Source organism: Amia ocellicauda, chromosome 2 (assembly GCF_036373705.1).
Source record: "Amia ocellicauda isolate fAmiCal2 chromosome 2, fAmiCal2.hap1, whole genome shotgun sequence".
NCBI lineage: Eukaryota > Metazoa > Chordata > Actinopteri > Amiiformes > Amiidae > Amia > Amia ocellicauda.
The window spans coordinates 58,464,389-58,536,477 of record NC_089851.1 but is presented as its reverse complement, the minus strand read 5'-3'; the positions used below and the strand labels follow the sequence as shown (position 1 = coordinate 58,536,477).

Genomic DNA, 72,089 nt, shown 5'->3' with positions numbered 1-72,089 from the left:
CCAATGGTCAGTAGCATAGTAGCATAACAGCAGATCACGGACCACTGTCAATCAGATGCTTGCCTTGCCGTCCATCCATCCATCTATCTATCTATCTATCTATGACTCTTGATATCTAACTCTCTTGCTTGCTATCGCCCCCCCAATGGTCAGTAGCATAGTAGCATAACAGCAGATCACGGACCACTGTCAATCAGATGCTTGCCTTGCCGTCCATCCATCCATCTATCTATCTATCTATCTATGACTCTCGATATCTAACTCTCTTGCTTGCTATCACTCCCCCAATGGTCAGTAGCATAGTAGCATAACAGCAGATCACGGACCACTGTCAATCAGATGCTTGCCTTGCCGTCCATCCATCCATCCATCTATCTATCTATCTATCAATGACTCTCGATATCTAACTCTCTTGCTTGCTATCGCTCCCCCAATGGTCAGTAGCATAGTAGCATAACAGCAGATCACGGACCACTGTCAATCAGATGCTTGCCTTGCCGTCCATCCATCCATCTATCTATCTATCTATCTATGACTCTTGATATCTAACTCACTTGCTTGCTATCGCTCCCCCAATGGTCAGTAGCATTGTAGCATAACAGCAGATCACGGACCACTGTCACTCAGATGCTTGCCTTGCCGTCCATCCATCCATCCATCTATCTATCTATCTATCAATGACTCTCGATATCTAACTCTCTTGCTTGCTATCGCTCCCCCAATGGTCAGTAGCATAGTAGCATAACAGCAGATCACGGACCACTGTCAATCAGATGCTTGCCTTGCCGTCCATCCATCCATCTATCTATCTATCTATCTATGACTCTTGATATCTAACTCTCTTGCTTGCTATCGCCCCCCCAATGGTCAGTAGCATAGTAGCATAACAGCAGATCACGGACCACTGTCAATCAGATGCTTGCCTTGCCGTCCATCCATCCATCTATCTATCTATCTATCTATCTATGACTCTCGATATCTAACTCTCTTGCTTGCTATCGCTCCCCCAATGGTCAGTAGCATAGTAGCATAACAGCAGATCACGGACCACTGTCAATCAGATGCTTGCCTTGCCGTCCATCCATCCATCTATCTATCTATCTATCTATGACTCTCGATATCTAACTCTCTTGCTTGCTATCACTCCCCCAATGGTCAGTAGCATAGTAGCATAACAGCAGATCACGGACCACTGTCAATCAGATGCTTGCCTTGCCGTCCATCCATCCATCCATCTATCTATCTATCTATCAATGACTCTCGATATCTAACTCTCTTGCTTGCTATCGCTCCCCCAATGGTCAGTAGCATAGTAGCATAACAGCAGATCACGGACCACTGTCAATCAGATGCTTGCCTTGCCGTCCATCCATCCATCTATCTATCTATCTATCTATGACTCTCGATATCTAACTCACTTGCTTGCTATCGCTCCCCCAATGGTCAGTAGCATTGTAGCATAACAGCAGATCACGGACCACTGTCACTCAGATGCTTGCCTTGCCGTCCATCCATCCATCCATCTATCTATCTATCTATCAATGACTCTCGATATCTAACTCTCTTGCTTGCTATCGCTCCCCCAATGGTCAGTAGCATAGTAGCATAACAGCAGATCACGGACCACTGTCAATCAGATGCTTGCCTTGCCGTCCATCCATCCATCTATCTATCTATCTATCTATGACTCTTGATATCTAACTCTCTTGCTTGCTATCGCCCCCCCAATGGTCAGTAGCATAGTAGCATAACAGCAGATCACGGACCACTGTCAATCAGATGCTTGCCTTGCCGTCCATCCATCCATCTATCTATCTATCTATCTATCTATGACTCTCGATATCTAACTCTCTTGCTTGCTATCGCTCCCCCAATGGTCAGTAGCATAGTAGCATAACAGCAGATCACGGACCACTGTCAATCAGATGCTTGCCTTGCCGTCCATCCATCCATCTATCTATCTATCTATCTATGACTCTCGATATCTAACTCTCTTGCTTGCTATCACTCCCCCAATGGTCAGTAGCATAGTAGCATAACAGCAGATCACGGACCACTGTCAATCAGATGCTTGCCTTGCCGTCCATCCATCCATCCATCTATCTATCTATCTATCAATGACTCTCGATATCTAACTCTCTTGCTTGCTATCGCTCCCCCAATGGTCAGTAGCATAGTAGCATAACAGCAGATCACGGACCACTGTCAATCAGATGCTTGCCTTGCCGTCCATCCATCCATCCATCTATCTATCTATCTATCAATGACTCTCGATATCTAACTCTCTTGCTTGCTATCGCTCCCCCAATGGTCAGTAGCATAGTAGCATAACAGCAGATCACGGACCACTGTCAATCAGATGCTTGCCTTGCCGTCCATCCATCCATCTATCTATCTATCTATCTATCTATGACTCTCGATATCTAACTCTCTTGCTTGCTATCGCTCCCCCAATGGTCAGTAGCATAGTAGCATAACAGCAGATCACGGACCACTGTCAATCAGATGCTTGCCTTGCCGTCCATCCATCCATCTATCTATCTATCTATCTATGACTCTCGATATCTAACTCTCTTGCTTGCTATCACTCCCCCAATGGTCAGTAGCATAGTAGCATAACAGCAGATCACGGACCACTGTCAATCAGATGCTTGCCTTGCCGTCCATCCATCCATCCATCTATCTATCTATCTATCAATGACTCTCGATATCTAACTCTCTTGCTTGCTATCGCTCCCCCAATGGTCAGTAGCATAGTAGCATAACAGCAGATCACGGACCACTGTCAATCAGATGCTTGCCTTGCCGTCCATCCATCCATCTATCTATCTATCTATCTATCTATGACTCTCGATATCTAACTCTCTTGCTTGCTATCGCTCCCCCAATGGTCAGTAGCATAGTAGCATAACAGCAGATCACGGACCACTGTCAATCAGATGCTTGCCTTGCCGTCCATCCATCCATCTATCTATCTATCTATCTATGACTCTCGATATCTAACTCTCTTGCTTGCTATCACTCCCCCAATGGTCAGTAGCATAGTAGCATAACAGCAGATCACGGACCACTGTCAATCAGATGCTTGCCTTGCCGTCCATCCATCCATCTATCTATCTATCTATCTATGACTCTTGATATCTAACTCACTTGCTTGCTATCGCTCCCCCAATGGTCAGTAGCATTGTAGCATAACAGCAGATCACGGACCACTGTCACTCAGATGCTTGCCTTGCCGTCCATCCATCCATCCATCTATCTATCTATCTATCAATGACTCTCGATATCTAACTCTCTTGCTTGCTATCGCTCCCCCAATGGTCAGTAGCATAGTAGCATAACAGCAGATCACGGACCACTGTCAATCAGATGCTTGCCTTGCCGTCCATCCATCCATCTATCTATCTATCTATCTATGACTCTTGATATCTAACTCTCTTGCTTGCTATCGCCCCCCCAATGGTCAGTAGCATAGTAGCATAACAGCAGATCACGGACCACTGTCAATCAGATGCTTGCCTTGCCGTCCATCCATCCATCTATCTATCTATCTATCTATCTATGACTCTCGATATCTAACTCTCTTGCTTGCTATCGCTCCCCCAATGGTCAGTAGCATAGTAGCATAACAGCAGATCACGGACCACTGTCAATCAGATGCTTGCCTTGCCGTCCATCCATCCATCTATCTATCTATCTATCTATGACTCTCGATATCTAACTCTCTTGCTTGCTATCACTCCCCCAATGGTCAGTAGCATAGTAGCATAACAGCAGATCACGGACCACTGTCAATCAGATGCTTGCCTTGCCGTCCATCCATCCATCCATCTATCTATCTATCTATCAATGACTCTCGATATCTAACTCTCTTGCTTGCTATCGCTCCCCCAATGGTCAGTAGCATAGTAGCATAACAGCAGATCACGGACCACAGTCAATCAGATGCTTGCCTTGCCGTCCATCCATCCATCTATCTATCTATCTATCTATGACTCTTGATATCTAACTCACTTGCTTGCTATCGCTCCCCCAATGGTCAGTAGCATTGTAGCATAACAGCAGATCACGGACCACTGTCACTCAGATGCTTGCCTTGCCGTCCATCCATCCATCCATCTATCTATCTATCTATCAATGACTCTCGATATCTAACTCTCTTGCTTGCTATCGCTCCCCCAATGGTCAGTAGCATAGTAGCATAACAGCAGATCACGGACCACTGTCAATCAGATGCTTGCCTTGCCGTCCATCCATCCATCTATCTATCTATCTATCTATGACTCTTGATATCTAACTCACTTGCTTGCTATCGCTCCCCCAATGGTCAGTAGCATTGTAGCATAACAGCAGATCACGGACCACTGTCACTCAGATGCTTGCCTTGCCGTCCATCCATCCATCCATCTATCTATCTATCTATCAATGACTCTCGATATCTAACTCTCTTGCTTGCTATCGCTCCCCCAATGGTCAGTAGCATAGTAGCATAACAGCAGATCACGGACCACTGTCAATCAGATGCTTGCCTTGCCGTCCATCCATCCATCTATCTATCTATCTATCTATGACTCTTGATATCTAACTCACTTGCTTGCTATCGCTCCCCCAATGGTCAGTAGCATTGTAGCATAACAGCAGATCACGGACCACTGTCACTCAGATGCTTGCCTTGCCGTCCATCCATCCATCCATCTATCTATCTATCTATCAATGACTCTCGATATCTAACTCTCTTGCTTGCTATCGCTCCCCCAATGGTCAGTAGCATAGTAGCATAACAGCAGATCACGGACCACTGTCAATCAGATGCTTGCCTTGCCGTCCATCCATCCATCTATCTATCTATCTATCTATGACTCTTGATATCTAACTCACTTGCTTGCTATCGCTCCCCCAATGGTCAGTAGCATTGTAGCATAACAGCAGATCACGGACCACTGTCACTCAGATGCTTGCCTTGCCGTCCATCCATCCATCCATCTATCTATCTATCTATCAATGACTCTCGATATCTAACTCTCTTGCTTGCTATCGCTCCCCCAATGGTCAGTAGCATAGTAGCATAACAGCAGATCACGGACCACTGTCAATCAGATGCTTGCCTTGCCGTCCATCCATCCATCTATCTATCTATCTATCTATGACTCTTGATATCTAACTCTCTTGCTTGCTATCGCCCCCCCAATGGTCAGTAGCATAGTAGCATAACAGCAGATCACGGACCACTGTCAATCAGATGCTTGCCTTGCCGTCCATCCATCCATCTATCTATCTATCTATCTATCTATGACTCTCGATATCTAACTCTCTTGCTTGCTATCGCTCCCCCAATGGTCAGTAGCATAGTAGCATAACAGCAGATCACGGACCACTGTCAATCAGATGCTTGCCTTGCCGTCCATCCATCCATCTATCTATCTATCTATCTATGACTCTCGATATCTAACTCTCTTGCTTGCTATCACTCCCCCAATGGTCAGTAGCATAGTAGCATAACAGCAGATCACGGACCACTGTCAATCAGATGCTTGCCTTGCCGTCCATCCATCCATCCATCTATCTATCTATCTATCAATGACTCTCGATATCTAACTCTCTTGCTTGCTATCGCTCCCCCAATGGTCAGTAGCATAGTAGCATAACAGCAGATCACGGACCACAGTCAATCAGATGCTTGCCTTGCCGTCCATCCATCCATCTATCTATCTATCTATCTATGACTCTTGATATCTAACTCACTTGCTTGCTATCGCTCCCCCAATGGTCAGTAGCATTGTAGCATAACAGCAGATCACGGACCACTGTCACTCAGATGCTTGCCTTGCCGTCCATCCATCCATCCATCTATCTATCTATCTATCAATGACTCTCGATATCTAACTCTCTTGCTTGCTATCGCTCCCCCAATGGTCAGTAGCATAGTAGCATAACAGCAGATCACGGACCACTGTCAATCAGATGCTTGCCTTGCCGTCCATCCATCCATCTATCTATCTATCTATCTATGACTCTTGATATCTAACTCACTTGCTTGCTATCGCTCCCCCAATGGTCAGTAGCATTGTAACATAACAGCAGATCACGGACCACTGTCACTCAGATGCTTGCCTTGCCGTCCATCCATCCATCCATCTATCTATCTATCTATCAATGACTCTCGATATCTAACTCTCTTGCTTGCTATCGCTCCCCCAATGGTCAGTAGCATAGTAGCATAACAGCAGATCACGGACCACTGTCAATCAGATGCTTGCCTTGCCGTCCATCCATCCATCTATCTATCTATCTATCTATGACTCTTGATATCTAACTCTCTTGCTTGCTATCGCCCCCCCAATGGTCAGTAGCATAGTAGCATAACAGCAGATCACGGACCACTGTCAATCAGATGCTTGCCTTGCCGTCCATCCATCCATCTATCTATCTATCTATCTATCTATGACTCTCGATATCTAACTCTCTTGCTTGCTATCGCTCCCCCAATGGTCAGTAGCATAGTAGCATAACAGCAGATCACGGACCACTGTCAATCAGATGCTTGCCTTGCCGTCCATCCATCCATCTATCTATCTATCTATCTATGACTCTCGATATCTAACTCTCTTGCTTGCTATCACTCCCCCAATGGTCAGTAGCATAGTAGCATAACAGCAGATCACGGACCACTGTCAATCAGATGCTTGCCTTGCCGTCCATCCATCCATCTATCTATCTATCTATCTATGACTCTTGATATCTAACTCACTTGCTTGCTATCGCTCCCCCAATGGTCAGTAGCATTGTAGCATAACAGCAGATCACGGACCACTGTCAATCAGATGCTTGCCTTGCCGTCCATCCATCCATCTATCTATCTATCTAGCTAGCTATCTATCTATGACTCTCGATATCTAACTCTCTTGCTTGCTATCGCTCCCCCAATGGTCACGTATGTTGCATTCAACGACAAAGAAAATCGTGTGCTGGAAATGATTTTTGGCAACTGTGAAGGAACTGCACGACTGCAGCAACCACAACACCTCTGTCTGTGTCTGTGGCGCAATCGGTCAGCGTGTTTGGCTGTTAACCAAAAGGATTGTGGTTTGATTCCACCCAGGGACGGCCCACTTTTCCCCCCGCCCCTTGTTATTGTTTCTACTTCTGGCGGTCAGCTTGCCAGACTGCGGCTACAGTAACCTTAAGCTGCTTGCTGCGGACGGCTATCTTGCAAAAATGTATTGAGCGTTTAGAAACTTCCTTTCCATTGCCTAGGCCAACATAAACCAAGGCACTGCTGGGCGTCGAACCCAGGGTTTCCTGTTTACAAGGCAGGCACTTTGACCAACTAAGCCACGGTGCCAGGACTCTCCCATTCTCCAGTACCTACACCCAGGCGTAAGAAACAAAACAACTGCTTGAGGCAGACCCTCACCTGATCACCACATGTGGTTACACTTTAAGAAGGGGTGAGTTTAAGGTCATCGGTAACATCACAAAGGTTGGCAGCATTTTACATGAATATGTAAAGTAAAAAACACACACTACATGTAAGTAAGCCATAATACTTGTTTAGTGTATGTAAGCTCGTTCTGTAATCATACATCATCCATACTAGTATTTAATAATTGAATTAACTATACACAACCTACTTGCTCAATTCACTCTTGTTACCGTGTAATTACAGTGCAAGTAAATTGTAATAATTGTAGCGTTGTATATTGGGCCATATTTTACATGTAACTATATATTTCATATTTGTCCAATTAATGTACATTTGTCTTTGTTTTTTTTAGCTGGTACCAAAACATTGGTCTCTGGAACTAAAAGGTCGGAAATTGGAAGAACTATTAATGACAAATGAATGACCGCTGATACAAGTAAATAGTGTTTCCTCAAATCTAAAGTGAGACCTTTTTGAATGAATCTGTAATACATGCCCTATACACTCACCTAAAGGATTATTAGGAACACCTGTTCAATTTCTCATTAATGCAATTATCTAACCAACCAATCACATGGCAGTTGCTTCAATGCATTTAGGGGTGTGGTCCTGGTCAAGACAATCTCCTGAACTCCAAACTGAATGTCTGAATGGGAAAGAAAGGTGATTTAAGCCATTTTGAGCGTGGCATGGTTGTTGGTGCCAGACGGGCCGGTCTGAGTATTTCACAATCTGCTCAGTTACTGGGATTTTCACGCACAACCATTTCTAGGGTTTACAAAGAATGGTGTGAAAAGGGAAAAACATCCAGTATGCGGCAGTCCTGTGGGCGAAAATGCCTTGTTGATGCTAGAGGTCAGAGGAGAATGGGCCGACTGATTCAAGCTGATAGAAGAGCAACTTTGACTGAAATAACCACTCGTTACAACCGAGGTATGCAGCAAAGCATTTGTGAAGCCACAACACGTACAACCTTGAGGCGGATGGGCTACAACAGCAGAAGACCCCACCGGGTACCACTCATCTCCACTACAAATAGGAGAAAGAGGCTACAATTTGCACAAGCTCACCAAAATTGGACAGTTGAAGACTGAAAAAATGTTGCCTGGTCTGATGAGTCTCGATTTCTGTTGAGACATTCAGATGGTAGAGTCAGAATTTGGCGTAAACAGAATGAGAACATGGATCCATCATGCCTTGTTACCACTGTGCAGGCTGGTGGTGGTGGGGGATGTTTTCTTGGCACACTTTATGCCCCTTATTGCCAATTGGGCATCGTTTAAATGCCACGGCCTACCTGAGCATTGTTTCTGACCATGTCCATCCCTTTATGACCACCATGTACCCATCCTCTGATGGCTACTTCCAGCAGGATAATGCACCATGTCACAAAGGTCGAATCATTTCAAATTGGTTTCTTGAACATGACAATGAGTTCACTGTACTAAACTGGCCCCCACAGTTACCAGATCTCAGCCCAATAGAGCATCTTTGGGATGTGGTGGAACGGGAGCTTTGTGCCCTGGATGTGCATCCCACAAATCTCCATCAATTGCAAGATGCTATCCTATCAATATGGGCCAACATTTCTAAAGAATGCTTTCAGCACCTTGTTGAATCAATGCCACGTAGAATTAAGGCAGTTCTGAAGGCAAAAGTGGGTCAAACACCAAGTGAGTACCAAGTGAAATCTATTAAAGTATTGAAGTATCCCAATGTTATAAGTTACACTTCATGTATACATGTGTTTGGAAGTTTATCCAAATATATTCTACCAGTATATTTAGAATGCAACATTTTTGCAGTCTACTATATTCACAGTATACAATACATGCAATATGAGATTGTTGTGTATTTAGCAGTATACTAAATGTATATTATAAGGAGACATATATGTATGCATTTTTATATATTTAGTATAAAATACATGTGTAGATGTTACAGTATATTTGCATATAATTATATATATTAAAAACAAGTTTACATATAATTCTGAATATACTTAAGTTATATTAAGCAATATTTGTATTGTATAATATAGTGTATTTGACCATATTTATGTATCAAGTGACATACTAAAACTGCAATTGATATTTAAAAGTATATTTTCACCATATATTATAAAATGGTATGCACATTTATAAAACATATTAATACATTAAAATACATTTCATATTTCAGAATAATATATATTTTTAAATATTTTATTTTTGTAAGGGTATCTTCCATAAATGCAGTTTTACCAAACAAAGGAAAACCAGGAAAGGTTGGTGGAGGAGATTACGCAGTTTTGGCAGCCCATTCTGAAACCCACTGCAGAATATATTCTGGCAGGAGGTCTGATTAAAATACTGGAAAATCTTCAATCAAAGTCAAGAAATGTGTCAAAAGGCTTCCAGTTTCCTTTCCTGCCATGAGAAGTATGCTGATTTCAGAACCTCTATGAAATAGATTCCTTATTTTTCAAAAAATAAGTAATGGTTATTTTTTTCACTGTTTCCTCAATATATTAATAATAAACTGTTTTATTTTTTTCTGCAAAATAAGTAAAGTTTACTTATTTATTTCTGGAGAAATAAGTAATAGTTACTCATTCCTTATTTCTGTTTCCCTGTTTTTTCACAAAATAAGTAATGGTTATTTCAAAAATCCCTGTTTACAAATGTAAGGACTTATAGGACAACAGCATTACATACAGATAGATAACATACATTAGTTATTATGCTAACAAGTGTCCATTATAAACAATCTATTAACAAATTATTGATTATGTTATTGTTATATGATTATTACAAATTATACATATATTAGACATTTTTATTTAAACATTTTTGCTATACTATGTAGTTTGCATGTTCTCCCCGTGTCCACGTGGGTTTCCTCCCACCGTCCAAAGACATGTGGGTTAGGTTAATTGGCTTCTCTAAATTGCCCTGTATGTGGGTGTGTCTGCGTGTGTGTGTGTGTGTGTGTGTTGCCCAGCGATGGACTGGGGTCCCGTCCTGGGTGTATTCCTGCCTTGTGCCCTTTGCCTGCCGGGATCAGTGCTCGGCGACCTTCGCCAGGATAACTGGTTTCAAAAATGGATGGATAATAGCAGTAATTAACTGGCATGGCAGTTAATGATAATAGATTGATATCGGTGTGCGAATGTCATGTTATTATATCCTTTATTAAATATGTTATTAAATACCTTAAAACATATTATAGCAAAAAAGTTTAAAAATGTCTAATATATTTATAATTTGTAAAATTAATCATATAATAATAACATAACATGTTAATAGATTGTTTATAATGGACACTTAAAATAAAGCATTACCATTATTCTTAATACATGGATACAAGATAATCAACAACATGGGAGGGCTTGAGAATCTGCTATGGCTTTGTTCAAGGAAATTTGGCACTGAATAAATGTTGGCTACGGCAAACATGCGCTGCTGTACAGGCTGACAGAGACACTGTGATGCATTTCTTCAATGAGTGATGCTTACTTAATCTTTATTTCCATTTCCCAGTTTAAGAACACTTATCTCTACAGCATTACTTCAGTAGTTCACGCAGCCCCCTATAGAAGTCAGCGGAAGATGTAGTGATTGAAGTAATGGAGGTATCTTGGCCTGTACACACTTGGCAGAGGGAACGACAGCCTGGCCATGGAACACCTACCCCCAGCTCCATCTTGAGATTAGCGATTGTTCTCTTGATTGTTGACATTGACACAGATACGCCTACCTCCTGGAGGGTATTCTTGATCTGGCCAACTATTGTGAAGGGGTTTTCCTCACCAGGGAAAATATTCTGTCATCCACCACAGTTGTTTTCCGTGGTGTTCCTGGCCTTTTGGTGTTCCTGCGCTCACCAGTACGTTCTTATTAGTGGATTTGGCCCCACCTAATGTTTTTGCTCTCTGATTGGTTTGTTTTGATATCTAAGGCAAAACACCCCAAGAACAAGCAGGATCTAAAGACAGCTGTAGTGCAGGCCTGGCATAGCATCACCAGGGAAGAAACCCAGCATCTGGTGATGTCTATGGGTTCCAGACTTCAGGCAGTCATTGACTGCAAAGGATTTGCAACTGATAGGGAGACATTTTACTCCCTCAATAAACAGGCGGACAAGGAATACTCAGGACCCGATTTAACTGAAATAATACCAAAATAGTTTATTCAGCTACAACTAAGTGCTCTGGAGATGGTCAGTCAGCAAGACACATCTAAGGTTTTTCTAAAGAACATGCTATCATATACAAGATGACTCCCTTTGATTGCTGGGCAACTGGATGACGTCAATGATGTACCCCAAACTTGATCACAGACTTCTCCTTTGTCTTCTGTTTTCTCTATAGCCTTGGATGAAAATGTTTTTCTAAAAATCAGCTACACAGAACTACTGCACCTGTCCTCTGCGGAGCAATACACAAAGCTTAAATTCATACATGGGTTACACAATCTTACTGCAACAATGGTGCAAATATATTTGGCATTCGGACAGGCCACTGTCCCGCATCACAACCAAGTATTGAAACTCACAATTTAATTAATGATTATGTTAGTTTGTCCAAATACTTTTGAGCCCCTAAAATTGGGGGGACCACATAAAAATTGGTTTAATTCCTACACCATTCACCCGATTTGGATGTAACTATCCTCCAATTAAAGATGAAAGTCTACACTTAAAGCACATCTTGATTGTTTCCTTTCCAATCCATTGTGATGGTGTACAGAGCCAAATTGACAATTGGGTCTGTCCAAATATTTATGGACCAGACTGTATACCTGTAAAGAAGGACTGCCATGGCGGGGAACCCAGGTGCGGAGTGAGAAGTGGTCAGAAACAGGCTGTGGTCAATGCCGGCAAACCGTAATGTCCAGGGAAATCCACAAGTCCTGGTCGATAAGACAAGCAGGGGGTCAATGATCAGGCAAACAGGCTGGTAGGGAGAATACGGGAATTGGTGGAGGAACACGTGGAGGTTGTAAACAATCAATAACAAAAGGATACAAGACATAGCAGTGAATTAAAGTCACAGAGGGGTTTATATGTGTAGCAGAGAGGAGCAGAGGACGGCGAAGGAGAGTGCTGGTACAATGGGAGTTCGAGGATGATAGAACAAGTGCACATGGTGCCGAGGAATGTTAAGTGGCTGATTGCTGGGGAATGTGAGGGTTTAGAATTCCGGTGATGCTGACCTCTGCAGGGGAGCTTGTGAATTGCGGGATGTGTGGGATAAAACAGTGACAATACCACTTGTTATTGTGTGTTTGAGTTTACTTGCATGGATTGTCTATTCATGTCAATATTAAAATTCCAAAGCATAACATTTATTCACAACATGCTTTAGTGTTAAATGTTTAATATGGCAGCGCATATAAAGGTGTATACAGCTCTGGAAAAAATTAAGAGACCAGTGCACAATTATCAATTTCTCTGGTTTACTATTTATAGGTATATGTTTTGGTAAAATGAACATTTTTGTTTTATTCTATAAACTGCTGAAAATATTTTTCCCAAATTCCAAATAAAAATATTGTCATTTAGAGCATTTATTTGCAGAAATTTACAACTGGACAAAATTACAAAAAAGATGCAGTGTTGTCAGACCTCAAATAATGCAAAGAAAATAAGTTCATATTAATTTTTAAAAAACATAATACTAATGTTTTAACTTACAAAGAGTTCAGAAATTAATATTTGGTGATTTTCAATCACAGCATTCATGCGTCTTGGCATGCTCTCCACCAGTCTTTCACATCGCTGTTGGGTGACTTTATGCCACTCCTGGCGCACAAATTCAAGCAACTCGGCTTTGATTGATGCGTCCTTCACAAAGACAAATCTGCATCTCTTCCTGCTTGTCTGCTATCTCTGCCTGGATGCACTCACACCACCTCAAGCTCAACCTCTCCAAATCTTTTTTACATTCCGTTAATTCCTTTAGAAATCAGGATAAATTGGGTAAAACCAGAAAAGCATCTAATTAATTCTCATTCAGGAGTCAACATAAAAACAGAAAAGAAACAGAAAACCATCCTGAGGTTCTGTGACACCGAAGAAGGTTTCCTACTGTTCACAGAGAAAGGGGAGCAATTGCTTGCCCCAGTGGAGGACCTTCTACGGCAGATGGGATTGAAGACTGTGGAGGAGATCGAACAGCTTCTCCCTGTAGTAGCAGACATAACTATCCAAAGTAAAAAAAAAATGCAATCAATCTATTGCAATTAGCAATGAGGAGTAGCATTTAGTGCTATTGTTTGGCTCCAAACCAGAAGCCTATTGGATGATGTGTTATTTTAAATAAGTATGTATAATATAAAAATAGTAACAGACTGATTTGTTTTTTTGTATACACATATTTTACTGTTTTAGTTTTTAATTTACTTTTTTTTAATTAAGTTAATTACATGCAATTAAATGTATGTGTATATATATGTTTCCAATTTTGTTTACTTTTTAACAAAATTAAAGTGTTCCGAAGCCCAACCCTGCAGCAACACCAGTCTATCACAAGGCAACTCTAATTATCTCTAATTAAGGACACAAGTCTAACACAGGGTAACTCTAATTCTAATGTTTGTTATATTTCTTTTTGATAATTTTCAAGATAAGAAAATGTACAAACAAATGATATATGCCAATATTCAGTAAATAATTATCCATTAAGTTTAATCTGAGGATTTTTACAGCTTTTCTTCTACCCCCAAAATTCCAACTCCTGTTACAACTTTGGTAGAAACATAGTATACATACCAGCCAATTAATTCCCTATATTATCCTTATCTAATAGCCTTAGCTTATTTTCCTTAAACACCTTTTTCAAATCGTTTAACGTTTCGATTATTTTCAAAAACTACTACTAGTAGCTTACTACTGTTAACAATAACTTACATGTACTTATAGTAACTTACATACTGTAGCATTGGAGGGGCATTTTATTGGTTATTATGAATTATTATTTATTATTTTGTTTTGTAAGGATAAGGGTGTCTGCCAAGAGATAAATAATAATAATAATTTAATTATTGAAACAGCGATACACAGCAGACCGACACTGTACACACTGCCGGTTTTTCTGCCGCTCACGCTTGGCTGCCTGAAGAGCTGGAGTCTCTGGCCTGCGCCCCCTCCTCCCCTGTCTGCTGGCCAGGAGCCGTAAGTGTCCATCCTCATTTCTGATGCCAACGTAGTATTTTCAGCGGGGGAAAACAAGTAGCCCACAAATCGCTTGCTTACTTGCTGCTAGATTTATTGAAGAAAAAAACTACGCGCCTCTTGCCCAGAAGAAGTTCACACAGTTCCAGGTGTTGCTCCGCACACGTGGTCACCAACTCTAAAACCCCTGCACACACCCTAATAAACCCCAGCTACCTTACCTAAATTAGCATAACACATTTTTAAATAAATTAAACTGAGCACTTTATCTCCGTTGTTACACATACATAGCATTAATAATTATACTGTTCTTACCATATGTAAATCCTGCAATAAATCATTCCCCAGCGTGAAGTAATTTTCACAAAACGAAATCCAAATATAAATTTTTGCTAGTCTTTAGATGTGCCCAGCAAATGTAGTCTGTAACTCTAAGTTAATACTTTAATAACACTCATGTATTACAATCAAACTTGAAAAATAGGGCATCCAAAACAGGAATGTCACAAAATGTTGTATCACTATATTAAAATAATATCATATGAAAGCTGTTGGGACTGAGGGACGGAAGCTCAGTTCGTTAGCTTTGCCCCTCATATTAGGAATTGGGGGTGCACAAAATGTACTAATTTATGTTTAATCTTAATTGTAAACTACTGTAAATAAATGAATAAACATATCAAGATGGCTTCCTTTGATCTACTGGCAGAGGTCTGGTCTCATAGTTCTCAAAGCAACTGTTGATCAATAATGATGAGGTGACCTCTCCAGCCACAGATTAGCCACAGAAATCTTGAAGGAGATGCTGGGAGTGTCAGAACAGCCTTGCTAAAATTTGCTTGCTTGACAATTAATACAATTGGCTCTGTTGACATGTTTTTCAATCATTAATATAAAACATTATACAGTTTATACAAAACATTAATACCGGCTCTTCAAAAAGTTTTACATTTATATTTATAAATGTTATTTTGTATACTGGTAAGTTAGCCTTGATTGGTCTTTGTTCACATATTTTTCTTTTTAAGCTGTCAAAAGCAAAATATTCCATACCTCTGTTTTGGATAGCGTACAGTTGCTAATAATAATACAAACCATACATTTAATTACAATAACACACACACATATATATTAAGGCTGTCAGTCCATTCAAATATTTGATCGGTTAATCAATGGGCAATTGCTGATTAATCGGGCACTTATTAAAATAAAAACAATGCTGTAACATGAATGGTAAAATATATATATATATAGGAATATATATTTAAAAAACACCAAATCATTATAATAAGCAAACTAAATTATAATTGCTACAGCAAATGGGTGCTCACAAATTATACTGTAAACTACACTGCTCTTGTAAGAAAAGCATTGCATGCAAATGAAACAGAAAACCTTTCCTTGTCTTCAATATTTCCTTACAAATCGAGTTTGAATCCAAAGTTTAGTTTCCCATTAGCGGCTTGTGACCCTGTAGTTTGTGTGCTGATACTGTACACGTGATGTGATCTTTTGCATGATTTGCCTTTATAATTTAACTCTAGAAGTGCACGGCTGGTCAGTTTGACTGATTTAATTTGAATTACTATGTGTTCCTGAATACACTATGGATACCAATTCCTGACTTTTCCTAAATATATGTATTAAATATGCCTACAGCATTTTAGCTTTTTTTATTAAGTTTTTTATTTGATCATTATTATACTATAGTTTTGGCTCTTGTAGGTAGTTTGAAATGTCGGTGCTTCTAGTGTGTACTGTATAATAGCCAGTCATTATAATAGACATTTTTAATTTGTTTAAATCTGCTTGATAAATGATCTTTTAAGAACTATACTGTGATGATTATATATATATATATATATATGATAATATATATATATATATATATATATATACTGTGTCATTTATGTTGTTGTAACTTACCATTACATATAGTGTGCCTTCCAGATGTATGCATACACCTGATTCAATGTAACAAAAATAGTTTTAGCAAAGAAAAGAGAACAATGTTGTTTTTTGTTTGTTTTTGTTTTGTTTAAATACATGCACACATGAAACAATGTAGGACTATCAGTGTTAGATATCGCAAAAATATTAAAGTACAAGTTTTGAACAAATATGCAAATATGTTTTTGCGAAGTACAGTACTGAAACTAGTATTGCTTTCATTAATTTCTGCAACAAATACTGAGTGTACACTTGCATAGATGTGAGTGAAGCCATCTTCTTTTTGCCAATGTACAGCATGGCAGAAGCTGCCATAACTAAATATTCCTATACATATTTACACTCTTGATCTTGCTTTTCTCTTTCAAAACTCAAAACTTCACCATGTAGTCTCGCTCCCAAACACCCTTTATATAGCATGCAATTGCATCACGATTTAATCTGTATTCACCTGATTAAATCATGCAATTTCATGCATTCGGATTTCATGAAATCCAACGAAATTGAACACATTCGGATTCCATGGAAATTTCATAGTGTATCGCAAAGCTCTTTACAAGAAAATATAGTTAAATAAATATTAAAACTACAATTAAGATAGACAATAAAACAATACAATTATACTATAGTACTTACTACAGTAGTACAACAAATACTGTAGGACACTGTTGTATACCACACTAAACTTTTATACTATGGTATACTGAATAATGTGTGACATACGATAGTACAATGTTATACTACAGTATACTCTTGTTACGTGATATACTATAGTATCTTGTAATGTACTATAGTGCCTCCTACGGTACTTAGACAAATATTGAACTACCCTGTTGTATACTATAGTTTACTGTAGTACCATGTGATGTACTATAGTACTTAATATATTACATGTACACTGAAACATACTGCTTACTGTACTTCCGCAATGTTTCTCATGGAACTTTAGCATTCTAGTTATAAATAATATCATCATTATTATTATGCTTTTACTTTGTATTGCCTACAGGTCTTACACATACTAGTACAGACTGTTACCGAGGGTCTGGTGGAGAGAAAATGGCCACCTATTCCTTAAGAAAATCATATTAATAAATATATCTTCACTTCAGACATTTGTGACATTGCTATATTTAAAACAATTTATACAAATAACAGAATTAAGATAAAATTGTGGTGCAGTTCCCCTTAAAGTTTAAGAAAAACTTATTTTAGCAAATACATTGTTTATTCATTACTTGAATCGCTTCACATTACATAAATAAATGAATAAATGTAGTAGTGTTGACATAAATAAATGTCCATTTGAACATGTATTTATGTATTAATGTATTGATTATTTTCACTGTAATTAAAATTTAAAACAAATTCACAGTGAAAATAATAAATAAATGTTGAAATAAATAAATACATGTTCTAATAAATACATGGAGATTTATTTATTATTGTATTTAATTCAAAATCTGTTTATTTATCCATCTATTTATTTCCACATTAATTCATGTATTTATTATTTTCTCCATGTATTTATTTTTAATTTTGTCATGGATAGTATGGAGGATAATTTGTGCCAAAATGTAAAAAAAAAAAAAAAAACAATGTATAAATAAATAAATAAATATGTAGATAGTAAAGACGTTAATTCCGTTCGGAACTTAAAATGGTGTCCAGACTGTTCCTATTGCACAGACCTCCTGATGTGCCTTGTCCTAATGGATAATTTCTGTAATGGATAATTTAATCGCTGGATCTATAGAGTTGAACATAAGACAACATACGGACATACGGACATACTCGGTCAGGCGCAATAGTAAAAACTAATTGGAGCTATTTGCTCCTTAGTGATATACTTTGCTTTTCCAGCTGTAAATATATATAACACATACATCAGAAATCAACGTGATAACTATATGAAACACCAGGTATGCAACTAAATAAGCTTGAGAAGGTAAATGGAAAAATGGAGAGCAGCAGCAATCTAAAGCTACTTAAATGGTTAGATTGTGTTTTAAAGTACACAAAATGAAACTTAGAGAATAAAGTGTTTACTACTATATTATGATATTAGAAGTATTGATGGTACTACTAATGTAATTAAATTGATACATTTCAATCAAATAAGTGTAGATGGTTTATTGAGATTGAAATGGCTTGTTCCTTAAAATATTAGACCACAAGAGGGGGAACTTGACCTTGAATACTCTACTTACCAAAACCTTTAAGCAACAATTGTTGTCAACATGTGTCTTCATCTGATTCATATTTTTATGAGTCTGAAGCCATACATTTCTCGACTCCAAGCACCTGGAAGCCTCAAAAGTTGGGGGCCAAGCAACGAAGTTGCTGGAACCCTATTGTTAGGATTATTATTTTTCAGCAGTATCTTTTCAAAAGCCTATAGAAACCAATGCTTGATGAAAACTCATGAAACTTCATACAGTGATAGATGGCTATGTAGTACTATGCCATATTCAATATGGAGGCCATATGTCACATGGTCTGGTGGCCATAGTGGCTTAAGTGACACATTTTGGAAAATATACAAAAATCTTCTTCTCCGAAACCGCAGACGGGACAGATGTGAAACTTGGTGTGTGATGTTATGTTATGGCCTAAATTCAGATTTGTTCAAAACAAGTCAATAAGTCATATGGTTTGGCAGCCATATTGGATTGGCCAAGAATCTTCAAAGATCTTCATCTCCGAAATGGTTGGTCTGATTGATATGAAATTTTGTACACATGACCTTGGCTAGCTCCTCTATCAGATTTGTTCAAGGCAAGTTGATTGAGAAAACAAAATGGCCGCCATGAGCCAATCAAATTTCAGAGATGGTCAAGTTGCAAATAAATGCATATGGTGCAGTATGGAACTATGTTAGAATGTATTGGACTGATTGTTACTTGACAGAATTGATCCCATAAGCAATGTGGTGGTCACTGGTCATTATTATTATTATTATTATACTTATTTTTTCTTCTCTTCCACCAGAATATGTTCAAATGCCTATAACTTTTGAACCGCAGTCAAAAAAGTCACCAGACTTTGAATGGATGTAGGGGTCTATGGCATGGTCACTAGATCGCAAAATGGCGGCATAATGTCACATGGTTTGGTAGCCATCTTGATTGTAGTCCAGGCAAAAAATTACAGTTTTCAAACATAGTTTTCTCAGGAACGGGAAAGATATTGTACATATTGCGCTTATGAGTAGTAATGATGGCACTTTATGTCAAAGTGTCAGGTGGCCCCACCCCTACCCAGAAGCCCCATGGGCTGGGAAGCCCCGCCTTACCCAGAAGCCCCACGGGCCAGGAAGCCCCTCCTTACCCTGTACCCTTTGATCCTCTCCAGTCAGCCAACTTGTTAGGTTACAGGTTTTACCCTTTGACCCTCTCCTGTCAGCCATCTTGTTTGGATGACCGTAATCTTGTTAGGATGACAGCCATCTTGTTTGGATGACCTCCATCTTGTTAGGATGACAGGCATTTTGGAAAGGGCACAGGTCATCTTGACAAGTGTTTACTGCCATCTCACCCTGATGGTGTATGTGTGTGTGTGTGTGTAATGTTTAAGAGTTTAAACTTATTATTATTTGTGTTAGGTTATGTTTTATGATTAGGTTTGTTATGATAAGTTGTTAGCAAAATAAAATACATTAAAATAAAAAGAGAACAACAACATAAAGTTTTAATAAAAAAGTATTTTAAACTGTGTTTAGTGATGTGCGTGTGATGATTTTAGGTTATATATTTTATGATTATTTTTGGGGTGGTACAGTGTTGGAAAAATAAAAGAGAAAGAAAAGGTATAGACATTCAAAATATGAGACTCAGTAAAATATATTTCAATGTCAATATTTTATTGTGACAGCTCTAAAAATGACAACAAGGCATCAAGTCAGATGTAGACAGTGAGATTAGATACTGACTCGGGTGACCAATGATCCCGCTTCCCCAACACCTACAGCAGCCAGGAAGAAACAACTGAACTGTACTGCACTAGCTACTCCCTCTACTTGTTTATTGGCCAGGGCAGTGACACTATTCTGTCTAGCACAGTGTAGAAATTGGGTTTGGTCATGATAGGGATAGTATTTCCAAAAGAACTCTGCAGGACTTTTTGGACAGATGTAAAAGCAGATTCACCAGGATGTGTCTCTTTATACAGCATTCTCTTGAGCACATTGGGGAGGGACGCCACTGTTTTTTCAACATCAGCAACTAGCGATTTCACATCAGAATTACCAGTATCATACAAATCACCAAACTTGTGAGCTATTAGAGTGAGGATGACATCTTCAAACATAGATTCCTCAAACATACGTAAACGTAATTCCAGGGGCCCCGGGGGTTTCTTTCTCTGAAAAAATATAGGAATTAATATAATGTCTTATTGCACAGAAAAGCAGAGCAGGCACAAACAGTATTTTATTTATGTTTGTAAAACACTTGATAAGCCTTGTTTTTTATAACCTTCTCAACTATTTGCATTACTTTCTCATCCACACTTTCTAACAAGTCACTAAACCATCTTGAAGGCAGAGTGCATGTTTCAGAGAAAAGCACGCAGTAAGACAGCCCGCTACTGTAAAAAGAGGTAAGCAGACAAATAGCACAGTTAACCCCACTCCGAGTGTGCATAAAGAGATAGACAGGTCAGGTGAACAAATACCCTGTACAGGCATTCAGACCTCTGATGATTCTAGGGCCCTGTTGTTTAGTAAAATATGTCACATTTGTTGGCAACTGGTAGAAGATTTACACACAGCTCATAGAAAAATACATGTTTTGACAAATGTGTTAAAACAAAAAGGGTATAACATCGAGTTTGCTGAATCATCACACTGTGAGTGAAAACCGCAATTAACAAATAATGAAACAAGTAAGACACAAAGACACTCGGTTTGCACGTATCACGGCAGTACTGATAAAGAATATTAATGTAGCCAAAAGAATGCTGCGTAGGCTTAAATCTAGAATGGATGTGTCACAATTAGCAGGATCACAGACACCATTACAGCACAGTGGCGGTTGATGACCACCCAGCAAACTTGGAAATTCAGGAATATATTGATTTGATTGTGTCTGATGAATTAGCATTAGAAGCTGATAATAATAACCAACCAGACTTGGAAATTCAGGAATATATAGATTTGCACATGTCTGATGGGTAAGCATTAGAAGCGAATAATAATGATAATCAGATTGGGGGTGGTGATGTAGCAATGTTAGAGGTGAATAATGAAAATGCTGAACAAATGGTTGAGTGTGGTAATGGCGGGGACCCGCCTCGGGTGTTTTTGGAGCGTATTCGTCACTATGACCGGGAACTTAACAGGTTCCGGGGAATGGAGTTTTATGAAGAATTCAGGTTTGTGAATCTGGATCTGGTAGAATCGTACTGGTGCTGTGCAAGGGCTGTTAAATGAAATATCACACAATGTGGGTCCTAATGATTTTGTACAGCTTAGACTGAGCTCGGGGTCATTAAATAATGCTTTCTGTTAGAGGAGGCAACATTTGGGGGAGCTGGATGAAACAGATTTCCTAGAGAGCATAGCTAATTTACTGCAAAGTCACACCGAAATCCTAATATGCAAGGTGGGGTACGGAGACGTATAAAAGGTATTTTGTTTTGCAAGATAATAGACAAGAAAAGGGCATGCCTCACTGATTTCAAAAACCAAGGTAACAATTTATGTTTTGCCGCCAGTGTGTACCGCCTGTGGAAAGGGAAAGAATGCACAGATGTTTGTTTTACTTCACAAACAGCATTACTACGGGGTTTTAAACATCAGAACATTTATAGGTGTTAACTATTTCTGTGATTATTGCCACGCAGTATATGGGCATAAAAATAGTCACACGTGTCGGAATTTGTGCAGAGCGTGTTTAGACCCCCACTGTTTTGAGGTTAAAGAGACCATCACCAGATGCGATGTATGTAAAATATTCTGTAGAGGTGGTGTCTGTCTCAGGAGACTCAAGGCTAAAGCTGCCACCAAAGAGATTCAGTGTGTTCAACACTTTTACTGTACAGAGTGCCGGACTTTTCTCCCAATAATGCATACTTGCGAAGAAAAGCTCTTTCCGCGCTGTAAAAGTGTTATCCAGACACCTGACAATCATGTATGCTACATGAGCGTAATAAACATCCCCAAACAATCGGAAAAATACATTTTCTTTGATTTTGAATGCATGCAAGAAACAGGACACACATCCCAAATTATGTTTATGCCTCACACATAAACAACAAACGCACATGGGAGTTTTATGGGGATTCTTGCTTATCTGACTTTGTGAAATGTTTCATTGACACATGTTTTAAAAACTACACTTTTATTTCACACAATGGTAAAGGCTATGATAACTACTTGGTCATTAGAGAGCTCATACGTGAAAAGGTTGCTACACACTTCATCACACAAGGAGGTAAAATTATGTGCATGACAGTGACCGCTCTGAACATCAGGTTCATTGATTCATTACATTTCTTGCTTCTGAAACTGAGCAATATGCCAAAAGCAATGGGGTTTGAGGGTGAGAAAGGCCATTTCCCACACTTCTTTAACACGGTCGCAAACCAAAATTATGTAGGACCCTTACCCGCTGAACAATTTTACGGGGTAGACTACATGATGGGTGCTGATAAAACACAGTTTCAGGAATGGTACGATGAGCACAAACTCGATGAATTGAAGCGGTAATGTAGACAGGACGTGGACATACTGAGACAAGCTTGTACTACATTTAGAAACGAGATATTAAGTATGACAGATGAGATACGTCTGAAGTGTCCGTCTGACCCTGATTCAGACCTGATTAAAGTCAGTCTTGACCCGTTTCAGTACATCACATTAGCCTCTGTGTGTATGACCATGTACCGGTACATGTTTCTCAGACCGCAGACCATAGCATTAGTCCCGCACGACAATTATCACAACCAGAAAAAGCGGTTCTCGACCCCCGCTATTCAGTGGCTCATGTATACTGAACACACAGACAACATCAGTATACAACACGCACTAAAGCTGGGTGGTGAGCATAAATTTGGCCCGTACTATCTAGATGGTTTTGCAGTAATAAACGGTGTGTACACTGCTTTTGAGTACCATGGATGTTTTTTTCATGGTAGCGATACCTGTTATAGCGAAAATGACGTTAACAGTGTGACAAAAACAACATTCGGCTGGCTATATCAAAAGACAATGTATAAAACCGAATTCTTAAAATTACAAGGGTTTGATGTTAAAGTGATGTGGGAACACAAATGGAAGACAATGCTGAATGAAGACCAGGATGTTAGGGCATTTATTTCCGAATCACAGTTACCAGCGCCTTTAGACCCCAGGGAGTCTCTATTCGGTGGGTGGACGAATGCAGTGACCCTGTATCATCAACCAAAACCTGGCTAGGAACTCCGTTACTATGATTTCACCAGTCTGTACCCGTTTGTAAATAAAACCAAATTGTACCCCGTTGGTCACCCGGATATAATATGCGAGGGCTTTGAAGATTTACAAAATTACTTTGGGCTCGCAAAAGTCAAAGTTTACCCTCCTAGAAGGTTGTTTTTCCCTGTGCTACCGACCAGAGTTGGTAAAAAACTGTTCTTTACACTCTGTCGGACATGCGCTGACACCCAGCAGGGCTCCCCCTGAACAAACAGCGACGAGCAGAGAGCGCTTACCGGTGTCTGGTGCATGCCAGAGCTGCTGTCTGCTGTAGATAAGGGTTACAGAATAGCAGAAATATACGAGATCTGGCACTTTAAGCACTCGACCAACACGTTGTTTAGTGAATATATTAAAACGCATTTAAAAGGCAAACAAGAAGCTTCAGGCTACCCCCAGTGGTGCAAAAATGACACAGACCGTGAACACTACATCAGAGAGTATCATGACAGAGAGGGGGTACACTTGGACCATTACAACATTACTAAGAATCCGGCCAAAAGACAGATTTCAAAACTGTTTTTGAATTCTTTATTGGGAAAATTTGGACAACGACCAGATTTACAAAACACCAGTATTGTGAGAGACCCCAACGAATTATTTAAATACGTGTTTGCCCCATACCACGAGGTCTCGTCTTGTGATTTTATTGACGATGACGATGATTTTATGTGCCTGTGTCACCTGGAAACGGGGAAAAGAGCACTACACACAGCTTTCAAATGTAAATATTTGTATTGCCAGTTTCACCACCGCCTATGCTAGGTTAGAACTGTACTCTCTTCTGGATTCATTACAAGGTCGTTGTTTGTATTATGACACTGATTCAATCATTTATGTAAGCAGGCCAGGACAGTGGGACCCCAAGTTAGGAGATTATCTGGGTCAATTGACAAGTGAGCTGCCTCCGGATCAGCACATTACAGAGTTTGTTGCAACAGGACCTAAATCCTATGGATATAAGCTCTCAGGAGGGAAAGCCTGTATCAAGGTAAAGGGTATCACATTAAACGTGGCTAATAGTGAGAAAATTAATTTCGATAGCCTAAAAGATTTGATACTTGACTATGCGGATAAGTAGGCTGGTGCAAATGGTGAAATAAAAGATATTGCACTGCGGCAACCGGGGATAGTACGTGTTAAACGTGACTGGCACTTTGAGATGAGAATACTGCAAAAGACCGAGAGATAAATTACAGATTACAACGTTAGCTCGACAGATGTATCCAGGCAAATCTCAATATTTTTTGGAAGCTTTTGAAGATGCCACCAAGAAGTATTTCGGATACTTATTTGTCGATGTCATGTCAAAGACCCCTGATGAATACCGTTTAAGGACGGGTCTTTTCCCCCCTGACATCCCGGTGGTTTATGTGTTTAAAAAACAAAGAAAGTAAAAGCCGCTGGTTTTCCAGCGTTGAGCACATTTGCTGTCTGTGACTCTGGCTGTCAGTATGTCACTGCGTATGAAGAGAAAACTGGCTCTCCTGCAGCTGCTGGTTAAAGCCAAGCCGCAACAAGGCCATTCTGTGCGCCGCTGGAAGCGACCTGGTACAGGCCGTGTCAGAAATCGCTCTAAATACACTGAAAGGAAACATCCGCTTGAGCGCTAAACAATTTCAGAAACTCAAGAAAAGTGGCCACATTATAAAAACACTTAGTAAAAAGACAGTGTCTGTTAAGAGAAAGAGAAATCTATTGAATCAGTCTGGGGGGTTTATCGGTAATTTGCTAAGTATTGCCATTCCCCTCATTACCGGCTTACTGACCAGATGAAAATGCAATTCACTGAGAAAATGTATCTAGTACCTCAGAAACAGATGGGCCAAATTAAAGAGGACTTTCCAGTTGAACATGACATCAGAAAAATAGCCACATATAAATTGGATGGTGAAATGAAAGATATTCTGCAAAGCTCTCAATTGGGTGAATATGACAAAGCGCTGCAGAGGTACTTGGCCCTGACGTGGCAGGCAGAATCTGAAAAAGCCACTTTGACTTTGCAGATGCCTGACACCGATACCCCGGCCGAAAAACCGCACACAGAGCCTGTTTTCGATTATATTTTAGACGCTATCCCACAAAGGCAAAATAAAAATGCCGAAATGGTGTCCAACAATTCTATAGCTAGCTGGAATGAGAATGGGGAATTTGTGTACAAGGGGGGCCCTGTTCGTGGGTCTCATGTGATTGATCTGGTTAGGGCTGTCACACAGCCGCACACGCTGGCCACAGGAAGAGCCCCCAAAGGCTGGGGCAGTTTTATGATGGCGATGGCGGAGATTAACATCCCCGGTTCGGTACTGTCTAACAGAATAAACAGGGAGGTGTTGGAGAAACTGAAAACAACACCTACTAGAGACAGTTCTATGTCTATACAGAGAAATCCTATTTCTCCTGAACCAGACTTTGATATTCCGATGGAGGGGGCGGCTGCCCCACCCGAAACACCACAAAGAGACCAGCCAGCTAAAAAGCATCGGCTGTTTGGGAAATTACCATGGCTGTCTCTGTAAAGCGGGTCCTCATGGTTTTATTTTTTGTATTATTATTTTGGTTGTTGTTTGTTTATATATAGGCTATAGAAATACATACATTGATGTTATCTGTAAAATGTTAAATCCTTGTGTGATTCTGATAATAAAAAATGTATTATTATTATTATTATTATTATTATTATTATTATTATTATTATTATTATTATTGTGTTTGTATGTCAAAGAACATTATCAGTGGTGTTTCACTGTTTTAGTTTATTTGGTTTTTGTGTGTGCTGAATAAAAAATGTAACGCGTGATAAACAATGGTGTTTGTATGTATGGATTTATTAACTACATATAAACATAATTCATGTGTATATAATATTTTATTATCAGGTTAGCAGGCGTTACATATATGAGAATGCCACGTCATTAAGCTTAAACGCACACACACAAACATACACACAAGCATTATTCTATCATTCTATAGTGTCTATAGTGTTATTCATACACTGTTCTAACATTGTTTATTTCACGGACCACTGTCAATCAGATGCTTGCCTTGCCGTCCATCCATCTATCTATCTATCTATCTATCTATCTATGACTCTTGATATCTAACTCTCTTGCTTGCTATCGCTCCCCCAATGGTCAGTAACATAGTAGCAAATCACGGACCACTGTCAATCAGGTGCTTGCCTTGCCGTCCATCCATCCATCCATCTATCTATCTATCTATCTATGACTCTCAATATCTAACTCTCTTGCTTGCTATCGCTCCCCCAATGGTCAGTAGCATTGTAGCATAACAGCAGATCACGGACCACTGTCAATCAGGTGCTTGCCTTGCCGTCCATCCATCCATCTATCTATCTATCTATCTATGACTCTCGATATCTAACTCTATTGCTTGCTATCGCTCCCCCAATGGTCAGTAGCATAGTAGCATAACAGCAGATCACGGACCACTGTCAATCAGATGCTTGCCTTGCCGTCCATCCATCCATCCATCTATCTATCTATCTATGACTCTCGATATCTAACTCTCTTGCTTGCTATCGCTCCCCCAATGGTCAGAAGCATAGTAGCATAACAGCAGATAACGGACCACTGTCAATCAGATGCTTGCCTTGCCGTCCATCCATCCATCTATCTATCTATCTATCTATGACTCTCGATATCTAACTCTCTTGCATGCTATCGCTCCCCCAATGGTCAGTAGCATAGTAGCATAACAGCAGATCACGGACCACTGTCAATCAGATGCTTGCCTTGCCGTCCATCCATCCATCTATCTATCTATCTATCTTTCTATGACTCTCGATATCTAACTCTCTTGCTTGCTATCGCTCCCCCAATGGTCAGTAGCATAGTAGCATAACATCAGATCACGGACCACTGTAAATCAGATGCTTGCCTTGCCGTCCATCCATCCATCCATCTATCTATCTATCTGTCTATGACTCTCGATATCTAACTCTCTTGCTTGCTATCGCTCCTTCAATGGTCAGTAGCATAGTAGCATAACAGCAGATCACGGACCACTGTCAATCAGATGCTTGCCTTGCCGTCCATCCATCCATCCATCTATCTATCTATCTATCTATGACTCTCGATATCTAACTCTCTTGCTTGCTATCGCTCCCCCAATGGTCAGTAGCATAGTAGCATAACAGCAGATCACGGACCACTGTCAATCAGATGCTTGCCTTGCCGTCCATCCATCCATCCATCTATCTATCTATCTGTCTATGACTCTCGATATCTAACTCTCTTGCTTGCTATCGCTCCCCCAATGGTCAGTAGTATAGTAGCATAACAGCAGATCACGGACCACTGTCAATCAGATGCTTGCCTTGCCGTCTATCCATCAATCCATCTATCTATCTATCTATCTATGACTCTCGATATCTAACTCTCTTGCTTGCTATCGCTCCCCCAATGGTCAGTAGCATAGTAGCATAACAGCAGATCACGGACCACTGTCAATCAGATGCTTGCCTTGCTGTCCATCCATCCATCTATCTATCTATCTATCTATCTATCTATCTATCTATGACTCTCGATATCTAACTCGCTTGCTATCGCTCCCCCAATGGTCAGTAGCATAGTAGCATAACAGCAGATCACGCACCACTGTCAATCAGGTGCTTCCTTGCCGTCCATCCATCCATCCATCTATCTATCTATCTATCTATCTATCTATCTATCTATCTATGACTCTCGATATCTAACTCTCTTGCTTCCTTTCGCTCCCCCAATGGTCAGTAGCATAGTAGCATAACAGCAGATCACGGAACACTGTCAATCAGATGCTTGCCTTGCCGTCCATCCATCCATCTATCTATCTATCTATCTATTACTCTCAATATCTAACTCTCTTGCTTGCTATCGCTCCCCCAATGGTCAGTAGCATAGTAGCATAACAGCAGATCACGGACCACTGTCAATCAGATGCTTGCCTTGCCGTCTATCCATCCATCCATCTATCTATCTATCTATCTATGACTCTCGATATCTAACTCTCTTGCTTGCTATCGCTCCCCCAATGGTCAGTAGCATAGTAGCATAACAGCAGATCACGGACCACTGTCAATCAGATGCTTGCCTTGCCGTCCATCCATCCATCCATCTATCTGTCTATGACTCTCGATATCTAACTCTCTTGCTTGCTATCGCTCCCCCAATGGTCAGAAGTATAGTAGCATAACAGCAGATCACGGACCACTGTCAATCAGATGCTTGCCTTGCCGTCCATCCATCCATCTATCTATCTATCTATCTATGACTCTCGATATCTAACTCTCTTGCATGCTATCGCTCCCCCAATGGTCAGTAGCATAGTAGCATAACAGCAGATCACGGACCACTGTCAATCAGATGCTTGCCTTGCCGTCCATCCATCCATCTATCTATCTATCTATCTTTCTATGACTCTCGATATCTAACTCTCTTGCTTGCTATCACTCCCCCAATGGTCAGTAGCATAGTAGCATAACATCAGATCACGGACCACTGTAAATCAAATGCTTGCCTTGCCGTCCATCCATCCATCCATCTATCTATCTATCTGTCTATGACTCTCGATATCTAACTCTCTTGCTTGCTATCGCTCCCCCAATGGTCAGTAGCATAGTAGCATAACAGCAGATCACGGACCACTGTCAATCAGATGCTTGCCTTGCCGTCCATCCATCCATCCATCTATCTATCTATCTATCTATGACTCTCGATATCTAACTCTCTTGCTTGCTATCGCTCCCCCAATGGTCAGTAGCATAGTAGCATAACAGCAGATCACGGACCACTGTCAATCAGATGCTTGCCTTGCCGTCCATCCATCCATCCATCTATCTATCTATCTGTCTATGACTCTCGATATCTAACTCTCTTGCTTGCTATCGCTCCCCCAATGGTCAGTAGTATAGTAGCATAACAGCAGATCACGGACCACTGTCAATCAGATGCTTGCCTTGCCGTCTATCCATCAATCCATCTATCTATCTATCTATCTATGACTCTCGATATCTAACTCTCTTGCTTGCTATCGCTCCCCCAATGGTCAGTAGCATAGTAGCATAACAGCAGATCACGGACCACTGTCAATCAGACGCTTGCCTTGCTGTCCATCCATCCATCTATCTATCTATCTATCTATCTATCTATCTATCTATCTATCTATCTATGACTCTCGATATCTAACTCGCTTGCTATCACTCCCCCAATGGTCAGTAGCATAGTAGCATAACAGCAGATCACGCACCACTGTCAATCAGGTGCTTGCCTTGCCGTCCATCCATCCATCCATCTATCTATCTATCTATCTATCTATCTATCTATCTATCTATCTATCTATCTATCTATCTATCTATCTATCTATGACTCTCGATATCTAACTCTCTTGCTTCCTTTCGCTCCCCCAATGGTCAGTAGCATAGTAGCATAACAGCAGATCACGGAACACTGTCAATCAGATGCTTTCCTTGCCGTCCATCCATCCATCTATCTATCTATCTATCTATGACTCTCAATATCTAACTCTCTTGCTTGCTATCGCTCCCCCAATGGTCAGTAGCATAGTAGCATAACAGCAGATCACGGACCACTGTCAATCAGATGCTTGCCTTGCCGTCTATCCATCCATCCATCTATCTATCTATCTATCTATGACTCTCGATATCTAACTCTCTTGCTTGCTATCGCTCCCCCAATGGTCAGTAGCATAGTAGCATAACAGCTGATCACGGACCACTGTCAATCAGATGCTTGCCTTGCCGTCCATCCATCCATCCATCCATCCATCTATCTATCTATCTATCTATCTATCTATCTATCTATCTATCTATCTATCTATGACTCTCGATATCTAACTCTCTTGCTTGCTATCGCTCCCCCAATGGTTAGTAGCATAGTAGCATAACATCAGATCACGGACCACTGTCAATCAGATGCTTGCCTTGCCGTCCATCCATCCATCCATCTATCTATCTATCTGTCTATGACTCTCGATATCTAACTCTCTTGCTTGCTATCGCTCCCCCAATGGTCAGTAGCATAGTAGCATAACAGCAGATCACAGACCACTGTCAATCAGATGCTTGCCTTGCCGTCCATCCATCCATCTATCTATCTATCTGTCTATGACTCTCGATATCTAACTCTCTTGCTTGCTATCGCTCCCCCAATGGTCAGTAGCATAGTAGCATAACAGCAGATCACAGACCACTGTCAATCAGATGCTTGCCTTGCCGTCTATCCATCCATCCATCTATCTGTCTATCTATCTATGACTCTCGATATCTAACTCGCTTGCTATCGCTCCCCCAATGGTCAGTAGCATAGTAGCATAACAGCAGATCACGCACCACTGTCAATCAGGTGCTTGCCTTGCCGTCCATCCATCCATCTATCTATCTATCTATCTATGACTCTCGATATCTAACTCTCTTGCTTGCTATCGCTCCCCCAATGGTCAGTAGCATAGTAGCATAACAGCAGATCACGGACCACTGACAATCAGATGCTTGCCTTGCCATCCATCCATCCATCCATCCATCTATCTATCTATCTATCTATCTATCTATCTATCTATCTATCTATCTATCTATCTATGACTCTCGATATCTAACTCTCTTGCTTCCTTTCGCTCCCCCAATGGTCAGTAGCATAGTAGAATAAAACAGCAGATCACGGACCACTGTCAATCAGATGCTTGCCTTGCCGTCCATCCATCCATCGAACTATCTATCTATCTGTCTATGACTCTCGATATCTAACTCTCTTGCTTGCTATCGCTCCCCCAATGGTCAGTAGCAGAGTAGCATAACAGCAGATCACAGACCACTGTCAATCAGATGCTTGCCTTGCCGTCCATCCATCCATCTATCTATCTATCTATCTATGACTCTCGATATCTAACTCTCTTGCTTGCTATCGCTCCCCCAATGGTCAGTAGCATAGTAGCATAACAGCAGATCACGGACCACTGTCAATCAGATGCTTGCCGTGCCGTCCATCCATCCATCCATCTATCTATCTATCTATCTATGACTCTCGATATCTAACTCTCTTGCTTGCTATCGCTCCCCCAATGGTCAGTAGCATAGTAGCATAACAGCAGATCACGGACCACTGTCAATCAGATGCTTGCCTTGCCGTCCATCCATCCATATATATATCTATCTATCTATCTATCTATCTATGACTCTCGATATCTAACTCTCTTGCTTGCTATCGCTCCCCCAATGGTCAGTAGCATAGTAGCATAACAGCAGATCACGGACCACTGTCAATCAGATGCTTGCCTTGCCATCCATCCATCCATCCATCTATCTATCTATCTGTCTATGACTCTCGATATCTAACTCTCTTGCTTGCTATCGCTCCCCCAATGGTCAGTAGCATAGTAGCATAACAGCAGATCATGGACCACTGTCAATCAGATGCTTGCCTTGCCGCCCATCCATCCATCCATCTATCTATCTATCTATCTATCTATCTATCTATGACTCTCGATATCTAACTCTCTTGCTTGCTATCGCTACCCCAATGGTCAGTAGCATAGTAGCATAACAGCAGATCACGGACCACTGTCAATCAGATGCTTGCCTTGCCATCCATCCATCCATCCATCTATCTATCTATCTGTCTATGACTCTCGATATCTAACTCTCTTGCTTGCTATCGCTCCCCCAATGGTCAGTAGCATAGTAGCATAACAGCAGATCACGGACCACTGTCAATCAGATGCTTGCCTTGCCGTCCATCCATCCATCCATCTATCTATCTATCTATCTATGACTCTCGATATCTAACTCACTTGCTTGCTATCGCTCCCCCAATGGTCAGTAGCATAGTAGCATAACAGCAGATCACGGACCACTGTCAATCAGATGCTTGCCTTGCCGTCCATCCATCCATCTATCTATCTATCTATCTATGACTCTCGATATCTAACTCTCTTGCTTGCTATCGCTCCCCCAATGGTCAGTAGCATAGTAGCATAACATTAGATCACGGACCACTGTCAATCAGATGCTTGCCTTGCCGTCCATCCATCCATCGAACTATCTATCTATCTGTCTATGACTCTCGATATCTAACTCTCTTGCTTGCTATCGCTCCCCCAATGGTCAGTAGCATAGTAGCATAACAGCAGATCACAGACCACTGTCAATCAGATGCTTGCCTTGCCGTCCATCCATCCATCTATCTATCTATCTATCTATGACTTTCGATATCTAACTTTTTTGCTTGCTATCGCTCCCCCAATGGTCAGTAGCATAGTAGCATAACAGCAGATCACGGACCACTGTCAATCAGATGCTTGCCTTGCCGTCCATCCATCCATCCATCTATCTATCTATCTATCTATGACTCTCGATATCTAACTCTCTTGCTTGCTATCGCTCCCCCAATGGTCAGTAGCATAGTAGCATAACAGCAGATCACGGACCACTGTCAATCAGATGCTTGCCTTGCCATCCATCCATCCATCCATCTATCTATCTATCTGTCTATGACTCTCGATATCTAACTCTCTTGCTTGCTATCGCTCCCCCAATGGTCAGTAGCATAGTAGCATAACACCAGATCACGGACCACTGTCAATCAGATGCTTGCCTTGCCGTCCATCCATCCATCCATCTATCTATCTATCTATCTATGACTCTCGATATCTAACTCACTTGCTTGCTATCGCTCCCCCAATGGTCAGTAGCATTGTAGCATAACAGCAGTTTACAGACCACTGTCAATCAGATGCTTGCCTTGCCGTCCATCCATCCATCCATCTATCTATCTAACTATCTATGACTCTCGATATCTAACTCTCTTGCTTGCTATCGCTCCCCCAATGGTCAGTAGCATAGTAGCATAACAGCAGATCACGGACCACTGTCAATCAGATGCTTGCCTTGCCGTCCATCCATCCATCCATCTATCTATCTATCTATCTATCTATGACTCTCGATATCTAACTCTCTTGCTTGCTATCGCTCCCCCAATGGTCAGTAGCATAGTAGCATAACAGCAGATCACGGACCACTGTCAAAAAGATGCTTGCCTTGCCGTCCATCCATCCATCTATATATCTATCTATCTATCTATCTATCTATCTATCTATGACTCTCGATATCTAACTCTCTTGCTTGCTATCGCTCCCCCAATGGTCAGTAGCATAGTAGCATAACAGCAGATCACGGACCACTGTCAATCAGATGCTTGCCTTGCCATCCATCCATCCATCCATCTATCTATCTATCTGTCCATGACTCTCGATATCTAACTCTCTTGCTTGCTATCGCTCCCCCAATGGTCAGTAGCATAGTAGCATAACAGCAGATCACGGACCACTGTCAATCAGGTGCTTGCCTTGCCGTCCATCCATCCATCTGTCTATCTATCTATCAATGACTCTCGATATCTAACTCTCTTGCTTGCTATCGCTCCCCCAATGGTCAGTAGCATAGTAGCATAACAGCAGATCACGGACCACTGTCAATCAGATGCTTGCCTTGCCGTCCATCCATCCATCTATCTATCTATCTATCTATGACTCTTGATATCTAACTCTCTTGCTTGCTATCGCTCCCCCAATGGTCAGTAGCATAGTAGCATAACAGCAGATCACGGACCACTGTCAATCAGATGCTTGCCTTTCCGTCCATCCATCCATCCATCTATCTATCTATCTATCAATGACTCTCGATATCTAACTCTCTTGCTTGCTATCGCTCCCCCAATGGTCAGTAGCATAGTAGCATAACAGCAGATCACGGACCACTGTCAATCAGATGCTTGCCTTGCCGTCCATCCATCCATCTATCTATCTATCTATCAATGACTCTCGATATCTAACTCTCTTACTTGCTATCGCTCCCCCAATGGTCAGTAGCATAGTAGCATAACAGCAGATCACGGACCACTGTCAATCAGATGCTTGCCTTGCCGTCCATCCATCCATCCATCTATCTATCTATGACTCTTGTTATCTAACTCTCTTGCTTGCTATCGCTCCCCCAATGGTCAGTAGCATAGTAGCATAACAGCAGATCATGGACCACTGTCAATCAGATGCTTGCCTTGCCGTCCATCCATCCATCTATCTATCTATCTATCAATGACTCTTGATATCTAACTCTCTTGTTTGCTATCGCTCCCCCAATGGTCAGTAGCATAGTAGCATAACAGCAGATCACGGAGAACTGTCAATCAGATGCTTGCCTTGCCGTCCATCCATCCATCCATCTATCTATCTATCTATCAATGACTCTCGATATCTAACTCTCTTGCTTGCTATCGCTCCCCCAATGGTCACGTATGTTGCATTCAACGACAAAGAAAATCGTGTGCTGGAAATGATTTTTGGCAACTGTGAAGGAACTGCACGACTGCAGCAACCACAACACCTCTGTCTGTCTCTGTGGCGCAATCGGTCAGCGCGTTTGGCTGTTAACCAAAAGGATGGTGGTTCGAATCCACCCAGGGACGGCCCACTTTTCCCCCCGCCCCTTGTTATTGTTTCTACTTCTGGCGGACAGCTTGCCAGACTGTGGCTACAGTAACCTTAAGCTGCTTGCTGTGGACGGCCATCTTGCAAAAATGTATTGAGCGTTTAGAAACTTCCTTTCCATTGCCTAGGCCAACATAAACCAAGGCACTGCTGGGAGTCGAACCCAGGGTTTCCTGTTTACAAGACAGGTGCTTTGACCAACTAAGCCACGGTGCCAGGACTCTCCCATTCCCCAGTGCCTACACTCAGGCGTAAGGCAAAAAACAAAACAAAACAAAACCAAACAAAACAAAACAAAACAAAACAAAACAAAACAAAACAAAACAAAATCTGGATGCAGACTGCAACAAAGGAAGCACACAGAGGTGAAAACGTAAGGTTGACTGGAGCAACAAGCTCCCTGTTGCAACTGTCCAGGGGCGGCAATGGGAATTGGACGTTGGCCGTAGCGCTTGTCCTTGGGGTTCTGGTTCTTCTTTACAAACCGGCGTCTGTCCAGTTGGCTTTCCGGTTCATTACGTCCTCTGATGGCTTTACGATAAGCCTATCTTGCTAAAACTGATGGTTGACAAAGCGGAAGCACAAGCTTCGCAAGGAGCACAGAAAGTCCGTCTAAGGCACCGCTGGGATTTGAACACAGGACCTCCTGTTTACTAGACAGGCGCTTTAACCAACTAAGCCACGGCGCCAAATCTGCCTGTGCTGCTGCTGATAGTAGAATAACAGCAGATCACGGACCGCTGTCAATCAGGTTCTTGCCTTGCCGTCCATCCATCCATCCATCTATGACTCTCAATATCTAACTCTCTTGCTTGCTATCGCTCCCCCAATGGTCAGTAGCATAGTAGCATAACAGCAGATCACGGACCACTGTCAATCAGGTGCTTGCCTTGCCGTCCATCCATCCATCTGTCTATCTATCTATCTATGACTCTTGACATCTAACTCTCTTGCTTGCTATCGCTCCCCCAATGGTCAGAAGCAAAGTAGCATAACAGCAGATCACGGACCACTGTCAATCAGATGCTTGCCTTGCCGTCCATCCATCCATCCATCTATCTATCTATCTATCTATGACTCTTGATATCTAACTCTCTTGCTTGCTATCGCTCCCCCAATGGTCAGTAGCATAGTAGCATAACAGCAGATCATGGACCACTGTCAATCAGATGCTTGCCTTGCCGTCCATCCATCCATCCATCTATCTATCTATCTATCAATGACTCTTGATATCTAACTCTCTTGCTTGCTATCGCTCCCCCAATGGTCAGTAGCATTGTAGCATAACAGCAGATCACGGACCACTGTCAATCAGATGCTTGCCTTGCCGTCCATCCATCCATCTATCTATCTATCTATCTATGACTCTTGATATCTAACACTCTTACTTGCTTTCGCTCACCCAATGGTCAGTAGCATAGTAGCATAACAGCAGATCACGGACCACTGTCAATCAGATGCTTGCCTTGCCGTCCATCCATCCATCTATCTATCTATCTATCTATGACTCTCGATATCTAACTCTCTTACTTGCTTTCGCTCACCCAATGGTCAGTAGCATAGTAGCATAACAGCAGATCACGGACCACTGTCAATCAGATGCTTGCCTTGCCGTCCATCCATCCATCTATCTATCTATCTATCTATGACTCTCGATATCTAACTCTCTTGCTTGCTATCGCTCCCCCAATGGTCACGTATGTTGCATTCAACGACAAAGAAAATCGTGTGCTGGAAATGATTTTTGGCAACTGTGAAGGAACTGCACGACTGCAGCAACCACAACACCTCTGTCTGTCTCTGTGGCGCAATCGGTCAGCGCGTTTGGCTGTTAACCAAAAGGATGGTGGTTCGAATCCACCCAGGGACGGCCCACTTTTCCCCCCGCCCCTTGTTATTGTTTCTACTTCTGGCGGACAGCTTGCCAGACTGTGGCTACAGCAGATCACGGACCGCTGTCAATCAGGTTCTTGCCTTGCCGTCCATCCATCCATCCATCTATCTATGACTCTCAATATCTAACTCTCTTGCTTGCTATCGCTCCCCCAATGGTCAGTAGCATAGTAGCATAACAGCAGATCACGGACCACTGTCAATCAGGTGCTTGCCTTGCCGTCCATCCATCCATCCATCTATCTATCTATCTATCAATGACTCTCGATATCTAACTCTCTTGCTTGCTATCACTCCCCCAATGGTCAGTAGCATAGTAGCATAACAGCAGATCACGGACCACTGTCAATCAGATGCTTGCCTTGCCGTCCATCCATCCATCCATCCATCTATCTATCTATGACTCTTGATATCTAACTCTCTTGCTTGCTATCGCTCCCCCAATGGTCAGTAGCATAGTATCATAACAGCAGATCACGGACCACTGTCAATCAGATGCTTGCCTTGCCGTCCATCCATCCATCTATCTATCTATCTATCTATGACTCTTGATATCTAACTCTCTTGCTTGCTATCGCTCCCCCAATGGTCAGTAGCATTGTAGCATAACAGCAGATCACGGACCACTGTCAATCAGATGCTTGCCTTGCCGTCCATCCATCCATCTATCTATCTATCTATCTATGACTATTGATATCTAACTCTCTTGCTTGCTATCGCTCCCCCAATGGTCAGTAGCATTGTAGCATAACAGCAGATCACGGACCACTGTCAATCAGGTGCTTGCCTTGCCGTCCATCCATCCATCTATCTATCTATCTATCTATGACTCTTGATATCTAACTCTCTTGCTTGCTATCGCTGCCCCAATGGTCAGTAGCATTGTAGCATAACAGCAGATCACAGACCACTGTCAATCAGATGCTTGCCTTGCCGTCCATCCATCCATCCATCTATCTATCTATGACTCTTGTTATCTAACTCTCTTGCTTGCTATCGCTCCCCCAATGGTCAGTAGCATAGTAGCATAACAGCAGATCACGGACCACTGTCAATCAGATGCTTGCCTTGCCGTCCATCCATCCATCCATCTATCTATCTATCTATGACTCTTGACATCTAACTCTCTTGCTTGCTATCGCTCCCCCAATGGTCAGTAGCAAAGTAGCATAACAGCAGATCACGGACCACTGTCAATCAGATGCTTGCCTTGCCGTCCATCCATCCACCCATCCATCTATCTATCTATGACTCTTGATATCTAACTCTCTTGCTTGCTATCGCTCCCCCAATGGTCAGTAGCATAGTAGCATAACAGCAGATCACGGACCACTGTCAATCAGATGCTTGCCTTGCCGTCCATCCATCCATCTATCTATCTATCTATCTATGACTCTTGATATCTAACTCTCTTGCTTGCTATCGCTCCCCCAATGGTCAGTAGCATTGTAGCATAACAGCAGATCACGGAGCACTGTCAATCAGATGCTTGCCTTGCCGTCCATCCATCCATCTATCTATCTATCTATCTATGACTCTTGATATCTAACTCTCTTACTTGCTTTCGCTCACCCAATGGTCAGTAGCATAGTAGCATAACAGCAGATCACGGACCACTGTCAATCAGATGCTTGCCTTGCCGTCCATCCATCCATCTATCTATCTATCTATCTATGACTCTCGATATCTAACTCTCTTGCTTGCTATCGCTCCCCCAATGGTCACGTATGTTGCATTCAACGACAAAGAAAATCGTGTGCTGGAAATGATTTTTGGCAACTGTGAAGGAACTGCACGACTGCAGCAGCCACAACACCTCTGTCTGTCTCTGTGGCGCAATCGGTCAGCGCGTTTGGCTGTTAACCAAAAGGATGGTGGTTCGAATCCACCCAGGGACGGCCCACTTTTCCCCCCGCCCCTTGTTATTGTTTCTACTTCTGGCGGACAGCTTGCCAGACTGTGGCTACAGTAACCTTAAGCTGCTTGCTGTAAATGGCCATCTTGCAAAAATGTATTGAGCGTTTAGAAACTTCCTTTCCATTGCCTAGGCCAACATAAACCAAGGCACTGCTGGGAGTCGACCCCAGGGTTTCCTGTTTACAAGACAGGCGCTTTGACCAACTAAGCCACGGTGCCAGGACTCTCCCATTCCCCAGTGCCTACACTCAGGCGTAAGGCAAAAAACAAAACCAAACAAAACCAAACAAAACAAAACAAAACAAAACAAAACAAAACAAAATCTGGATGCAGGCTGCAACAAAGGAAGCACACAGAGGTGAAAACGTAAGGTTGACGGGAGCAACAAGCTCCCTGTTGCGACTGTCCAGGGGCGGCAATGGGAATTGGACGTTGGCCGTAGCGCTTGTCCTTTGGGTTCTGGTTCTTCTTTACAAACCGGCGTCTGTCCAGTTGGCTTTCCGGTTCATTACGTCCTCTGATGGCTTTACGATAAGCCTATCTTGCTAAAACTGATGGTCGACAAAGCGGAAGCACAAGCTTCGCAAGGAGCACAGAAAGTCCGTCTAAGGCACCGCTGGGATTTGAACACAGGACCTCCTGTTTACTAGACAGGCGCTTTAACCAACTAAGCCACGGCGCCAAATCTGCCTGTGCTGCTGCTGATAGTAGAATAACAGCAGATCACGGACCGCTGTCAATCAGGTTCTTGCCTTGCCGTCCATCCATCCATCCATCTATGACTCTCAATATCTAACTCTCTTGCTTGCTATCGCTCCCCCAATGGTCAGTAGCATAGTAGCATAACAGCAGATCACGGACCACTGTCAATCAGGTGCTTGCCTTGCCGTCCATCCATCCATCTGTCTATCTATCTATCTATGACTCTTGACATCTAACTCTCTTGCTTGCTATCGCTCCCCCAATGGTCAGAAGCAAAGTAGCATAACAGCAGATCACGGACCACTGTCAATCAGATGCTTGCCTTGCCGTCCATCCATCCATCCATCTATCTATCTATCTATCTATGACTCTTGATATCTAACTCTCTTGCTTGCTATCGCTCCCCCAATGGTCAGTAGCATAGTAGCATAACAGCAGATCATGGACCACTGTCAATCAGATGCTTGCCTTGCCGTCCATCCATCCATCCATCTATCTATCTATCTATCAATGACTCTTGATATCTAACTCTCTTGCTTGCTATCGCTCCCCCAATGGTCAGTAGCATTGTAGCATAACAGCAGATCACGGACCACTGTCAATCAGATGCTTGCCTTGCCGTCCATCCATCCATCTATCTATCTATCTATCTATGACTCTTGATATCTAACACTCTTACTTGCTTTCGCTCACCCAATGGTCAGTAGCATAGTAGCATAACAGCAGATCACGGACCACTGTCAATCAGATGCTTGCCTTGCCGTCCATCCATCCATCTATCTATCTATCTATCTATGACTCTCGATATCTAACTCTCTTACTTGCTTTCGCTCACCCAATGGTCAGTAGCATAGTAGCATAACAGCAGATCACGGACCACTGTCAATCAGATGCTTGCCTTGCCGTCCATCCATCCATCTATCTATCTATCTATCTATGACTCTCGATATCTAACTCTCTTGCTTGCTATCGCTCCCCCAATGGTCACGTATGTTGCATTCAACGACAAAGAAAATCGTGTGCTGGAAATGATTTTTGGCAACTGTGAAGGAACTGCACGACTGCAGCAACCACAACACCTCTGTCTGTCTCTGTGGCGCAATCGGTCAGCGCGTTTGGCTGTTAACCAAAAGGATGGTGGTTCGAATCCACCCAGGGACGGCCCACTTTTCCCCCCGCCCCTTGTTATTGTTTCTACTTCTGGCGGACAGCTTGCCAGACTGTGGCTACAGCAGATCACGGACCGCTGTCAATCAGGTTCTTGCCTTGCCGTCCATCCATCCATCCATCTATGACTCTCAATATCTAACTCTCTTGCTTGCTATCGCTCCCCCAATGGTCAGTAGCATAGTAGCATAACAGCAGATCACGGACCACTGTCAATCAGATGCTTGCCTTGCCGTCCATCCATCCATCTATCTATCTATCTATCTATGACTCTCGATATCTAACTCTCTTGCTTGCTATCGCTCCCCCAATGGTCAGTAGCATAGTAGCATAACAGCAGATCACGGACCACTGTCAATCAGATGCTTGCCTTTCCGTCCATCCATCCATCCATCTATCTATCTATCTATCAATGACTCTCGATATCTAACTCTCTTGCTTGCTATCGCTCCCCCAATGGTCAGTAGCATAGTAGCATAACAGCAGATCACGGACCACTGTCAATCAGATGCTTGCCTTGCCGTCCATCCATCCATCTATCTATCTATCTATCAATGACTCTTGATATCTAACTCTCTTGCTTGCTATCGCTCCCCCAATGGTCAGTAGCATAGTAGCATAACAGCAGATCACGGACCACTGTCAATCAGATGCTTGCCTTGCCGTCCATCCATCCATCCATCTATCTATCTATCTATCAATGACTCTCGATATCTAACTCTCTTGCTTGCTATCGCTCCACCAATGGTCAGTAGCATAGTAGCATAACAGCAGATCACGGACCACTGTCAATCAGATGCTTGCCTTGCCGTCCATCCATCCATCTATCTATCTATCTATCTATGACTCTCGATATCTAACTCTCTTGCTTGCTATCGCTCCCCCAATGGTCAGTAGCATAGTAGCATAACAGCAGATCACGGACCACTGTCACTCAGATGCTTGCCTTGCCGTCCATCCATCCATCTATCTATCTATCTATCTATGAGTCTTGATATCTAACTCTCTTACTTGCTTTCGCTCACCCAATGGTCAGTAGCATAGTAGCATAACAGCAGATCACGGACCACTGTCAATCAGGTGCTTGCCTTGCCGTCCATCCATCCATCTGTCTATCTATCTATCTATGACTCTTGACATCTAACTCTCTTGCTTGCTATCGCTCCCCCAATGGTCAGAAGCAAAGTAGCATAACAGCAGATCACGGACCACTGTCAATCAGATGCTTGCCTTGCCGTCCATCCATCCATCCATCTATCTATCTATCTATCAATGACTCTCGATATCTAACTCTCTTGCTTGCTATCGCTCCCCCAATGGTCAGTAGCATAGTAGCATAACAGGAGATCACGGACCACTGTCAATCAGATGCTTGCCTTGCCGTCCATCCATCCATCTATCTATCTATCTATCTATGACTCTTGATATCTAACTCTCTTGCTTGCTATCGCTCCCCCAATGGTCAGTAGCATTGTAGCATAACAGCAGATCACGGACCACTGTCAATCAGATGCTTGCCTTGCCGTCCATCCATCCATCTATCTATCTATCTATCTATGACTCTCGATATCTAACTCTCTTACTTGCTATCGCTCCCCCAATGGTCAGTAGCATAGTAGCATAACAGCAGATCACGGACCACTGTCAATCAGATGCTTGCCTTGCCGTCCATCCATCCATCCATCTATCTATCTATGACTCTTGTTATTTAACTCTCTTGCTTGCTATCGCTCCCCCAATGGTCAGTAGCATAGTAGCATAACAGCAGATCATGGACCACTGTCAATCAGATGCTTGCCTTGCCGTCCATCCATCCATCTATCTATCTATCTATCAATGACTCTTGATATCTAACTCTCTTGCTTGCTATCGCTCCCCCAATGGTCAGTAGCATAGTAGCATAACAGCAGATCACGGACCACTGTCAATCAGATGCTTGCCTTGCCGTCCATCCATCCATCTATCTATCTATCTATCTATCAATGACTCTTGATATCTAACTCTCTTGCTTGCTATCGCTCCCCCAATGGTCAGTAGCATAGTAGCATAACAGCAGATCACGGACCACTGTCAATCAGATGCTTGCCTTGCCGTCCATCCATCCATCCATCTATCTATCTATCTATCAATGACTCTCGATATCTAACTCTCTTGCTTGCTATCGCTCCCCCAATGGTCAGTAGCATAGTAGCATAACAGCAGATCACGGACCACTGTCAATCAGATGCTTGCCTTGCCGTCCATCCATCCATCTATCTATCTATCTATCTATGACTCTTGATATCTAACTCTCTTGCTTGCTATCGCTCCCCCAATGGTCAGTAGCATAGTAGCATAACAGCAGATCACGGACCACTGTCACTCAGATGCTTACCTTGCCGTCCATCCATCCATCTATCTATCTATCTATCTATGAGTCTTGATATCTAACTCTCTTACTTGCTTTCGCTCACCCAATGGTCAGTAGCATAGTAGCATAACAGCAGATCACGGACCACTGTCAATCAGGTGCTTGCCTTGCCGTCCATCCATCCATCTGTCTATCTATCTATCTATGACTCTTGACATCTAACTCTCTTGCTTGCTATCGCTCCCCCAATGGTCAGAAGCAAAGTAGCATAACAGCAGATCACGGACCACTGTCAATCAGATGCTTGCCTTGCCGTCCATCCATCCATCCATCTATCTATCTATCTATCAATGACTCTCGATATCTAACTCTCTTGCTTGCTATCGCTCCCCCAATGGTCAGTAGCATAGTAGCATAACAGGAGATCACGGACCACTGTCAATCAGATGCTTGCCTTGCCGTCCATCCATCCATCTATCTATCTATCTATCTATGACTCTTGATATCTAACTCTCTTGCTTGCTATCGCTCCCCCAATGGTCAGTAGCATTGTAGCATAACAGCAGATCACGGACCACTGTCAATCAGATGCTTGCCTTGCCGTCCATCCATCCATCTATCTATCTATCTATCTATGACTCTCGATATCTAACTCTCTTACTTGCTATCGCTCCCCCAATGGTCAGTAGCATAGTAGCATAACAGCAGATCACGGACCACTGTCAATCAGATGCTTGCCTTGCCGTCCATCCATCCATCCATCTATCTATCTATGACTCTTGTTATCTAACTCTCTTGCTTGCTATCGCTCCCCCAATGGTCAGAAGCAAAGTAGCATAACAGCAGATCACGGACCACTGTCAATCAGATGCTTGCCTTGCCGTCCATCCATCCATCCATCTATCTATCTATCTATCAATGACTCTCGATATCTAACTCTCTTGCTTGCTATCGCTCCCCCAATGGTCAGTAGCATAGTAGCATAACAGGAGATCACGGACCACTGTCAATCAGATGCTTGCCTTGCCGTCCATCCATCCATCTATCTATCTATCTATCTATGACTCTTGATATCTAACTCTCTTGCTTGCTATCGCTCCCCCAATGGTCAGTAGCATAGTAGCATAACAGCAGATCACGGACCACTGTCAATCAGATGCTTGCCTTTCCGTCCATCCATCCATCCATCTATCTATCTATCTATCAATGACTCTCGATATCCAACTCTCTTGCTTGCTATCGCTCCCCCAATGGTCAGTAGCATAGTAGCATAACAGCAGATCACGGACCACTGTCAATCAGATGCTTGCCTTGCCGTTCATCCATCCATCCATCTATCTATCTATCTATCAATGACTCTTGATATCTAACTCTCTTGCTTGCTATCGCTCCCCCAATGGTCAGTAGCATTGTAGCATAACAGCAGATCACGGACCACTGTCAATCAGATGCTTGCCTTGCCGTCCATCCATCCATCTATCTATCTATCTATCTATCTATGACTCTTGATATCTAACTCTCTTACTTGCTTTCGCTCACCCAATGGTCAGTAGCATAGTAGCATAACAGCAGATCACGGACCACTGTCAATCAGATGCTTGCCTTGCCGTCCATCCATCCATCCATCTATCTATCTATCTATCAATGACTCTCGATATCTAACTCTCTTGCTTGCTATCGCTCCCCCAATGGTCAGTAGCATAGTAGCATAACAGCAGATCACGGACCACTGTCAATCAGATGCTTGCCTTGCCGTCCATCCATCCATCTATCTATCTATCTATCTATGACTCTTGATATCTAACTCTCTTGCTTGCTATCGCTCCCCCAATGGTCAGTAGCATAGTAGCATAACAGCAGATCACGGACCACTGTCACTCAGATGCTTACCTTGCCGTCCATCCATCCATCTATCTATCTATCTATCTATGAGTCTTGATATCTAACTCTCTTACTTGCTTTCGCTCACCCAATGGTCAGTAGCATAGTAGCATAACAGCAGATCACGGACCACTGTCAATCAGGTGCTTGCCTTGCCGTCCATCCATCCATCTGTCTATCTATCTATCTATGACTCTTGACATCTAACTCTCTTGCTTGCTATCGCTCCCCCAATGGTCAGAAGCAAAGTAGCATAACAGCAGATCACGGACCACTGTCAATCAGATGCTTGCCTTGCCGTCCATCCATCCATCCATCTATCTATCTATCTATCAATGACTCTCGATATCTAACTCTCTTGCTTGCTATCGCTCCCCCAATGGTCAGTAGCATAGTAGCATAACAGGAGATCACGGACCACTGTCAATCAGATGCTTGCCTTGCCGTCCATCCATCCATCTATCTATCTATCTATCTATGACTCTTGATATCTAACTCTCTTGCTTGCTATCGCTCCCCCAATGGTCAGTAGCATTGTAGCATAACAGCAGATCACGGACCACTGTCAATCAGATGCTTGCCTTGCCGTCCATCCATCCATCTATCTATCTATCTATCTATGACTCTCGATATCTAACTCTCTTACTTGCTATCGCTCCCCCAATGGTCAGTAGCATAGTAGCATAACAGCAGATCACGGACCACTGTCAATCAGATGCTTGCCTTGCCGTCCATCCATCCATCCATCTATCTATCTATGACTCTTGTTATCTAACTCTCTTGCTTGCTATCGCTCCCCCAATGGTCAGTAGCATAGTAGCATAACAGCAGATCATGGACCACTGTCAATCAGATGCTTGCCTTGCCGTCCATCCATCCATCTATCTATCTATCTATCAATGACTCTTGATATCTAACTCTCTTGCTTGCTATCGCTCCCCCAATGGTCAGTAGCATAGTAGCATAACAGCAGATCACGGACCACTGTCAATCAGATGCTTGCCTTGCCGTCCATCCATCCATCCATCTATCTATCTATCTATCAATGACTCTCGATATCTAACTCTCTTGCTTGCTATCGCTCCCCCAATGGTCAGTAGCATAGTAGCATAACAGCAGATCACGGACCACTGTCAATCAGATGCTTGCCTTGCCGTCCATCCATCCATCTATCTATCTATCTATCTATGACTCTTGATATCTAACTCTCTTGCTTGCTATCGCTCCCCCAATGGTCAGTAGCATAGTAGCATAACAGCAGATCACGGACCACTGTCACTCAGATGCTTGCCTTGCCGTCCATCCATCCATCTATCTATCTATCTATCTATGACTCTTGATATCTAACTCTCTTGCTTGCTATCGCTCCCCCAATGGTCAGTAGCATAGTAGCATAACAGCAGATCACGGACCACTGTCAATCAGATGCTTGCCTTTCCGTCCATCCATCCATCCATCTATCTATCTATCTATCAATGACTCTCGATATCCAACTCTCTTGCTTGCTATCGCTCCCCCAATGGTCAGTAGCATAGTAGCATAACAGCAGATCACGGACCACTGTCAATCAGATGCTTGCCTTGCCGTCCATCCATCCATCCATCTATCTATCTATCTATCAATGACTCTTGATATCTAACTCTCTTGCTTGCTATCGCTCCCCCAATGGTCAGTAGCATTGTAGCATAACAGCAGATCACGGACCACTGTCAATCAGATGCTTGCCTTGCCGTCCATCCATCCATCTATCTATCTATCTATCTATCTATGACTCTTGATATCTAACTCTCTTACTTGCTTTCGCTCACCCAATGGTCAGTAGCATAGTAGCATAACAGCAGATCACGGACCACTGTCAATCAGATGCTTGCCTTGCCGTCCATCCATCCATCTATCTATCTATCTATCTATGACTCTCGATATCTAACTCTCTTGCTTGCTATCGCTCCCCCAATGGTCACGTATGTTGCATTCAACGACAAAGAAAATCGTGTGCTGGAAATGATTTTTGGCAACTGTGAAGGAACTGCAAGACTGCAGCAACCACAACACCTCTGTCTGTCTCTGTGGCGCAATCGGTCAGCGCGTTTGGCTGTTAACCAAAAGGATGGTGGTTCGAATCCACCCAGGGATGGCCCAGTTTTCCCCCCGCCCCTTGTTATTGTTTCTACTTCTGGCGGACAGCTTGACAGACTGTGGCTACAGTAACCTTAAGCTGCTTGCTGTGGACGGCCATCTTGCAAAAATGTATTGAGCGTTTAGAAACTTCCTTTCCATTGCCTAGGCCAACATAAACCAAGGCACTGCTGGGAGTCGAACCCAGGGTTTCCTGTTTACAAGACAGGCGCTTTGACCAACTAAGCCACGGTGCCAGGACTCTCCCATTCCCCAGTGCCTACACTCAGGCGTAAGGCAAAAAACAAAACAAAACAAAACAAAACAAAACAAAACAAAACAAAACAAAACAAAACAAAACAAAACAAAACAAAACAAAACAAAACAAAACAAAACAAAACAAAACAAAACAAAACAAAACAAAAACTGGATGCAGGCTGCAACAAAGGAAGCACACAGAGGTGAAAACGTAAGGTTGACGGGAGTAACAAGCTCCCTGTTGCGACTGTCCAGGGGCGGCAATGGGAATTGGACGTTGGCCGTAGCGCGTGTCCTTTGGGTTCTGGTTCTTCTTTACAAACCGGCGTCTGTCCAGTTGGCTTTCCGGTTCATTACGTCCTCTGATGGCTTTACGATAAGCCTATCTTGCTAAAACTGATGGTCGACAAAGCGGAAGCACAAGCTTCGCAAGGAGCACAGAAAGCCCGCCTAAGGCACCGCTGGGATTTGAACCCAGGACCTCCTGTTTACTAGACAGGCGCTTTAACCAACTAAGCCACGGCGCCAAATCTGCCGCTGCTGCTGCTGATAGTAGAATAACAGCAGATCACGGACCGCTGTCAATCAGGTTCTTGCCTTGCCGTCCATCCATCCATCCATCTATCTATGACTCTTGATATCTAACTCTCTTGCTTGCTATCGCTCCCCCAATGGTCAGTAGCATAGTATCATAACAGCAGATCACGGACCACTGTCAATCAGATGCTTGCCTTGCCGTCCATCCATCCATCTATCTATCTATCTATCTATGACTCTTGATATCTAACTCTCTTGCTTGCTATCGCTCCCCCAATGGTCAGTAGCATTGTAGCATAACAGCAGATCACGGACCACTGTCAATCAGATGCTTGCCTTGCCGTCCATCCATCCATCTATCTATCTATCTATCTATGACTATTGATATCTAACTCTCTTGCTTGCTATCGCTCCCCCAATGGTCAGTAGCATTGTAGCATAACAGCAGATCACGGACCACTGTCAATCAGGTGCTTGCCTTGCCGTCCATCCATCCATCTATCTATCTATCTATCTATGACTCTTGATATCTAACTCTCTTGCTTGCTATCGCTCCCCCAATGGTCAGTAGCATTGTAGCATAACAGCAGATCACAGACCACTGTCAATCAGATGCTTGCCTTGCCGTCCATCCATCCATCCATCTATCTATCTATGACTCTTGTTATCTAACTCTCTTGCTTACTATCGCTCCCCCAATGGTCAGTAGCATAGTAGCATAACAGCAGATCACGGACCACTGTCAATCAGATGCTTGCCTTGCCGTCCATCCATCCATCCATCTATCTATCTATCTATGACTCTTGACATCTAACTCTCTTGCTTGCTATCGCTCCCCCAATGGTCAGTAGCAAAGTAGCATAACAGCAGATCACGGACCACTGTCAATCAGATGCTTGCCTTGCCGTCCATCCATCCACCCATCCATCTATCTATCTATGACTCTTGATATCTAACTCTCTTGCTTGCTATCGCTCCCCCAATGGTCAGTAGCATAGTAGCATAACAGCAGATCACGGACCACTGTCAATCAGATGCTTGCCTTGCCGTCCATCCATCCATCTATCTATCTATCTATCTATGACTCTTGATATCTAACTCTCTTGCTTGCTATCGCTCCCCCAATGGTCAGTAGCATTGTAGCATAACAGCAGATCACGGAGCACTGTCAATCAGATGCTTGCCTTGCCGTCCATCCATCCATCTATCTATCTATCTATCTATGACTCTTGATATCTAACTCTCTTACTTGCTTTCGCTCACCCAATGGTCAGTAGCATAGTAGCATAACAGCAGATCACGGACCACTGTCAATCAGATGCTTGCCTTGCCGTCCATCCATCCATCTATCTATCTATCTATCTATGACTCTCGATATCTAACTCTCTTGCTTGCTATCGCTCCCCCAATGGTCACGTATGTTGCATTCAACGACAAAGAAAATCGTGTGCTAGAAATGATTTTTGGCAACTGTGAAGGAACTGCACGACTGCAGCAGCCACAACACCTCTGTCTGTCTCTGTGGCGCAATCGGTCAGCGCGTTTGGCTGTTAACCAAAAGGATGGTGGTTCGAATCCACCCAGGGACGGCCCACTTTTCCCCCCGCCCCTTGTTATTGTTTCTACTTCTGGCGGACAGCTTGCCAGACTGTGGCTACAGTAACCTTAAGCTGCTTGCTGTAAATGGCCATCTTGCAAAAATGTATTGAGCGTTTAGAAACTTCCTTTCCATTGCCTAGGCCAACATAAACCAAGGCACTGCTGGGAGTCGACCCCAGGGTTTCCTGTTTACAAGACAGGCGCTTTGACCAACTAAGCCACGGTGCCAGGACTCTCCCATTCCCCAGTGCCTACACTCAGGCGTAAGGCAAAAAACAAAACCAAACAAAACCAAACAAAACAAAACAAAACAAAACAAAACAAAACAAAATCTGGATGCAGGCTGCAACAAAGGAAGCACACAGAGGTGAAAACGTAAGGTTGACGGGAGCAACAAGCTCCCTGTTGCGACTGTCCAGGGGCGGCAATGGGAATTGGACGTTGGCCGTAGCGCTTGTCCTTTGGGTTCTGGTTCTTCTTTACAAACCGGCGTCTGTCCAGTTGGCTTTCCGGTTCATTACGTCCTCTGATGGCTTTACGATAAGCCTATCTTGCTAAAACTGATGGTCGACAAAGCGGAAGCACAAGCTTCGCAAGGAGCACAGAAAGCCCGCCTAAGGCACCGCTGGGATTTGAACCCAGGACCTCCTGTTTACTAAACAGGCGCTTTAACCAACTAAGCCACGGCGCCAAATCTGCCGCTGCTGCTGCTGATAGTAGAATAACAGCAGATCACGGACCGCTGTCAATCAGGTTCTTGCCTTGCCGTCCATCCATCCATCCATCTATCTATGACTCTCAATATCTAACTCTCTTGCTTGCTATCGCTCCCCCAATGGTCAGTAGCATAGTAGCATAACAGCAGATCACGGACCACTGTCAATCAGATGCTTGCCTTGCCGTCCATCCATCCATCCATCTATCTATCCATCTATGACTCTTGACATCTAACTCTCTTGCTTGCTATCGCTCCCCCAATGGTCAGTAGCAAAGTAGCATAACAGCAGATCACGGACCACTGTCAATCAGATGCTTACCTTGCCGTCCATCCATCCACCCATCCATCTACCTATCTATGACTCTTGATATTTAACTCTCTTGCTTGCTATCGCTCCCCCAATGGTCAGTAGCATAGTAGCATAACAGCAGATCACGGACCACTGTCAATCAGATGCTTGCCTTGCCGTCCATCCATCCATCCATCTATCTATCTATCTATGACTCTTGATATCTAACTCTCTTGCTTGATATCGCTCCCCCAATGGTCAGTAGCATAGTAGCATAACAGCAGATCACGGACCACTGTCAATCAGATGCTTGCCTTGCCGTCCATCCATCCATCTATCTATCTATCTATCTATGACTCTTGATATCTAACTCTCTTGCTTGCTATCGCTCCCCCAATGGTCAGTAGCATTGTAGCATAACAGCAGATCACGGACCAATGTCAATCAGATGCTTGCCTTGCCGTCCATCCATCCATCTATCTATCTATCTATCTATGACTCTCGATATCTAACTCTCTTGCTTGCTATCGCTCCCCCAATGGTCACGTATGTTGCATTCAACGACAAAGAAAATCGTGTGCTGGAAATGATTTTTGGCAACTGTGAAGGAACTGCACGACTGCAGCAACCACAACACCTCTGTCTGTCTCTGTGGTGCAATCGGTCAGCGCGTTTGGCTGTTAACCAAAAGGATGGTGGTTCAATCCACCCAGGGATGGCCCACTTTTCCCCCCGCCCCTTGTTATTGTTTCTACTTCTGGCGGACAGCTTGCCAGACTGTGGCTACAGTAACCTTAAGCTGCTTGCTGTGGATGGCCATCTTGCAAGAATGTATTGAGCGTTTAGAAACTTCCTTTCCATTGCCTAGGCCAACATAAACCAAGGCACTGCTGGGAGTCGAACCCAGGGTTTCCTGTTTACAAGACAGGTGCTTTGACCAACTAAGCCACGGTGCCAGGACTCTCCCATTCCCCAGTGCCTACACTCAGGCGTAAGGCAAAAAACAAAACAAAACAAAACAAAACAAAACAAAACAAAACAAAACAAAACAAAACAAAACAAAACAAAACAAAACAAAACAAAACAAAACAAAACAAAACAAAATCTGTATGCAGACTGCAACAAAGGAAGCACACAGAGGTGAAAACGTAAGGTTGACGGGAGCAACAAGCTCCCTGTTGCGACTGTCCAGGGGCGGCAATGGGAATTGGACGTTGGCCGTAGCGCGTGTCCTTTGGGTTCTGGTTCTTCTTTACAAACCGGCGTCTGTCCAGTTGGCTTTCCGGTTCATTACGTCCTCTGATGGCTTTACGATAAGCCTATCTTGCTAAAACTGATGGTCGACAAAGCGGAAGCACAAGCTTCGCAAGGAGCACAGAAAGCCCGCCTAAGGCACCGCTGGGATTTGAACCCAGGACCTCCTGTTTACTAGACAGGCGCTTTAACCAACTAAGCCACGGCGCCAAATCTGCCGCTGCTGCTGCTGATAGTAGAATAACAGCAGATCACGGACCGCTGTCAATCAGGTTCTTGCCTTGCCGTCCATCCATCCATCCATCCATCTATCTATGACTCTCAATATCTAACTCTCTTGCTTGCTATCGCTCCCCCAATGGTCAGTAGCATAGTAGCATAACAGCAGATCACGGACCACTGTCAATCAGATGCTTGCCTTGCCGTCCATCCATCCATCCATCTATCTATCTATCTATGACTCTTGACATCTAACTCTCTTGCTTGCTATCGCTCCCCCAATGGTCAGTAGCATAGTATCATAACAGCAGATCACGGACCACTGTCAATCAGATGCTTGCCTTGCCGTCCATCCATCCATCCATCTATCTATCTATCTATGACTCTTGATATCTAACTCTCTTGCTTGATATCGCTCCCCCAATGGTCAGTAGCATAGTAGCATAACAGCAGATCACGGACCACTGTCAATCAGATGCTTGCCTTGCCGTCCATCCATCCATCTATCTATCTATCTATCTATGACTCTTGATATCTAACTCTCTTGCTTGCTATCGCTCCCCCAATGGTCAGTAGCATTGTAGCATAACAGCAGATCACGGACCAATGTCAATCAGATGCTTGCCTTGCCGTCCATCCATCCATCTATCTATCTATCTATCTATGACTCTCGATATCTAACTCTCTTGCTTGCTATCGCTCCCCCAATGGTCAGTAGCATAGTAGCATAACAGCAGATCACGGACCACTGTCAATCAGATGCTTGCCTTGCCGTCCATCCATCCATCCATCTATCTATCAATCTATCAATGACTCTCGATATCTAACTCTCTTACTTGCTATCGCTCCCCCAATGGTCAGTAGCATAGTAGCATAACAGCAGATCACGGACCACTGTCACTCAGATGCTTGCCTTGCCGTCCATCCATCCATCCATCTATCTATCTATCTATCAATGACTCTCGATATCTAACTCTCTTGCTTGCTATCGCTCCCCCAATGGTCAGTAGCATAGTAGCATAACAGCAGATCACGGACCACTGTCAATCAGATGCTTGCCTTGCCGTCCATCCATCCATCTATCTATCTATCTATCTATGACTCTTGATATCTAACTCTCTTGCTTGCTATCGCTCCCCCAATGGTCTGTAGCATAGTAGCATAACAGCAGATCACGGACCACTGTCACTCAGATGCTTGCCTTGCCGTCCATCCATCCATCCATCTATCTATCTATCTATCAATGACTCTCGATATCTAACTCTCTTGCTTGCTATCGCTCCCCCAATGGTCAGTAGCATAGTAGCATAACAGCAGATCACGGACCACTGTCAATCAGATGCTTGCCTTGCCGTCCATCCATCCATCTATCTATCTATCTATCTATGACTCTTGATATCTAACTCTCTTGCTTGCTATCGCCCCCCCAATGGTCAGTAGCATAGTAGCATAACAGCAGATCACGGACCACTGTCAATCAGATGCTTGCCTTGCCGTCCATCCATCCATCTATCTATCTATCTATCTATCTATCTATGACTCTCGATATCTAACTCTCTTGCTTGCTATCGCTCCCCCAATGGTCAGTAGCATAGTAGCATAACAGCAGATCACGGACCACTGTCAATCAGATGCTTGCCTTGCCGTCCATCCATCCATCTATCTATCTATCTATCTATGACTCTCGATATCTAACTCTCTTGCTTGCTATCACTCCCCCAATGGTCAGTAGCATAGTAGCATAACAGCAGATCACGGACCACTGTCAATCAGATGCTTGCCTTGCCGTCCATCCATCCATCCATCTATCTATCTATCTATCAATGACTCTCGATATCTAACTCTCTTGCTTGCTATCGCTCCCCCAATGGTCAGTAGCATAGTAGCATAACAGCAGATCACGGACCACTGTCAATCAGATGCTTGCCTTGCCGTCCATCCATCCATCTATCTATCTATCTATCTATGACTCTTGATATCTAACTCACTTGCTTGCTATCGCTCCCCCAATGGTCAGTAGCATTGTAGCATAACAGCAGATCACGGACCACTGTCAATCAGATGCTTGCCTTGCCGTCCATCCATCCATCTATCTATCTATCTATCTATGACTCTTGATATCTAACTCTCTTGCTTGCTATCGCCCCCCCAATGGTCAGTAGCATAGTAGCATAACAGCAGATCACGGACCACTGTCAATCAGATGCTTGCCTTGCCGTCCATCCATCCATCCATCTATCTATCTAACTATCTATGACTCTCGATATCTAACTCTCTTGCTTGCTATCGCTCCCCCAATGGTCAGTAGCATAGTAGCATAACAGCAGATCACGGACCACTGTCAATCAGATGCTTGCCTTGCCGTCCATCCATCCATCCATCTATCTATCTATCTATCTATCTATGACTCTCGATATCTAACTCTCTTGCTTGCTATCGCTAACCCAATGGTCAGTAGCATAGTAGCATAACAGCAGATCACGGACCACTGTCAATCAGATGCTTGCCTTGCCGTCCATCCATCCATCCATCTATCTATCTATCTATCTATCTATGACTCTCGATATCTAACTCTCTTGCTTGCTATCGCTCCCCCAATGGTCAGTAGCATAGTAGCATAACAGCAGATCACGGACCACTGTCAATCAGATGCTTGCCTTGCCGTCCATCCATCCATCCATCTATCTATCTATCTATGACTCTTGATATCTAACTCTCTTGCTTGCTATCGATCCCCCAATGGTCAGTAGCATTGTAGCATAACAGCAGATCACGGACCACTGTCAATCAGATGCTTGCCTTGCCGTCCATCCATCCATCCATCCATCTATCTATCTATCCATCAATGACTCTCGATATCTAACTCTCTTACTTGCTATCGCTCCCCCAATGGTCAGTAGCATAGTAGCATAACAGCAGATCACGGACCACTGTCAATCAGATGCTTGCCTTGCCGTCCATCCATCCATCTATCTATCTATCTATCTATGACTCTTGATATCTAACTCTCTTGCTTGCTATCGCTCCCCCAATGGTCAGTAGCATAGTAGCATAACAGCAGATCACGGACCACTGTCACTCAGATGCTTGCCTTGCCGTCCATCCATCCATCCATCTATCTATCTATCTATCAATGACTCTCGATATCTAACTCTCTTGCTTGCTATCGCTCCCCCAATGGTCAGTAGCATAGTAGCATAACAGCAGATCACGGACCACTGTCAATCAGATGCTTGCCTTGCCGTCCATCCATCCATCTATCTATCTATCTATCTATGACTCTTGATATCTAACTCTCTTGCTTGCTATCGCCCCCCCAATGGTCAGTAGCATAGTAGCATAACAGCAGATCACGGACCACTGTCAATCAGATGCTTGCCTTGCCGTCCATCCATCCATCTATCTATCTATCTATCTATCTATGACTCTCGATATCTAACTCTCTTGCTTGCTATCGCTCCCCCAATGGTCAGTAGCATAGTAGCATAACAGCAGATCACGGACCACTGTCAATCAGATGCTTGCCTTGCCGTCCATCCATCCATCTATCTATCTATCTATCTATGACTCTCGATATCTAACTCTCTTGCTTGCTATCACTCCCCCAATGGTCAGTAGCATAGTAGCATAACAGCAGATCACGGACCACTGTCAATCAGATGCTTGCCTTGCCGTCCATCCATCCATCCATCTATCTATCTATCTATCAATGACTCTCGATATCTAACTCTCTTGCTTGCTATCGCTCCCCCAATGGTCAGTAGCATAGTAGCATAACAGCAGATCACGGACCACTGTCAATCAGATGCTTGCCTTGCCGTCCATCCATCCATCTATCTATCTATCTATCTATGACTCTTGATATCTAACTCACTTGCTTGCTATCGCTCCCCCAATGGTCAGTAGCATTGTAGCATAACAGCAGATCACGGACCACTGTCAATCAGATGCTTGCCTTGCCGTCCATCCATCCATCCATCCATCTATCTATCTATCTATCAATGACTCTCGATATCTAACTCTCTTACTTGCTATCGCTCCCCCAATGGTCAGTAGCATAGTAGCATAACAGCAGATCACGGACCACTGTCAATCAGATGCTTGCCTTGCCGTCCATCCATCCATCTATCTATCTATCTATCTATGACTCTTGATATCTAACTCTCTTGCTTGCTATCGCCCCCCCAATGGTCAGTAGCATAGTAGCATAACAGCAGATCACGGACCACTGTCAATCAGATGCTTGCCTTGCCGTCCATCCATCCATCTATCTATCTATCTATCTATCTATGACTCTCGATATCTAACTCTCTTGCTTGCTATCGCTCCCCCAATGGTCAGTAGCATAGTAGCATAACAGCAGATCACGGACCACTGTCAATCAGATGCTTGCCTTGCCGTCCATCCATCCATCTATCTATCTATCTATCTATGACTCTCGATATCTAACTCTCTTGCTTGCTATCACTCCCCCAATGGTCAGTAGCATAGTAGCATAACAGCAGATCACGGACCACTGTCAATCAGATGCTTGCCTTGCCGTCCATCCATCCATCTATCTATCTATCTATCTATGACTCTTGATATCTAACTCACTTGCTTGCTATCGCTCCCCCAATGGTCAGTAGCATTGTAGCATAACAGCAGATCACGGACCACTGTCAATCAGATGCTTGCCTTGCCGTCCATCCATCCATCCATCCATCTATCTATCTATCTATCAATGACTCTCGATATCTAACTCTCTTACTTGCTATCGCTCCCCCAATGGTCAGTAGCATAGTAGCATAACAGCAGATCACGGACCACTGTCAATCAGATGCTTGCCTTGCCGTCCATCCATCCATCCATCTATCTATCTATCTATCTATCTATGACTCTCGATATCAAACTCTCTTGCTTGCTATCGCTACCCCAATGGTCAGTAGCATAGTAGCATAACAGCAGATCACGGACCACTGTCAATCAGATGCTTGCCTTGCCGTCCATCCATCCATCCATCTATCTATCTATCTATCTATCTATGACTCTCGATATCTAACTCTCTTGCTTGCTATCGCTCCCCCAATGGTCAGTAGCATAGTAGCATAACAGCAGATCACGGACCACTGTCAATCAGATGCTTGCCTTGCCGTCCATCCATCCATCTATCTATCTATCTATCTATGACTCTTGATATCTAACTCTCTTGCTTGCTATCGCCCCCCCAATGGTCAGTAGCATAGTAGCATAACAGCAGATCACGGACCACTGTCAATCAGATGCTTGCCTTGCCGTCCATCCATCCATCTATCTATCTATCTATCTATCTATGACTCTCGATATCTAACTCTCTTGCTTGCTATCGCTCCCCCAATGGTCAGTAGCATAGTAGCATAACAGCAGATCACGGACCACTGTCAATCAGATGCTTGCCTTGCCGTCCATCCATCCATCTATCTATCTATCTATCTATGACTCTCGATATCTAACTCTCTTGCTTGCTATCACTCCCCCAATGGTCAGTAGCATAGTAGCATAACAGCAGATCACGGACCACTGTCAATCAGATGCTTGCCTTGCCGTCCATCCATCCATCCATCTATCTATCTATCTATCAATGACTCTCGATATCTAACTCTCTTGCTTGCTATCGCTCCCCCAATGGTCAGTAGCATAGTAGCATAACAGCAGATCACGGACCACTGTCAATCAGATGCTTGCCTTGCCGTCCATCCATCCATCTATCTATCTATCTATCTATCTATGACTCTTGATATCTAACTCACTTGCTTGCTATCGCTCCCCCAATGGTCAGTAGCATTGTAGCATAACAGCAGATCACGGACCACTGTCAATCAGATGCTTGCCTTGCCGTCCATCCATCCATCTATCTATCTATCTATCTATCTATGACTCTCGATATCTAACTCTCTTGCTTGCTATCGCTCCCCCAATGGTCAGTAGCATAGTAGCATAACAGCAGATCACGGACCACTGTCAATCAGATGCTTGCCTTGCCGTCCATCCATCCATCTATCTATCTATCTATCTATGACTCTCGATATCTAACTCTCTTGCTTGCTATCACTCCCCCAATGGTCAGTAGCATAGTAGCATAACAGCAGATCACGGACCACTGTCAATCAGATGCTTGCCTTGCCGTCCATCCATCCATCCATCTATCTATCTATCTATCAATGACTCTCGATATCTAACTCTCTTGCTTGCTATCGCTCCCCCAATGGTCAGTAGCATAGTAGCATAACAGCAGATCACGGACCACTGTCAATCAGATGCTTGCCTTGCCGTCCATCCATCCATCTATCTATCTATCTATCTATGACTCTTGATATCTAACTCACTTGCTTGCTATCGCTCCCCCAATGGTCAGTAGAATTGTAGCATAACAGCAGATCACGGACCACTGTCAATCAGATGCTTGCCTTGCCGTCCATCCATCCATTCATCCATCTATCTATCTATCTATCAATGACTCTCGATATCTAACTCTCTTACTTGCTATCGCTCCCCCAATGGTCAGTAGCATAGTAGCATAACAGCAGATCACGGACCACTGTCAATTAGATGCTTGCCTTGCCGTCCATCCATCCATCTATCTATCTATCTATCTATGACTCTTGATATCTAACTCTCTTGCTTGCTATCGCTCCCCCAATGGTCAGTAGCATAGTAGCATAACAGCAGATCACGGACCACTGTCACTCAGATGCTTGCCTTGCCGTCCATCCATCCATCCATCTATCTATCTATCTATCAATGACTCTCGATATCTAACTCTCTTGCTTGCTATCGCTCCCCCAATGGTCAGTAGCATAGTAGCATAACAGCAGATCACGGACCACTGTCAATCAGATGCTTGCCTTGCCGTCCATCCATCCATCCATCTATCTATCTATCTATCTATGACTCTTGATATCTAACTCTCTTGCTTGCTATCGCCCCCCCAATGGTCAGTAGCATAGTAGCATAACAGCAGATCACGGACCACTGTCAATCAGATGCCTGCCTTGCCGTCCATCCATCCATCCATCTATCTATCTAACTATCTATGACTCTCGATATCTAACTCTCTTGCTTGCTATCGCTCCCCCAATGGTCAGTAGCATAGTAGCATAACAGCAGATCACGGACCACTGTCAATCAGATGCTTGCCTTGCCGTCCATCCATCCATCCATCTATCTATCTATCTATCTATCTATGACTCTCGATATCTAACTCTCTTGCTTGCTATCGCTACCCCAATGGTCAGTAGCATAGTAGCATAACAGCAGATCACGGACCACTGTCAATCAGATGCTTGCCTTGCCGTCCATCCATCCATCCATCTATCTATCTATCTATCTATCTATGACTCTCGATATCTAACTCTCTTGCTTGCTATCGCTCCCCCAATGGTCAGTAGCATAGTAGCATAACAGCAGATCACGGACCACTGTCAATCAGATGCTTGCCTTGCCGTCCATCCATCCATCCATCCATCTATCTATCTATCTATCAATGACTCTCGATATCTAACTCTCTTACTTGCTATCGCTCCCCCAATGGTCAGTAGCATAGTAGCATAACAGCAGATCACGGACCACTGTCAATCAGATGCTTGCCTTGCCGTCCATCCATCCATCTATCTATCTATCTATCTATGACTCTTGATATCTAACTCTCTTGCTTGCTATCGCTCCCCCAATGGTCAGTAGCATAGTAGCATAACAGCAGATCACGGACCACTGTCACTCAGATGCTTGCCTTGCCGTCCATCCATCCATCCATCTATCTATCTATCTATCAATGACTCTCGATATCTAACTCTCTTGCTTGCTATCGCTCCCCCAATGGTCAGTAGCATAGTAGCATAACAGCAGATCACGGACCACTGTCAATCAGATGCTTGCCTTGCCGTCCATCCATCCATCTATCTATCTATCTATCTATGACTCTTGATATCTAACTCTCTTGCTTGCTATCGCCCCCCCAATGGTCAGTAGCATAGTAGCATAACAGCAGATCACGGACCACTGTCAATCAGATGCTTGCCTTGCCGTCCATCCATCCATCCATCTATCTATCTAACTATCTATGACTCTCGATATCTAACTCTCTTGCTTGCTATCGCTCCCCCAATGGTCAGTAGCATTGTAGCATAACAGCAGATCACGGACCACTGTCAATCAGATGCTTGCCTTGCCGTCCATCCATCCATCCATCCATCTATCTATCTATCTATCAATGACTCTCGATATCTAACTCTCTTACTTGCTATCGCTCCCCCAATGGTCAGTAGCATAGTAGCATAACAGCAGATCACGGACCACTGTCAATCAGATGCTTGCCTTGCCGTCCATCCATCCATCTATCTATCTATCTATCTATGACTCTTGATATCTAACTCTCTTGCTTGCTATCGCTCCCCCAATGGTCAGTAGCATAGTAGCATAACAGCAGATCACGGACCACTGTCACTCAGATGCTTGCCTTGCCGTCCATCCATCCATCCATCTATCTATCTATCTATCAATGACTCTCGATATCTAACTCTCTTGCTTGCTATCGCTCCCCCAATGGTCAGTAGCATAGTAGCATAACAGCAGATCACGGACCACTGTCAATCAGATGCTTGCCTTGCCGTCCATCCATCCATCTATCTATCTATCTATCTATGACTCTTGATATCTAACTCTCTTGCTTGCTATCGCCCCCCCAATGGTCAGTAGCATAGTAGCATAACAGCAGATCACGGACCACTGTCAATCAGATGCTTGCCTTGCCGTCCATCCATCCATCTATCTATCTATCTATCTATCTATGACTCTCGATATCTAACTCTCTTGCTTGCTATCGCTCCCCCAATGGTCAGTAGCATAGTAGCATAACAGCAGATCACGGACCACTGTCAATCAGATGCTTGCCTTGCCGTCCATCCATCCATCTATCTATCTATCTATCTATGACTCTCGATATCTAACTCTCTTGCTTGCTATCACTCCCCCAATGGTCAGTAGCATAGTAGCATAACAGCAGATCACGGACCACTGTCAATCAGATGCTTGCCTTGCCGTCCATCCATCCATCCATCTATCTATCTATCTATCAATGACTCTCGATATCTATCTCTCTTGCTTGCTATCGCTCCCCCAATGGTCAGTAGCATAGTAGCATAACAGCAGATCACGGACCACTGTCAATCAGATGCTTGCCTTGCCGTCCATCCATCCATCTATCTATCTATCTATCTATGACTCTTGATATCTAACTCACTTGCTTGCTATCGCTCCCCCAATGGTCAGTAGCATTGTAGCATAACAGCAGATCACGGACCACTGTCAATCAGATGCTTGCCTTGCCGTCCATCCATCCATCCATCCATCTATCTATCTATCTATCAATGACTCTCGATATCTAACTCTCTTACTTGCTATCGCTCCCCCAATGGTCAGTAGCATAGTAGCATAACAGCAGATCACGGACCACTGTCAATCAGATGCTTGCCTTGCCGTCCATCCATCCATCTATCTATCTATCTATCTATGACTCTTGATATCTAACTCACTTGCTTGCTATCGCTCCCCCAATGGTCAGTAGCATTGTAGCATAACAGCAGATCACGGACCACTGTCAATCAGATGCTTGCCTTGCCGTCCATCCATCCATCCATCCATCTATCTATCTATCTATCAATGACTCTCGATATCTAACTCTCTTACTTGCTATCGCTCCCCCAATGGTCAGTAGCATAGTAGCATAACAGCAGATCACGGACCACTGTCAATCAGATGCTTGCCTTGCCGTCCATCCATCCATCCATCTATCTATCTATCTATCTATCTATGACTCTCGATATCTAACTCTCTTGCTTGCTATCGCTACCCCAATGGTCAGTAGCATAGTAGCATAACAGCAGATCACGGACCACTGTCAATCAGATGCTTGCCTTGCCGTCCATCCATCCATCCATCTATCTATCTATCTATCTATCTATGACTCTCGATATCTAACTCTCTTGCTTGCTATCGCTCCCCCAATGGTCAGTAGCATAGTAGCATAACAGCAGATCACGGACCACTGTCAATCAGATGCTTGCCTTGCCGTCCATCCATCCATCCATCTATCTATCAATCTATCAATGACTCTCGATATCTAACTCTCTTACTTGCTATCGCTCCCCCAATGGTCAGTAGCATAGTAGCATAACAGCAGATCACGGACCACTGTCAATCAGATGCTTGCCTTGCCGTCCATCCATCCATCCATCCATCTATCTATCTATCTATCAATGACTCTCGATATCTAACTCTCTTACTTGCTATCGCTCCCCCAATGGTCAGTAGCATAGTAGCATAACAGCAGATCACGGACCACTGTCAATCAGATGCTTGCCTTGCCGTCCATCCATCCATCCATCCATCTATCTATCTATCTATCAATGACTCTCGATATCTAACTCTCTTACTTGCTATCGCTCCCCCAATGGTCAGTAGCATAGTAGCATAACAGCAGATCACGGACCACTGTCAATCAGATGCTTGCCTTGCCGTCCATCCATCCATCTATCTATCTATCTATCTATGACTCTTGATATCTAACTCTCTTGCTTGCTATCGCTCCCCCAATGGTCAGTAGCATAGTAGCATAACAGCAGATCACGGACCACTGTCACTCAGATGCTTGCCTTGCCGTCCATCCATCCATCCATCTATCTATCTATCTATCAATGACTCTCGATATCTAACTCTCTTGCTTGCTATCGCTCCCCCAATGGTCAGTAGCATAGTAGCATAACAGCAGATCACGGACCACTGTCAATCAGATGCTTGCCTTGCCGTCCATCCATCCATCTATCTATCTATCTATCTATGACTCTTGATATCTAACTCTCTTGCTTGCTATCGCCCCCCCAATGGTCAGTAGCATAGTAGCATAACAGCAGATCACGGACCACTGTCAATCAGATGCTTGCCTTGCCGTCCATCCATCCATCCATCTATCTATCTAACTATCTATGACTCTCGATATCTAACTCTCTTGCTTGCTATCGCTCCCCCAATGGTCAGTAGCATTGTAGCATAACAGCAGATCACGGACCACTGTCAATCAGATGCTTGCCTTGCCGTCCATCCATCCATCCATCCATCTATCTATCTATCTATCAATGACTCTCGATATCTAACTCTCTTACTTGCTATCGCTCCCCCAATGGTCAGTAGCATAGCAGCATAACAGCAGATCACGGACCACTGTCAATCAGATGCTTGCCTTGCCGTCCATCCATCCATCTATCTATCTATCTATCTATGACTCTTGATATCTAACTCTCTTGCTTGCTATCGCTCCCCCAATGGTCAGTAGCATAGTAGCATAACAGCAGATCACGGACCACTGTCACTCAGATGCTTGCCTTGCCGTCCATCCATCCATCCATCTATCTATCTATCTATCAATGACTCTCGATATCTAACTCTCTTGCTTGCTATCGCTCCCCCAATGGTCAGTAGCATAGTAGCATAACAGCAGATCACGGACCACTGTCAATCAGATGCTTGCCTTGCCGTCCATCCATCCATCTATCTATCTATCTATCTATCTATGACTCTTGATATCTAACTCACTTGCTTGCTATCGCTCCCCCAATGGTCAGTAGCATTGTAGCATAACAGCAGATCACGGACCACTGTCAATCAGATGCTTGCCTTGCCGTCCATCCATCCATCCATCCATCTATCTATCTATCTATCAATGACTCTCGATATCTAACTCTCTTACTTGCTATCGCTCCCCCAATGGTCAGTAGCATAGTAGCATAACAGCAGATCACGGACCACTGTCAATCAGATGCTTGCCTTGCCGTCCATCCATCCATCTATCTATCTATCTATCTATGACTCTTGATATCTAACTCACTTGCTTGCTATCGCTCCCCCAATGGTCAGTAGCATTGTAGCATAACAGCAGATCACGGACCACTGTCAATCAGATGCTTGCCTTGCCGTCCATCCATCCATCCATCCATCTATCTATCTATCTATCAATGACTCTCGATATCTAACTCTCTTACTTGCTATCGCTCCCCCAATGGTCAGTAGCATAGTAGCATAACAGCAGATCACGGACCACTGTCAATCAGATGCTTGCCTTGCCGTCCATCCATCCATCCATCTATCTATCTATCTATCTATCTATGACTCTCGATATCTAACTCTCTTGCTTGCTATCGCTACCCCAATGGTCAGTAGCATAGTAGCATAACAGCAGATCACGGACCACTGTCAATCAGATGCTTGCCTTGCCGTCCATCCATCCATCCATCTATCTATCTATCTATCTATCTATGACTCTCGATATCTAACTCTCTTGCTTGCTATCGCTCCCCCAATGGTCAGTAGCATAGTAGCATAACAGCAGATCACGGACCACTGTCAATCAGATGCTTGCCTTGCCGTCCATCCATCCATCCATCTATCTATCAATCTATCAATGACTCTCGATATCTAACTCTCTTACTTGCTATCGCTCCCCCAATGGTCAGTAGCATAGTAGCATAACAGCAGATCACGGACCACTGTCAATCAGATGCTTGCCTTGCCGTCCATCCATCCATCCATCCATCTATCTATCTATCTATCAATGACTCTCGATATCTAACTCTCTTACATGCTATCGCTCCCCCAATGGTCAGTAGCATAGTAGCATAACAGCAGATCACGGACCACTGTCAATCAGATGCTTGCCTTGCCGTCCATCCATCCATCCATCCATCTATCTATCTATCTATCAATGACTCTCGATATCTAACTCTCTTACTTGCTATCGCTCCCCCAATGGTCAGTAGCATAGTAGCATAACAGCAGATCACGGACCACTGTCAATCAGATGCTTGCCTTGCCGTCCATCCATCCATCTATCTATCTATCTATCTATGACTCTTGATATCTAACTCTCTTGCTTGCTATCGCTCCCCCAATGGTCAGTAGCATAGTAGCATAACAGCAGATCACGGACCACTGTCACTCAGATGCTTGCCTTGCCGTCCATCCATCCATCCATCTATCTATCTATCTATCAATGACTCTCGATATCTAACTCTCTTGCTTGCTATCGCTCCCCCAATGGTCAGTAGCATAGTAGCATAACAGCAGATCACGGACCACTGTCAATCAGATGCTTGCCTTGCCGTCCATCCATCCATCTATCTATCTATCTATCTATGACTCTTGATATCTAACTCTCTTGCTTGCTATCGCCCCCCCAATGGTCAGTAGTATAGTAGCATAACAGCAGATCACGGACCACTGTCAATCAGATGCTTGCCTTGCCGTCCATCCATCCATCCATCTATCTATCTAACTATCTATGACTCTCGATATCTAACTCTCTTGCTTGCTATCGCTCCCCCAATGGTCAGTAGCATAGTAGCATAACAGCAGATCACGGACCACTGTCAATCAGATGCTTGCCTTGCCGTCCATCCATCCATCTATCTATCTATCTATCTATGACTCTTGATATCTAACTCTCTTGCTTGCTATCGCTCCCCCAATGGTCAGTAGCATAGTAGCATAACAGCAGATCACGGACCACTGTCACTCAGATGCTTGCCTTGCCGTCCATCCATCCATCCATCTATCTATCTATCTATCAATGACTCTCGATATCTAACTCTCTTGCTTGCTATCGCTCCCCCAATGGTCAGTAGCATAGTAGCATAACAGCAGATCACGGACCACTGTCAATCAGATGCTTGCCTTGCCGTCCATCCATCCATCTATCTATCTATCTATCTATGACTCTTGATATCTAACTCTCTTGCTTGCTATCGCCCCCCCAATGGTCAGTAGCATAGTAGCATAACAGCAGATCACGGACCACTGTCAATCAGATGCTTGCCTTGCCGTCCATCCATCCATCTATCTATCTATCTATCTATCTATGACTCTCGATATCTAACTCTCTTGCTTGCTATCGCTCCCCCAATGGTCAGTAGCATAGTAGCATAACAGCAGATCACGGACCACTGTCACTCAGATGCTTGCCTTGCCGTCCATCCATCCATCCATCTATCTATCTATCTATCAATGACTCTCGATATCTAACTCTCTTGCTTGCTATCGCTCCCCCAATGGTCAGTAGCATAGTAGCATAACAGCAGATCACGGACCACTGTCAATCAGATGCTTGCCTTGCCGTCCATCCATCCATCTATCTATCTATCTATCTATGACTCTTGATATCTAACTCTCTTGCTTGCTATCGCCCCCCCAATGGTCAGTAGTATAGTAGCATAACAGCAGATCACGGACCACTGTCAATCAGATGCTTGCCTTGCCGTCCATCCATCCATCCATCTATCTATCTAACTATCTATGACTCTCGATATCTAACTCTCTTGCTTGCTATCGCTCCCCCAATGGTCAGTAGCATAGTAGCATAACAGCAGATCACGGACCACTGTCAATCAGATGCTTGCCTTGCCGTCCATCCATCCATCTATCTATCTATCTATCTATGACTCTTGATATCTAACTCTCTTGCTTGCTATCGCTCCCCCAATGGTCAGTAGCATAGTAGCATAACAGCAGATCACGGACCACTGTCACTCAGATGCTTGCCTTGCCGTCCATCCATCCATCCATCTATCTATCTATCTATCAATGACTCTCGATATCTAACTCTCTTGCTTGCTATCGCTCCCCCAATGGTCAGTAGCATAGTAGCATAACAGCAGATCACGGACCACTGTCAATCAGATGCTTGCCTTGCCGTCCATCCATCCATCTATCTATCTATCTATCTATGACTCTTGATATCTAACTCTCTTGCTTGCTATCGCCCCCCCAATGGTCAGTAGCATAGTAGCATAACAGCAGATCACGGACCACTGTCAATCAGATGCTTGCCTTGCCGTCCATCCATCCATCTATCTATCTATCTATCTATCTATGACTCTCGATATCTAACTCTCTTGCTTGCTATCGCTCCCCCAATGGTCAGTAGCATAGTAGCATAACAGCAGATCACAGACCACTGTCAATCAGATGCTTGCCTTGCCGTCCATCCATCCATCTATCTATCTATCTATCTATGACTCTCGATATCTAACTCTCTTGCTTGCTATCACTCCCCCAATGGTCAGTAGCATAGTAGCATAACAGCAGATCACGGACCACTGTCAATCAGATGCTTGCCTTGCCGTCCATCCATCCATCCATCTATCTATCTATCTATCAATGACTCTCGATATCTAACTCTCTTACTTGCTATCGCTCCCCCAATGGTCAGTAGCATAGTAGCATAACAGCAGATCACGGACCACTGTCAATCAGATGCTTGCCTTGCCGTCCATCCATCCATCTATCTATCTATCTATCTATGACTCTTGATATCTAACTCACTTGCTTGCTATCGCTCCCCCAATGGTCAGTAGCATTGTAGCATAACAGCAGATCACGGACCACTGTCAATCAGATGCTTGCCTTGCCGTCCATCCATCCATCCATCCATCTATCTATCTATCTATCAATGACTCTCGATATCTAACTCTCTTACTTGCTATCGCTCCCCCAATGGTCAGTAGCATAGTAGCATAACAGCAGATCACGGACCACTGTCAATCAGATGCTTGCCTTGCCGTCCATCCATCCATCTATCTATCTATCTATCTATGACTCTTGATATCTAACTCTCTTGCTTGCTATCGCTCCCCCAATGGTCAGTAGCATAGTAGCATAACAGCAGATCACGGACCACTGTCACTCAGATGCTTGCCTTGCCGTCCATCCATCCATCCATCTATCTATCTATCTATCAATGACTCTCGATATCTAACTCTCTTGCTTGCTATCGCTCCCCCAATGGTCAGTAGCATAGTAGCATAACAGCAGATCACGGACCACTGTCAATCAGATGCTTGCCTTGCCGTCCATCCATCCATCTATCTATCTATCTATCTATGACTCTTGATATCTAACTCTCTTGCTTGCTATCGCCCCCCCAATGGTCAGTAGCATAGTAGCATAACAGCAGATCACGGACCACTGTCAATCAGATGCTTGCCTTGCCGTCCATCCATCCATCTATCTATCTATCTATCTATCTATGACTCTCGATATCTAACTCTCTTGCTTGCTATCGCTCCCCCAATGGTCAGTAGCATAGTAGCATAACAGCAGATCACGGACCACTGTCAATCAGATGCTTGCCTTGCCGTCCATCCATCCATCTATCTATCTATCTATCTATGACTCTCGATATCTAACTCTCTTGCTTGCTATCACTCCCCCAATGGTCAGTAGCATAGTAGCATAACAGCAGATCACGGACCACTGTCAATCAGATGCTTGCCTTGCCGTCCATCCATCCATCCATCTATCTATCTATCTATCAATGACTCTCGATATCTAACTCTCTTGCTTGCTATCGCTCCCCCAATGGTCAGTAGCATAGTAGCATAACAGCAGATCACGGACCACTGTCAATCAGATGCTTGCCTTGCCGTCCATCCATCCATCTATCTATCTATCTATCTATGACTCTTGATATCTAACTCACTTGCTTGCTATCGCTCCCCCAATGGTCAGTAGCATTGTAGCATAACAGCAGATCACGGACCACTGTCAATCAGATGCTTGCCTTGCCGTCCATCCATCCATCCATCCATCTATCTATCTATCTATCAATGACTCTCGATATCTAACTCTCTTACTTGCTATCGCTCCCCCAATGGTCAGTAGCATAGTAGCATAACAGCAGATCACGGACCACTGTCAATCAGATGCTTGCCTTGCCGTCCATCCATCCATCTATCTATCTATCTATCTATGACTCTTGATATCTAACTCTCTTGCTTGCTATCGCTCCCCCAATGGTCAGTAGCATAGTAGCATAACAGCAGATCACGGACCACTGTCACTCAGATGCTTGCCTTGCCGTCCATCCATCCATCCATCTATCTATCTATCTATCAATGACTCTCGATATCTAACTCTCTTGCTTGCTATCGCTCCCCCAATGGTCAGTAGCATAGTAGCATAACAGCAGATCACGGACCACTGTCAATCAGATGCTTGCCTTGCCGTCCATCCATCCATCTATCTATCTATCTATCTATGACTCTTGATATCTAACTCACTTGCTTGCTATCGCTCCCCCAATGGTCAGTAGCATTGTAGCATAACAGCAGATCACGGACCACTGTCAATCAGATGCTTGCCTTGCCGTCCATCCATCCATCCATCCATCTATCTATCTATCTATCAATGACTCTCGATATCTAACTCTCTTACTTGCTATCGCTCCCCCAATGGTCAGTAGCATAGTAGCATAACAGCAGATCACGGACCACTGTCAATCAGATGCTTGCCTTGCCGTCCATCCATCTATCTATCTATCTATCTATCTATGACTCTTGATATCTAACTCACTTGCTTGCTATCGCTCCCCCAATGGTCAGTAGCATTGTAGCATAACAGCAGATCACGGACCACTGTCAATCAGATGCTTGCCTTGCCGTCCATCCATCCATCCATCCATCTATCTATCTATCTATCTATCAATGACTCTCGATATCTAACTCTCTTACTTGCTATCGCTCCCCCAATGGTCAGTAGCATAGTAGCATAACAGCAGATCACGGACCACTGTCAATCAGATGCTTGCCTTGCCGTCCATCCATCCATCCATCTATCTATCTATCTATCTATCTATGACTCTCGATATCTAACTCTCTTGCTTGCTATCGCTACCCCAATGGTCAGTAGCATAGTAGCATAACAGCAGATCACGGACCACTGTCAATCAGATGCTTGCCTTGCCGTCCATCCATCCATCTATCTATCTATCTATCTATGACTCTTGATATCTAACTCTCTTGCTTGCTATCGCTCCCCCAATGGTCAGTAGCATAGTAGCATAACAGCAGATCACGGACCACTGTCACTCAGATGCTTGCCTTGCCGTCCATCCATCCATCCATCTATCTATCTATCTATCAATGACTCTCGATATCTAACTCTCTTGCTTGCTATCGCTCCCCCAATGGTCAGTAGCATAGTAGCATAACAGCAGATCACGGACCACTGTCAATCAGATGCTTGCCTTGCCGTCCATCCATCCATCTATCTATCTATCTATCTATGACTCTTGATATCTAACTCTCTTGCTTGCTATCGCCCCCCCAATGGTCAGTAGCATAGTAGCATAACAGCAGATCACGGACCACTGTCAATCAGATGCTTGCCTTGCCGTCCATCCATCCATCTATCTATCTATCTATCTATCTATGACTCTCGATATCTAACTCTCTTGCTTGCTATCGCTCCCCCAATGGTCAGTAGCATAGTAGCATAACAGCAGATCACGGACCACTGTCAATCAGATGCTTGCCTTGCCGTCCATCCATCCATCTATCTATCTATCTATCTATGACTCTCGATATCTAACTCTCTTGCTTGCTATCACTCCCCCAATGGTCAGTAGCATAGTAGCATAACAGCAGATCACGGACCACTGTCAATCAGATGCTTGCCTTGCCGTCCATCCATCCATCCATCTATCTATCTATCTATCAATGACTCTCGATATCTAACTCTCTTGCTTGCTATCGCTCCCCCAATGGTCAGTAGCATAGTAGCATAACAGCAGATCACGGACCACTGTCAATCAGATGCTTGCCTTGCCGTCCATCCATCCATCTATCTATCTATCTATCTATCTATGACTCTTGATATCTAACTCACTTGCTTGCTATCGCTCCCCCAATGGTCAGTAGCATTGTAGCATAACAGCAGATCACGGACCACTGTCAATCAGATGCTTGCCTTGCCGTCCATCCATCCATCCATCCATCTATCTATCTATCTATCAATGACTCTCGATATCTAACTCTCTTTCTTGCTATCGCTCCCCCAATGGTCAGTAGCATAGTAGCATAACAGCAGATCACGGACCACTGTCAATCAGATGCTTGCCTTGCCGTCCATCCATCCATCTATCTATCTATCTATCTATGACTCTTGATATCTAACTCTCTTGCTTGCTATCGCTCCCCCAATGGTCAGTAGCATAGTAGCATAACAGCAGATCACGGACCACTGTCACTCAGATGCTTGCCTTGCCGTCCATCCATCCATCCATCTATCTATCTATCTATCAATGACTCTCGATATCTAACTCTCTTGCTTGCTATCGCTCCCCCAATGGTCAGTAGCATAGTAGCATAACAGCAGATCACGGACCACTGTCAATCAGATGCTTGCCTTGCCGTCCATCCATCCATCTATCTATCTATCTATCTATGACTCTTGATATCTAACTCACTTGCTTGCTATCGCTCCCCCAATGGTCAGTAGCATTGTAGCATAACAGCAGATCACGGACCACTGTCAATCAGATGCTTGCCTTGCCGTCCATCCATCCATCCATCCATCTATCTATCTATCTATCTATCAATGACTCTCGATATCTAACTCTCTTACTTGCTATCGCTCCCCCAATGGTCAGTAGCATAGTAGCATAACAGCAGATCACGGACCACTGTCAATCAGATGCTTGCCTTGCCGTCCATCCATCCATCCATCTATCTATCTATCTATCTATCTATGACTCTCGATATCTAACTCTCTTGCTTGCTATCGCTACCCCAATGGTCAGTAGCATAGTAGCATAACAGCAGATCACGGACCACTGTCAATCAGATGCTTGCCTTGCCGTCCATCCATCCATCC

General features: G+C 43.4%; 16 non-coding genes across 16 annotated transcripts; 6 read left to right on the top strand and 10 right to left on the bottom strand.

Annotated features, from left to right (window-relative positions):
- Positions 1–35,381: 35,381 nt before the first annotated feature.
- On the top strand, positions 35,382–35,455 carry trnan-guu (transfer RNA asparagine (anticodon GUU)). Its single transcript has one exon. It is a non-coding gene; the product is annotated as a tRNA-Asn (tRNA).
- Positions 35,456–35,619: 164 nt separating this feature from the next.
- On the bottom strand, positions 35,620–35,693 carry trnat-ugu (transfer RNA threonine (anticodon UGU)). The gene has a single exon. It is a non-coding gene; the product is annotated as a tRNA-Thr (tRNA).
- A 399-nt stretch (positions 35,694–36,092) lies between these two features.
- Positions 36,093–36,166, bottom strand: trnat-agu (transfer RNA threonine (anticodon AGU)). The gene has a single exon. It is a non-coding gene; the product is annotated as a tRNA-Thr (tRNA).
- A 1,107-nt stretch (positions 36,167–37,273) lies between these two features.
- Positions 37,274–37,347, top strand: trnan-guu (transfer RNA asparagine (anticodon GUU)). The gene has a single exon. It is a non-coding gene; the product is annotated as a tRNA-Asn (tRNA).
- A 1,847-nt stretch (positions 37,348–39,194) lies between these two features.
- trnan-guu (transfer RNA asparagine (anticodon GUU)) lies at positions 39,195–39,268 on the top strand. Its single transcript has one exon. It is a non-coding gene; the product is annotated as a tRNA-Asn (tRNA).
- Positions 39,269–39,432: 164 nt separating this feature from the next.
- On the bottom strand, positions 39,433–39,506 carry trnat-ugu (transfer RNA threonine (anticodon UGU)). Its single transcript has one exon. It is a non-coding gene; the product is annotated as a tRNA-Thr (tRNA).
- Positions 39,507–39,895: 389 nt separating this feature from the next.
- On the bottom strand, positions 39,896–39,969 carry trnat-agu (transfer RNA threonine (anticodon AGU)). Its single transcript has one exon. It is a non-coding gene; the product is annotated as a tRNA-Thr (tRNA).
- A 1,107-nt stretch (positions 39,970–41,076) lies between these two features.
- Positions 41,077–41,150, top strand: trnan-guu (transfer RNA asparagine (anticodon GUU)). Its single transcript has one exon. It is a non-coding gene; the product is annotated as a tRNA-Asn (tRNA).
- Positions 41,151–47,447: 6,297 nt separating this feature from the next.
- Positions 47,448–47,521, top strand: trnan-guu (transfer RNA asparagine (anticodon GUU)). The gene has a single exon. It is a non-coding gene; the product is annotated as a tRNA-Asn (tRNA).
- A 164-nt stretch (positions 47,522–47,685) lies between these two features.
- trnat-ugu (transfer RNA threonine (anticodon UGU)) lies at positions 47,686–47,759 on the bottom strand. The gene has a single exon. It is a non-coding gene; the product is annotated as a tRNA-Thr (tRNA).
- A 454-nt stretch (positions 47,760–48,213) lies between these two features.
- Positions 48,214–48,287, bottom strand: trnat-agu (transfer RNA threonine (anticodon AGU)). The gene has a single exon. It is a non-coding gene; the product is annotated as a tRNA-Thr (tRNA).
- Positions 48,288–49,812: 1,525 nt separating this feature from the next.
- Positions 49,813–49,886, top strand: trnan-guu (transfer RNA asparagine (anticodon GUU)). The gene has a single exon. It is a non-coding gene; the product is annotated as a tRNA-Asn (tRNA).
- A 164-nt stretch (positions 49,887–50,050) lies between these two features.
- On the bottom strand, positions 50,051–50,124 carry trnat-ugu (transfer RNA threonine (anticodon UGU)). Its single transcript has one exon. It is a non-coding gene; the product is annotated as a tRNA-Thr (tRNA).
- A 389-nt stretch (positions 50,125–50,513) lies between these two features.
- On the bottom strand, positions 50,514–50,587 carry trnat-agu (transfer RNA threonine (anticodon AGU)). The gene has a single exon. It is a non-coding gene; the product is annotated as a tRNA-Thr (tRNA).
- Positions 50,588–51,785: 1,198 nt separating this feature from the next.
- On the bottom strand, positions 51,786–51,859 carry trnat-ugu (transfer RNA threonine (anticodon UGU)). Its single transcript has one exon. It is a non-coding gene; the product is annotated as a tRNA-Thr (tRNA).
- Positions 51,860–52,293: 434 nt separating this feature from the next.
- On the bottom strand, positions 52,294–52,367 carry trnat-agu (transfer RNA threonine (anticodon AGU)). Its single transcript has one exon. It is a non-coding gene; the product is annotated as a tRNA-Thr (tRNA).
- Between the last annotated feature and the right edge of the window lie 19,722 nt (positions 52,368–72,089).